We start from the raw sequence: 72,089 nt of genomic DNA on the forward strand, positions 1-72,089 counted from the left end.
AAATTGTTGTACGCCGCCCAGAGTCTGGAAGGAGTTGGGCAGCTTATAAATAAATAAATAAATAAATAAATAAATAAATAAATAAATAAATAAATAAATAAATAAATAAATAAATAAATAAATAAATAAATAAATAAATAAATAAATAAATAAATAAATAAATAAATAAATAAATGAGGGAGTGAGAGAGGGAGGGAGGGAGGGAGGGAGGAGAGAAGAAATTAAGAGAGGACGAAGGGAGGAATGGAGAAAGGAAGGAAAGGAGGAAAGAAGAAAAGAGGGTGAGAGAAGAAAGGAGGAGGAAATAAGGAAGGAGGAAGGAAGGGAAGAAGAAAAAGAAAGGAAAGAAGAAATTACAAGAGGGAAGGGGGGGAGGAAGGAGAATGAAGAAGGAAGGAAAGAGACAGAGAAGAAAGTAGAAATTAAGGGAGGAGGAAGGAAGGAAGAAAGGAAGGAGAGAAGAAATTAAGGGAGGAGGGAGGAATGAATGGAGAAAGGAAGGAAAGGAGGAAAGAAGAAGAGAGGGAGAGAGAAGAAAGAAGAAGAAATAAGGGAGGCGGAAGGAAGGCAGGAGAGAGAAGAAAAGAGTAGAAATTAAGGGAGGAGGGAGGAAGGAAGAAAGGAAGGAGAAAGGACAGATGAAATTAAGGGAGGGAGGAAGATGAAAGGAGAAGGAAGAGGGGAGGGAGGGATGAAAGGAAGGAAGGAAGGAAGGAAGTTGTGATTCACTTAATAACCAGCAAGAAAGCTCTTAAAATGGAGCAAAACCCATTTAACAAGTGTGTCGTTTAACAATGGAAATTGACTGAGTCAATTGTGATCATAAGTCGAGTACTACCTGACCTGTATTTCGTCCCCCATCATTCAGTCATTAGGGTCAATCAAAAGTGGAACAAACCCAACTTTAAATGACGATCTTTTTTTATAGCTTCACTCTCACGTATTGGAGGTTTGCTGACTTCTACGCATTTCTCCGTTGCACCGTCACTGACATCAAAGTTTGGAAATTTAGGGGTTGAACCAGGAGCAAATTACTGGGAACTGGCTCATTTCTTGGGAAGGAGAAAAAAAACCTTTATTCTGAAAAGGGAAAGTTTTCTGCTGTCGTTGATAATTAATACGGGAAATCTAATTTCAAATTCACCTTCTTCACCTAATAGATTAGCGACGAGGCCGGAATGGTGTAGATTCTATGTGGGCTAAAGACACTCAAGAGACAGGAAAGTTAAACTATCCCAAATGGAAAAAAGCAAAAGTCCCTGGAGCCATCTCAGAAACTCAGAATTGTTTTGGCCCAACTATGCCCTCCGTGTTCATGGCCCAAGGCCAAATTGTGTACACAGGGCTTCCGTTCACATTAGGGAAAAATTCCCTAGCTAAAAGATCCATCAATCAACTTGGCATCCCGAAGGAAAAAATAAGATATCGCAGCCACTACTATTTCCTCCTCAGTGGGAAATTTTATTCTATCCTTGTTCCTCTGAAGAGGAAGTGAGGAAACCAATGTTGTCTTTCGTTTTGGGCAAACTCTTGAATGGAGGAAAAAAACACATATTTTTTTGGGTTGTATTCTGATGAAACTGGAGAATATAGACTTTTTTTATAGCCCCCGCGGAAAGCACCAAAAATAAAGATACACGCTGAGTAATGGCTTTGTCGATGTACAGTTATCCGGCCATTCTAGTTGATGATCCTTGGAACAAACTTCCAGCAGACGTGGTTAGTAAATCCACAGTAACTGAATTTAAACATGCCTGGGATAAACATATATCCATTGTAAGATAAAATACAGGAAATAGTAAAAGGGCAGACTAGATGGACCATGGGGTCTTTTTCTGCCGTCAGTCTTCTATGTTTCTATGTTTCTATGATACTTCTGCCGCACGAATCCTAGCGACCGGTTAGGTCCCACAGAGTCGGCCTTCTTCGGGTCCCGTCGACTAAACAATGTCGTCTGGCGGGACCCAGGGGAAGAGCCTTCTCTGTGGTGGCTCCGACCCTCTGGAACCAGCTCCCCCCTGAGATTAGGATTGCCCCCACCCTCCCTGCCTTTCGTAAACTCCTTAAAACCCACCTCTGCCGTCAGGCATGGGGGAACTAAAACACCTCCCCCTTGCCCATGTTGTTTTGCCGTTTGATTGATTGACTGTGTGCCTGTTTTTTTATATATATTGGGATTGTTTTATGAATTTCTTAACTTAAAATTGTAATTGGATTGGTGGGCATTGGATTTGTCACTACGTACTGTTTTTTACTATTGTTGTGAGCCGCCCCAAGTCTGCAGAGAGGGGCGGCATATAAATCCAATAAATCTAATCTAATCTGATACATTGATGGATTTAGAACATAGAATATCAGGGTTGGGAGCCTGGATCTTGGAGGTTTTCTATAGCATTTAGCAATAGCACTTAGACTTATATACCGCTTCATAGTGCTTTTACAACCCTCTAGAAACATAAAAACATAGAAGACTGTTAAAGACCTCATGGTCCATCTAGTCTGCCCTTATACTATTTCCTGTGTTTTATCTTAGGATGGATATATGTTTATCCCAGGCATGTTTAAATTCAGTTATTGTGGATTTACCAACCAGGTCTGTTGGAAGTTTGTCCCAAGCATCGACTACTCTTTCAGTAAAATAATATTTTCTCACGTTGCTTCTGATCTTTCCCCCAACTAACCTCAGATTGTGTCCCCCTTGTTCTTGTTCTTTCCTATTAAAAACACTTCCCTCCTGAAACTTATTTAACATATTTTCTTCGGAGTCTTCGGAGAGGGGCGGCATACAAATCCAAATAATAAATAAATAAATAAATAAATTTAAATGTTTCGACCCCTTTCCCTTCTGTCCTATAGATTATACAGATTGAGTTCATTCAGTCTTTCCTGATAGGTTTTATGCTTAAGACCTTCCACCATTCTTGTAGCCCGTCTTTGGACCTGTTCAATTTTATCCATGTCTTTTTGTAGGTGAGGTCTCCAGAACTGAACACAGTATTATTCCAAATGGGGTCTCACCAGCGCTCTATACAGCAGGATCACAATCTCCCTCTTCCTGCTTGTTATACCTCTAGCCATGCAGCCAAGCATTCGACTTGCTTTCCCTACAGCCTGACCGCAGTGTTCACGCATTTTGAGACTGTCAGAAATCACGACCCCAAAATCCTTCTCTTCTGAATTTTTTTCTAACACAGAGCTGCCAATCCAATACTGTACTCAGATTGAGGATTCCTTTTCCCCAAGTTCATAACATCTAAGCGGTTTACAGAATCTGACCGTGGTAAGAGACCCTATACCGGGGGAGGGAAGGGGGTCCAAGATTGGCAATTTTAAGAACAGTGGACTTCAACTCCCAGAATTCCCCAGCCAGATATGCTGGAAGTTGAAGTCTACAAGTAATAATAATAATCAGAATAGATCTGGACAACAGACCAACAGAGTGGGAGGGGACTGTTAGAGTTTGTTTGTTTGTTTGTTTGTTTGTTTGTTTGTTTGTTTGTTTGTTTGTTTCTTTATTTCTTTATTTCTTTATTTCTTTATTTCTTTATTTCTTTATTTCTTTATTTCTTTATTTCTTTATTTCTTTATTTCTTTATTTCTTTATTTCTTTATTTCTTTATTTCTTTATTTCTTTATTTCTTTATTATTTCTTTATTTCTTATTTATTTGTACGCCGCCCCTCTCTGCAGACTCTGGGCGGCTAACAACAGTAAAAAGACAATATAAATAAATCTAATATTAAAAGTAATTTTTAAAAACCCCAATTTAAGGAACCAATCATACATACAGACATACCATGCATAAATTTTATAAGCCTAGGGGGAAGGGAAAATCTCAGTTCCCCCATGCCTGACGACAGAGGTGGGTTTTAAGAAGCTTACAAAAGGCCAGGAGGGTGGGGAAAACAATCAATATTAATATAAATTGTAAGGATACAAGCAACAAGTTACAGTCATAAAGTCATAAGTGGGAGAAGAAGGGTGATAGGAACGATGAGAAAAGACTAATAGTAATAGTAATGCAGCCTTAGTGAACAGTTTGACAGTGTTGAGGGAATTATTTGTTTAGCAGAATGATAGCGTTCAGGGGGCGGAATGTTCTTGTGTCTAATTGTGTTGGTGTGCAGTGATCTATAGCAACGTTTTGAGTTGTACAAATTAAGTGTAGGATGCAAGAGTTCCGTAGATAGATAGATAGATAGATAGATAGATAGATAGATAGATAGATAGATAGATAGATAGGGATGGATGGATGGAAATGAATAAATAAATAAATAAAAACAATATACATAGATACATAGATAGAGAGATAGATATAGAGAGATAGAGGTAGATAGATAGATAGATAGATAGATAGATAGATAGATAGATAGATAGATAGGGATGGATGGATGGAAATGAATAAATAAATAAATAAAAATAATATGCATAGATACATAGATAGAGAGATAGATATAGAGAAATAGAGGTAGATAGATAGATAGATAGATAGATAGATAGATAGATAGATAGATAGATAGATAGATAGGGATGGATGGATGGAAATGAATAAATAAATAAATAAAAATAATATGCATAGATACATAGATAGAGAGATAGATATAGAGAAATAGAGATAGATAGATAGATAGATAGATAGATAGATAGATAGATAGATAGATAGGTAGGTAGGTAGGTAGGTAGGTAGGTAGGTAGGTAGGTAGGTAGACAGACAGACAGACAGACAGATGAATAAAAATAAATGAATGAATGAATGAAAATAAATAAATGAATGAATGAATAAAAAAGATAGATAGATAGATAGATAGATAGACAGATGAATGAAAATGAATGAATGAATAAATAAAAATAAAAGATAGATAGATAGATAGAGATAGAGATAGACAGAAAGAAAGAAAGAAAGAAAGAAAGAAAGAAATAGTAAATAATAAATAAATAATAAGGTTGGACATACCACCCCTATGCCATTCCACACAAATGGCTCTCCAACCTCTTCTTGAAAACCTGTAATGATGGAGCAGCCACAATTTTTGGAAAAACTCCATTCCACTTAGTAGTCAGTCCAGTTGGCCATTTATGCAAAACAGCATCTCCAAAAATATGATTTTTAGGTTACAGTTCAGTTTCCACAGAAGGAAACTGTACGCTTTTTTTGTCTCTTCTTTGCAAAAGTGGGAAAAAACCATTTGTCATCTTGGCTCTAGGTTTATATTAGAAACATATTCCTTTTATTAGAAATTGTCCAACTTTCTCCTTCAGACCAGTATTTGGTAATGAAACATATATTTCAGTGTTTCTCAGGCACTGTGGCTTTATTGCGGAAGAAGGGCAGCATATACATTTAATAAATAAACTAAGAATAATAAAACTTAGCAAACTTTAAGATGGCTGGCTGAGGAATTCTGGGAGTTGAAAGCAAGATATCTTAAAAGTTTTCCCAGGTTGAGATACACTGCTATAGTGTTTTTGTATAGACTTACAATAGAATAGAATAACAGAGTTGGAAGGCACCTTGGAGGTCCTCTAGTCCAACCCCCTGCTTAGGCAGGAAACCCTATAGACAAATAGTTTTTATTTATTTTATTTATTTACTTATTTATTTTGTCCAATACACAATGAGGTTTTTAGTGGGTATATATCTATATACACATAGTAAAATACATGATGAAGGTTATAGAGGAGATACTCATATTAAAATATATCTAAGAAATAATAGAAAAGAAGATATAGTAATAGAACATATCAATGAAAGAATAGAAGAAGAGATATAGGAATAGAAGGAAGGTATAGGAGATATAGGAGAGCAATAGGACAGGGGACGGAAGGCACTCTAGTGCACTTGTACTCGCCCCTTACTGACCTCTTAGGAATCTGGATAGGTCAACCGTAGATAATCTAAGGGTAAAGTGTTGGGGGTTTGGGGATGACACTATGGAGTTCCACGCTTCGACAACTCAGTTACTGAAGTCATATTTTTTACAGTCAAGTTTGGAGCGGTTAATATTAAGTTTAAATCTGTTGTGTGCTCTTGTGTTGTTGTGGTTGAAGCTGAAGTAGTGGCCGACAGGCAGGAAGTTGCAGAATATGATCTTGCGGGCAATACTTAGATCTTGTTTAAGGCGTCTTAGTTCTAAACTTTCTAGGCCCAGGATTGAAAGTCTAGTCTCGTAGGGTATTCTGTTTTGAGTGGAGGAGTGAAGGGCTCTTCTGGTGAAGTATCTTTGGACATTTTCAAGGGTGTTAATGTCTGAGATGCGATATGGGTTCCAAACAAATGAGCTATCCAACAAAAACTTCCAGTCTTTCCTGATAGGTTTTATGCTGAAGACCTTCCACCATTTTTGTAGCCCGTCTTTGGACTCATTCAATTTTATCAGTCTTTTTGTAGGTGAGGTCTCCAGAACTGAACACAGCCTTTCCTTGCCTTTTGTAAGAGCCTAATGACTCACCTATGCTGCCAAGCTTGGGGTCATTAGATTATGCCCCCTGGCCAATGAATGTACAGTAGGTTTGCTTGAATGGATATGTGTGTATTTAATAGGTTTTTTAGTTCTTAAATTTAACTTTTAATTTAAATTAATTGTATCTCGATGTATATCCTCTTTATATGTTGTAAGCTGCCTCGAGTCTTCAGAGAGGGGCGGCATATAAATATAATAATAATAATAATAATAATAATAATAATAATAATGACAATGACAATGACAATGACAATGACAATGACAATGACAATGACAATGACAATAACAATAACAATAACAATAATAACAATAATAACAATAATAACAATAACAAGAATAACAATAATAACAACAATAACAACAATAACAACAATAACAATGATGATTATGATGATGCACTTGGGGAAAAGGAATCCTCAATCTGAGTATTGTATTGGCAATTCTGTGTTAGCAAAAACTTCAGAAGAGAAGGATTTAAGGGTCGTGATTTCTGACAGTCTCAAAATGGGTGAACAGTGCAGTCAGGTGGTAGGGAAAGCAAGTAGAATGCTTGGCTGCATAGCTAGAGGTATAACAAGCAGGAAGAGGGAGATTGTGATCCCGCTGTATAGAGCGCTGGTGAGACCACATTTGGAATACTGTGTTCAGTTCTGGAGACCTCACCTACAAAAAGATATTGACAAAATTGAACGGGTCCAAAGACGGGCTACAAGAATGGTGGAAGGTCTTAAGCATAAAACGTATCAGGAAAGACTTCATGAACTCAATCTGTATAGTCTGGAGGACAGAAGGGAAGGGGGGGACATGATTGAAAAATTTAAATATGTTAAAGGGTTAAATAAGGTTCAGGAGGGAAGTGTTTTTAATAGGAAAGTGAACACAAGGACAAGGGGACACAATCTTAGGTTAGTTGAGAGAAAGATTAGAAGTAATGTGAGAAAATATTATTTTACTGAAAGAGTGGTAGATGCTTGGAACAAACTTCCAGCAGACATGGTTAGTAAATCCACAGCAACTGAATTTAAACATGCCTGGGATAAACATATATCTATCCTAAGATAAAATATAAGAAATAATATAAGAGCTGACTACATGGACCATGACTAGTGTTGGGTGAACTGAACCTGCAAAGTTCGGATCCGTGCGAACTTTGCAGTGTTCGGCATGCCGAACACGAACCTGAATTTTTTAGAAACTTTGGGCAAAGTTCAGGTTTGCGTTCAGCATTCAGTCGCATGCCGAGAAACGCAGCCACCCGGGAAGAGAGTGGGGAATCTCATGATGGGATTCCGGGGGTCGGGCTTTGACGTTACAGAGACTCCTTCCTCCCCGTTACGGCCAGCCAGGAAATGACATCTCCATGACGTCAAAGCCCCACCCCCGGAATCCAGGAAGTGATCACCTTGGCGTGCTTAGCAACCTGAACGCGCGGCACCCACAATTTTGGGCTTTATCTCTGCGTAACGCCGCTTACCGGCAGGTTGCTAAGCATGCAAAGGTGATCACTTCCTGGATTCTGGGGGCGGCACTAGAGTAATGTAGGGAGGACGGAATCCAGGAATGATCACCTTGGCATGCTTAGCAACCCAACCACACTGCGCCTGCAATGTGGGGCTTTGCCTCCGCGCGTCGCCACTTACAGGCAGGATGCTAAGCACGTCAAGGTGATCACTTCCTGGATTCCGTCCTCTCTCCATTACTCTAGTGCCGCCCCCAGAATCTTGAGCTTTGACGACAGGGAGACTTCTTCCTGGCACGTGGCTTTATTTCAGCTGGCCAGGAAGAAGTATACATGACGTCAAAGCTCCACCCCTGGAATCCCTTTGTGGGATTCCCCAGCTCCTTTTGTTTGCAGCCCGGCTGGGGCGACCTTTTTCGTAAAAATAAAAATAAAAATTCAGTAAAAATTAAAAAATAATGGGATTCCGGGGGCGGAGCTTTGACGTCACAAGTGCTCGGAGTTCAATTTTGGGTTCGACGAACTCGCCCGAACTTCACAAAAAGTTCGCCTAAACCCGCCAAACCCGAATTCCATGGGGTTCGCCCATCATTAACCATGACTTTTTTTCTGCTGTCAATCTTCTATAATAATAATTATTTAATGGATTTGTATGCCGCCCCTCTCCACAGACTCGGGGCGGCTAACAACAATAATAAACACAACATGTACAATCCAAAACAACTACAAACCCCTATTATAAAACCAAACATACACACAAACATACCATGCATAACTTGTAATGGCCTAGGGGGAAGAGCTATCTCAACTCCCCCATGCCTGGCGGTATAAATGAGTCTTGAGTAGTTTACGAAAGACAGGGAGGGTGGGGGCAGTTCTAATCTCTGGGAGGAGTTGGTTCCAGAGGGCCGGGGCCGCCACAGAGAAGGCTCTTCCCCTGGGGCCCGCCAAACGACATTGTTTAGTCGACGGGACCCTGAGAAGGCCAACTCTGTGGGATCTTATCGGTCGCTGGGATTCGTGCGGTAGCAGGCGGTTCTGGATGTACTCTGGTCCAATGCCATGTAGGGCTTTAAAGGTCATGACCAACACTTTGAATTGTGACCGGAAACTGATCGGCAGTCAATGCAAGCCATGGAGTGTTGCAGAAACGTGGGCGAATCTTGGAAGCCCCACGATGGCTCTCGCGGCTGCGTTCTGCATGATCTCAAGTTTCCGAACACTTTTCAGAGGTAGCCCCATGTAGAGAGCGTTGCAGTAATCGAACCTCGAGGTGATGAGGGCATGAGTGACTGTGAGCAATGACTCCCTGTCCAAATATGTTTCTATAATAATAATAATAATAATAATAATAATAATAATAATAATAATAATAATAATAATAATTACAACTTTAATGCAAGCAAGAAACAACAGCCACTGGGAATGCCCAGAGATGCATAACACAACATTTTGCTTGTTGTGCATGCGCAGAAGCCAAATTTCACACCGATGGGCACATGCACACCCACCAGACGTGGCCTTACCCATGTCACCCTCGGAGGGCGCACGGGTAGCACCAAAAACAAGCGTGCCATTGGTTCGCCATCACTGATCTATTCTACACTTGCACACTTGTTTTTTCTTGTCTAAGTGTAAAACCTGAACTGCGTTCAGCGGCCAACAAAGGCACATCAATGTTTGGTGCCTTCTGCAGCCTTTCTCACCCCTTGGCAGAGCATCCTTCCATCACAGTGGCTCCACTCTGTGCGGATGCCGCAAAGTCCCTGTGGGGAACAGGGTCTTCAGAGGGACTTAGAGCAACCCAGACGCATGGGGTCACTCACGAATTCGAATCCTAGAAAGAAAACTTGGACACATATCTCTCCGGGTGAAATGACACAGTATAGAGCTGTGCACGCCCTTTTATTGGGGGGAATATGCAAATTGGGTAAGGTTATACGTATATGTCAAGTGGTATACAACATCCAATAACATGACTCTAAGATATGACACAACGTCCGAGTCTTTCCTATCTACATATGGCACGTAACTAGCTTCTACTGAACAAATGTCTCTTATGGCCAATTTCCTGGGACCTTTGTTGTGAATATGGTTATCTTCCTGTTTACCACAAAGCAAGGTCTTTTATTGCTGCTTTCGTCCGGTGTGCCCCAAGAAATGTAAACATGCATCCTTTTATCACACAGTTCTCATCCTGCTGGCACATTCTTGTTATTATTTATTTTATTTTTTTATTATTATTTTTTTATTTATTTATTTATTTATTTTGTCCAATACACAATGAGGGTTTTAGTGGGTATATATCAATATACACATAGTAAAATACATGATGAAGGTTATAGAGGAGATACTCATAGTAAAATATATCTTTGTCCAATATACAATACATATGGAATGAAATAGACATTAAGTAGTATGTATAGGGATAGTAAGTAAAAAAGAAGAGGAGTGGATGAGAGGGAGAGAATATATAGGATATATGAGAAAAGGAAAGGTAATTGGACAGGGGACGTTAGGCACATCAGTGCACTTATTCGAGGAGAGCTGCCTTGAACTGCTTTATGGCCAGTCACTTCCAAGCAGATCTCACCAGAAATGCAGACTCACTTTGTGACCTACGTGCAGTCCTGTTCCTGGCTAATGGAATAAAAGTCTATAGGACATTTATGTTAGAAGTCCAGATTTGAATCCTATCCTAACATGATATGGCAGCCACAACTCTGGGCTTAAAAGTCCTCTTTTCCGGGTAATCTCTTCCTGCGGCACGATTGATACAAATCGTCCCTCAGGCCCCCATAGTCGTTCATGCCGAAGGATGTGAATCATAATGAGATTTTTGTCCTTTGTTTACTTAGCCTGCCCTTCGATGTGGTGCCTCTTTTTGGATTCCGAATTAAGTTGTGGGGTCAGGGTTTTCCCTTTCCTTTCCAAGGAACGGCAATTGCCGGAGCCGAATGTTCCGCGGTCGTCTTAATGGTGCTGTTTTTGGCATTCTACACAACTCATCTCCGGCCTTGAAAGAGTTTGTCCTTCTTACTCTTGCCAGATGGCTATTGTTTGCACAAGTGGGTCTGCGATCCTGTCTTCCCTTCCTGCGTAGGACAGGACGCCATATAAGCATTATCTCTAAAAAAAGGAAAAAAATCCAGACCTATAGGCAGTCCTCGACTTAATGACCACAGCTGAGCCCAGTTAACCTTTAATATTAACTGCTCCAAAATTGACTGTAAAAAATATGATTTCAGTAACCGAGTTGTCGAAGTGTGGAACTCATTACCGGACTCCATAGTGTCATCCCCAAACCCCCAACACTTTTTATTTTATTTTATTTTATTTTATTTATTTATTTGTCAAATAAGTATAGTATTATAGTACATATTAACATAACATAACATAAGGAGAACTTAGTATTTATTTTATTTATTTATTTATTTAATTTATTGGATTTGTATGCCGCTCTCCGTAGACTCGGGGCAGCTAACAACACTAATAAAAACAGCATATAACAATCCAATATTAAAACAGTTAAAACCCTTATTATAAAACCAAACATGCATACAGACATACCATGCATAAAATTATAAAGGCCTAGGGGGAAAGAGTATCTCAGTTCCCACATGCCTGGCGGTAGAGGTGGGTTTTAAGCAGCTTACGAAAGGCAAGGAGGGTGGGGGCAATTCTAATCTCTGGGGGGGAGTTGGTTCCAGAGGGCCAGGGCCGCCACTGAGAAGGCTCTTCCCCTGGGTCCCGCCAAACGACATTGTTTAGTTGACGGGACCCGGAGAAGACCCACTCTGTGGGACCTAACTGTGGGACCTAAATTCTAGTAATAGAAAGGATAATAAGACAGTAGGACAGGGACGTTAGGCACAAAAGTGCACTTATGCACGCCCCTTACAAACCTCTTAGAAAAGGGGAGAGGTCGATTGTAGATAATGTAAGGTTGAAGATTTTGGGGTTGGGGGAAGCAACAACAGAGTCAGGTAATGAGTTCCAGGCGGTGACCACTCTATTGCTGAAATCGTATTTTCTGCAGTCAAGTTTGGAGCGATTTACATTCAGTTTGTATCTATTACGTGCTCTTGTGTTGATGTTAAAGGTGAAGTAGTCACTGACAGGGAGTACATTATGATGTATGATTTTATGAACAACAGTTAAATCAGTTCGGCGACGACGTAGTTGTAAATTTTCTAGATGTAGTATTTGAAGTCTGGAGGAGTAGGGTAAGGAAGAAGGACTCTTCTTGTGAAGTATTTCTGGGCTCCTTCAATTGTATTAATGTTATATCTTTGTATACCACCAATACATACATAAGATTTAAGATTTATTAGACTTGTATGCCGCCCCTCTCCGAGGACTCGGGGTGGCTCACAACAACAACTATACAATACGCAGAGTACAAATCCAATATTAGATAAAAATGAAATTTAAAACCCATAGATATTAAAAACAATCGTTACTGCACAATCACACCATTCTCATGTATTACAGTCAGGAAAAAAGGTGGTGGAGGGGAAGAGATAGTTATTCCCCCCATGCCTGGCGACATAGATAGGTCTTCAACATCTTGCGGAAGGTGGGAAAAGTAGGGGCAATTTGAATCTCCTTGATTCCAAAGGGCTGGGGCCGCCACAGAGAAGGCTCTTCCCCTGGGTCCCGCCAAACAGCATTGTTTAGTCAACAGGACCCGGAGAAAGCCAACTCTGTGGGACCTGATTCGTGCGGCAGAAGGCGGTCCCGCAGGTATTCTGGTCTGATGCCATGTAGGGCTTTAAAAAAAATGAAATTATTTGCTTGTGTTGTATGGTTTTTAAATGACGGGTTTTTAGATACTTTATTTTAAATATTAAATTTGTTACATTGCACATTATTATTATTATTGTTGTGAGCCACCACAAGTCTGTGAAGAGGGGCGGTAGACAAATCTAATAAATTATTATTATTATTATTATTATTATTATTATTATTATTATTATCCTCTTTATTAATTTTCCCACTTCTTCTTCTAATCTGCTGCCTTTAGTGAACAAACGGATAAAATAATCCATTTTGAAACATTCCGACAGGATTCAGCATATTGCAATTCTGGCTTCAGAACCCTTCAAGAAGGCTAAAGGTCTGGGCGTAAAATGTTTCTGCCAGCAAATCAGGGCTGCTGGCCAAATTAGGGGATTTTCTCCCTTTCACTATTGAAAAAATGTTATCTGCTGGAAGTCTGGACAATAGCAAGGAATTTTGTTTCTAATTCACAGCATTTGTGTGTTAGGCTATTCAATCTCTTCGCTTGAAATAGGGATGGAGTTTTTTGGAATCGAGTGGAGTGTCCGGGAATTTGAAGTTATAAATACTTTGAAAAAATGCTTCTAAAATAGAGATAACCTAAAGGAGAAAACAGTAGATACTGTGGTTATGACACACTTCACCAGAAAATAATTTAAAATTACAAAAATGATTTATAACTTACCCCCTAAAGGGAATTTAAGTACAAATACTATATATTATGCTATTCCTTAATTGGTTTTGTTATTATTGTTTAATGTACTTAAATAAGTAACTATATTCTAAGAATTATTTATGTTTGTTCTTTTTTGTTTGTTTGTTTTGTTTGTCGATATGTGTTGATTTGGCATTGTTTCAATCTATGATGTATACCATTCATTTTGTTTGTGTAAATGTGTATATATGTAATAAAAAAACTTTTTCTAAAAAAAAAAGAAAAAATGCTTCTAATGAAACCCCACATTCCAAAAAGAAAAATTCAAATATATTCAACTAGGAAATTCAACTTTCGTAGCTAATATCTCTGAATTGGTGTGCCCCCTGCTGGTGAGCTTTTGGGCAATACATTTGAGTTTCCAAGACCGTGACAATTTTAGCCAAGGTCTGTAGAGATTGGAATTCTTTCTTTTCTTTATTCTTTATTGGCCAAGTGTGATTGGAGAAACACGGAATTTGTCCTTGGTTCAGGTGCTCTCAGTGCACATAAAAGAAAATATACATTTGTCAAGAATCATGAGGTACAACACTTAATGATTGTCGTAGGGGTCAAATAAGCAATGAGGAAACAATCAATATTAATAAAAATCTTAAGGATACAAGCAACAAGTTACAGTCATACAGTCCTAAGTGGGAGGAGATGGGTGATAGGAATGATGGGAAGAAACTAGTAGTAATATTAGTGCAGACTTAGTAAATACAGTTTGTATTTGACAGTGTAGAGAGAATTATTTGTTTAGCAGAGTGATGGCATTCAGGAAAAAACTGTTCTTGTGTCTAGTTGTCTTGGTGTGCAGTGCTCTGTAGCAACGTTTTGAGGGTAGGGGTTGAAGCAGTTTGAAAACTTATCAGGAAAGATTTCATGAGCTCAATCTGTAGAGTCTGGAGGAGGGGGGACATGACTGAAACATTTAAATATGTTAAAGGGGTAAATAAGGTTCAGGAGAGAAGTGTTTTTAATAGGAAAGTGAACACAAGAATAAAAGGGCACAATCTGAGGTTAGTTGCGGGAAAAGATCAGAAGCAACGTGAGAAAATATTATTTGACTGAAAAAGTAGTAGATGCTTGGAACAAACTTCCAGCAGACGTGGTTGTTAAATCCACAGTAACTGAATTTAAACATGCCTGGGATAAACATATTTGTATTTGTATTTATTAGATTTGTAAGCCGCCCCTCTCCGAAGACTTAGTATGTCCATACTAAGATAAAATACAGGAAATAGTATAAGGGCAGACTAGATGGACCATGAGGTCTTTTTCTATGTTTCTATGTCCAGGATGTGAGATGTGTGTAAATATTTTCATGGCCCTCTTTTTGACTCATGCAGAGTCAGGGCCGCCACAGAGAAGGCTCTTCCCATGGGTCCCGCCAAGCGGCATTGTTTAGTTGACGGGACCCAGAGAAGACCCACTCTGTGCATGTCACCCAGTAAAGAGCCGCTTGTCTTTGGCACTACCGGTGCGCCCTCCGAGGTCGTCACAGGCGCATGCACATCCAGATGGCACACACATCCCCGCCGGTGTGTGATTTTGCTTCTGCGCGTGCACAGCAAGTGAAATCTTATGTGAAGATGTGCGCGTGAGTGAGATTTTGGCAATTTTCAGCATGCGCGGAAGCAAAAGTTCAGCAAAAATCGCCAAAATCTCACACAAGATTTCACTTTCTGCGCATGCACAGGAGCCAAGTCTCGTGCAGGGTGCGCATGTGCACATCTGGGATGCTCAACTGCAATCACAGCTCCCATGTTTCCAACTGAAGCTGCACACCAGCTCGCGTAACCAGCCGCCCGTTACTGATTTCACTCCTGGAATAGAGACCTCTGGAATTCCAACATGGTGTTGCTTTTTAATGTGTGTGTGTGTGTGTTTGTGTGTGTGCATGCATGCATACATACACGTGTATGTGTGTACTTAATTATTGGCACTGCCGGCAATCCACGCGGCATGTTATTGTTCTGGTAGAATCCTCCCAAAAATTCACAGGTACAAATTTCAGACACACACACTTTTGAAAATTCAAAACAATGTTCTTTATAATGAAAATTCACTTAAACCAAGCCCTCTTTTGGTATAGCAAAGAGCACTCGTCTCCAAACAAACTGGTAATTTGTACAAGTCCCTTATCAGTTCTGTGATACTTAGCTTGCAGCTGTGAGGCAATTCACAGTCCTTCTTCTTTCACAAAGTGAAACACACTTTGCTCTGGTTTAGTTTCAAAGCGGGGGAAAATCAGCACACAAAAAGTCAAAGTCAGTAAAGCAGTCACGAAACACAACGATCAGATAATCCTCCACAATGGCCAAACCCACAGGCTGCTATTTATAGCAGCCTCACTAATCACCACAGCCCCACCCAACCACAGGTGGCCTCATTTTCTTTGATAATAATCTCTCAGTTGTTGCTGCCTATGCATTGCTCTCCGCATGCGTGGCTGTATCATTAACTCTTGTTCTGAATCCAAGGAGGAGCTAGATAATTGATCTTCTTCTGAGCTGTCTGCCACACTCTCCTCCTCCCTGTCACTCATGTCTTCTTGGTCAGAGGAGCCTTCATCAGCAGATTCCACCGGGGGCAAAACAGGCCTGCAGCATGTGGATGTCTCCCCCACATCCACAGTCCTTGGGGCAGGAGCAGGGCCAGAGCTAACCACAACAGTTATTAGTTCAGCAGCGTGTTTTTACATCAGGTTAATCGACAGTCAGGTGGCAGAAGGAGCAACAAAATGCAGCCACCAAATTAATGATTATAGTAATTAGGAAGAAAAGCAATAAAGGGAACAAAACAATAGGGGGGGGGGGAACCTGGAAAGTGTCGTTAAACAGTTCCAAAAATAAAAATGTGACCCTGTTGTCTGGAAGTCTGTTCTCTCGCCTTTCGTCAAAATAAGGACATTTTTCTTTCAACGGTTGACAAGCGGAGCATATTGCCGCCAATCAAATGTAGATTTTTTTCCCTTCTTCTTCCAAAATTGGATAATAATTAGTTTAACCTGCACTCATTCATTCACCCTAAGGCTGAATTTGTGTTATTGCCACATTGGAAGCTGAAATGAGCAGCATTTGCAGGGTGACTTTGCAATCTGTTCCTGCAGGGGGGGGGTGGTGAAATGAGGCATACATTCTTGGCTAAATTCCTCCCACAAGTCGTCCTCGATTTATGACAGGTTCATTTAGTGACCATTGAAACAAATTGCGACAGCGCTGGAAAAAAAAAGGACTGATGACTTTTTCACGCTTACCACCATTGAAGTATCTTCATGGCCACATGGTCACCTGACAACTAGCATGTACAGGGATACCTCGTCTTATGAACTTAATTGGTTCCGGGACGAGGTTTGTAAGGTGAAAAGTTTGTAAGACGAAACAATGTTCCCCATAGGAATCAATGGAAAAGTGAATAATGCGTGCAAGGCCAAAATTCACCCCTTTTGCCAGCCAAAGCACCCTTTTTTGCGCTGCTGGGATTCCCCTGAGGCTCCCCTGCATGGGAAACCCCACCTCTGGACTTCTGTGTTTTTGTCATGCTGCAAGGGAATCCCAGCAGGGGAATCCCAGCAGCACAAAAACAGGTGCTTTGCTGGCAATGGAAGTCCGGAGGTGGAGTTTCCAGCAAGGGGAGCCTCAGCGAAATTGCAGCATCGCAAAACACGGAAGTCCTTGAAACCCCACTCTGGACGTCCATTTTTTTGTGATGCTGCAATTTCGCTGAGGCTCCCCTCGCTGGGAAACCCCACGTCCAGACTTCCGTTGCCAACAAAGCGCCTGTTTTTCCATTCTTCAAATGGAGTAGCATTGAAAAAAAGCCTGCAAAGGTTTAGGGCTGAAAAAAACCTTATTTTGAAGGAGTAGCAATGAAGAAAAAGCCTGCAAACATTTAGGGATGGAAAAAAACCCTCTTCAGACAGAGAAGCAATGAAAAGCCTGCAAAGATTTAGGGCTGGGAAAAGTTTTCTTCAAAGGGATTAGCTATGAAAACAAGCCCGCAAAGATTTGGGGATGGAAAAAAACTTCATCAAAGGGATTAGCTATGAAAACAAGCCTGCAAAGATTTAGGGCTGGGGGGGAAATCTTCTTTGGAGGGAGTAGCAATGAAAACAAGCCTGCAAAGATTTAGGGCTGGAAAAAAAAATCTTCTTCAAATGGAGTAGCAATGAAAAAAAAGCCTGCAAAGATTTAGGGATGGAAAAAAACTTCTTCAGACAGAGAAGCAATGAAAAGCCTGCAAAGATTTAGGGCTGGAAAAAGTCTTCTTTGAAGAGAGTAGCAATAAAAACAAACTTGCAAAGGTTTGGGCTGGAAAAAATCTTCTTCAAATGGAGTAGCAAAATGAAAACAAGCCTGCAAAGATATAGGGATGGAAAAAAAATCTTCTTCAGAGAGAGTAGCAATGAAAACAAGCCTGCAAAGATGAAGGGCTGGGGGAAAAAAACTTCTTTGGAGGGAGTAGCAGTGAAAACAAGCCTGCAAGCCAGGAAGATTGTTAGAACCTTGTTAGGGTTGGGAGAATAAAGCTTCGAAAAAGCTACATTCGGAGTATAAGATGCACACAAATTTTCAGCCTCTTTTAGTGGGGAGGGTGCATCTTATACTCCGAAAAATACGGTATTTAGGACGGTCACAGTCCGGTATCATGTGATGCACTTTTGAGAGGTTTTGGCAAACACGGTCAATGGGGAAGCCAGATTAAAAACCAGGTTACTAACTTAACAACTGACGTGATTCACTTAACAACTGTGACAAGAAACGTCATAAAAGTGAGGGTGGACTTAGCAACCAAACTTCTGGGCTCAACTGCGGTCGTACGTCGATGGTATTTTGAGGAGGTCTAACACAAAGTCATTAAAATTACATCCCAGCGACCGATAAGAGCTCACATTCTCCAGGTCCCATCAGGCAAGCAATGTCACCTGCCAGGGCCGTGGGAAAGGGCCTTCTCTGTGGTGGCTCCAGTCCTCTGGAACCAACTTTGTATGGCCCCCCACCCTCATAGCCTTTCAAAAGACCTTAAAAGCATGGCCCTTCCCACAGGCCTGGGGTCATTCAGTGTTATTTTTATTTTATTTTATTTTATTTATTCTTTGTCCAATATACAATACATATGGAATGAAATAGACATTAAGTAGTATATATAGGGATAGTAAGTAAAAAAGAAGAGGAGTGGATGAGAGGGAGAGAATATATAGGATATATGAGAAAAGGAAAGGTAATTGGACAGGGGACGTTAGGCACATCAGTGCACTTATGTACGCCCCTTACTGGCCTCTTAGGAACCTGGAGAGGTCAATCGTGGAGAGTCTAAGGGAGAAATGTTGGGGGTTGGGAGTAGACACTATAGAGTCCGGTAATGAGTTCCACGCGTCGACGACTCGATTGTTAAAGTCATATTTTTTACAGTCAAGTTTGGAGCGGTTAATATTAAGTTTGAATCTGTTGCATGCTCTTGTGTTGTTGCGGTTGAAGGTGAAGTAGTCGTTGACCGGAAGGACATTGCAGCATATGATCTTGTGGGCAATACTTAAATCGTGTTTTAGGCGCCGCAATTCTAAGCTTTCAAGACCTAGGATAGTTAGTCTGTTTTCGTAAGGTATTCTGTTTCGAGTGGAGGAGTGAAGGGCTCTTCTGGTGAAATATCTTTGGACGTTTTCGATAGTGTTGATGTCTGAAATGTGGTGTGGGTTCCAGACAGATGAGCTGTATTCGAGGATGGGTCTGCCATAAGTTTTGTAGGCTCTAGTCAGTAGTGTGAGATTGCCAGAGCAGAAGCTACGTAGGATCAGGTTAACAACTCTGGAAGCCTTTTTGGCGATATAGTTGCAGTGGGCTTTAGCACTTAGGTCATTTGATATTAATATTCCAAGGTCTTTTACTGAATGTGGGTTGGCTGTGAGGGTTTGTTTATTCAGTTCATATATGAGGTTTGGATTCTTTTTACCAGTGGTCCCCAAACTACGGCCCGGGGGCCGGATGCGGCCCGCTAAGGCCATTTATCTGGCCCTCAGGTGAGTCTGTCGGCCTGAAGAAACCCCTGTGGGCTCTGAGCCCCGCCCGGGTTCTCCAGTTGTGTCTGGGGACCACTGCAATTTCCCCTGTAAGGGGTGCTTCCACGCACACCAAAACAACCCCCCATGCAGTCTTTTCCAAGGCCACACTGGGGAGTGGGCATCGGAGTTGGGGCGGGGAGCAACAAAGAAAGTGCGTGACACCTGATGAAGTGGACAAGGCCATTGGAGCTGTGAGTTCCGCCACCTGTCTACTGGATCCGTGTCCCTCCTGGTTGGTTTCAGCCAGCAGAGAGGTGACACGGAGCTGGGTCCAGGAGATTATCAACGCTTCCTTGGGGAGGGGATCCTTTCCATCATCCTATAAAGAGGCGCTCGTGCACCCCCTCCTCAAGAAGCCTTCCCTGGACCCAGCCGTATTTAATAACTACCGGCCAGTCTCCAACCTTCCCTTTATGGGGAAGGTTGTCGAGAAGGTGGTGGCACTCCAGCTCCAGCGATCCTTGGAAGAAGCCAATTATCTAGGTCCCCAGCAGTCGGGTTTCAGGCCCGGTTACAGCACGGAAACTGCTTTGGTCGCGTTGATGGATGATCTCTGGCGGGCCCGGGACAAGGGTTTATCCTCTGTCCTGGTGCTTCTTGACCTCTCAGCGGCTTTCGATACCATCGACCATGGTATCCTTCTGCACCGGCTGGAGGGGTTGGGGGTGGGAGGCACTGTTCTTCAGTGGTTCTCCTCCTATCTCTCCGGTCAGGCCCAGTCGGTGTTAGTGGGGGGCCAGAGGTCGACTCCGAGTTCTCTCCCTTGTGGGGTGCCTCAGGGGTCGGTCCTCTCCCCCCTGCTATTCAATATCTACATGAAACCGCTGGGTGAGATCATCCAAGGGCATGGGGTGAGGTATCATCAGTACGCTGATGATACCCAGCTTTACAGCTCCACCCCATGTCCAGTCAACGAAGCAGCGGAAGTGATGTGCCGGTGTCTGGAGGCTGTTGGGGCCTGGATGGGTGTCAACAGACTCAAACTCAACCCGGATAAGACGGAGTGGCTGTGGGTTTTGCCTCCCAAGGACAATTCCATCTGTCCTTCCATTACCCTGGGGGGGGAATTATTGACCCCCTCGGAGAGGGTCCGCAACTTGGGCGTCCTCCTCGATCCACAGCTCACATTAGAGAAACATCTTTCAGCTGTGGCGAGGGGGGCATTTGCCCAGGTTCGCCTGGTGCACCAGTTGCGACCCTATCTGGACCAGGACTCACTGCTCACAGTCACTCATGCCCTCATCACCTTGAGGTTCGACTACTGTAATGCTCTCTACATGGGGCTACCTTTGAAAAGTGTTCGGAAACTTCAGATCGTGCAGAATGCAGCTGCGAGAGCAGTCATGGGCCTACCTAGGTATGCCCATGTTTCACCAACACTCCGCAATCTGCATTGGTTGCCGATCAACTTCCGGTCACAATTCAAAGTGTTGGTTATGACCTTTAAAGCCCTTCATGGCACTGGACCAGAATATCTCCGAGACCGCCTGCTGCCGCACGAATCCCAGCGACCGATTAGGTCCCACAGAGTGGGCCTTCTCCGGGTCCCGTCAACTAAACAATGTCGGTTGGCGGGCCCCAGGGGAAGAGCCTTCTCTGTGGCGGCCCCGACCCTCTGGAACCAACTCCCCCCGGAGATTAGAACTGCCCCTACTCTCCTTGCCTTTCGTAAGCTCCTTAAGACCCTGTGTCGTCAGGCATGGGGGAACTGAGACATCTCCCCCGGGCATATACAATGTATGAATGGTATGTGTGTATGTATGTGTGTTTAGAAAATGGGGTTTTTAAAATGTTTTTAGTAGAAATTTAGATTTGTTATAAATTGTTTTTCACTTTGTTGTGAGCCGCCCCGAGTCTGCGGAGAGGGGCGGCATACAAATCTAAATAAATAAAATAAAATAAATAAAATAAATAAAGTCTTGCACCAGTGAAGGTTCACACGCGCCTATGAGCGCGAGCTCCCCATTCTACTGCCAGCCTGCCATGCACCTGGGGGGATGGAGAGGCTGAGCACTCCGCCACGAACTTCAGAGAAAGAAGTGGGGAGAAAGAAAGAAAAGGGAAAGAGAAGGGAAAAAGAGGGAGGGAAAGAGAAGTGGGGAGGAAGGAAGGAGAGAGGGAAGGAAGGTGGAGAAAGAGAGGGAGAGAGAAAGGGAGGGAGGAAGAGAGATAGCAAGAGAGATAGTGAGAAAGAGAGAGCAAGAGAGAGAAAGAAAGCAAGAGAGAGCAAGAGAGAGAGAGAAAGCAAGAGAGAGAGAAAGAAAGCAAGAGAGAGAGAGAGAGAAAGAAAGAAAGAAAGAAAGAGAGAGAGAAAGGGAGAGGAAGGAGGGAAGGAAGGAATGAGAAATGGAGGGAAAAGGGAGGAAGGAAAGAAGGAAGGAAGAAGAAATGGAACAAGGAAGGAAGGAAGGAAGAATGAAATGAATGGAGGGGCGGAGGAAGGAAGGACTTTTGGGGGGGGGTGTAAATTTTTTTTTTAAAAAAAATTTCAACATACATTCAAACAATTCAGTGTACCATCTAATTTTCCATGAATAAAATGCAGTACTTTGTTAGTAACGAATATCAATCATCAAAAAAATTGCATTTTTTTTTTCTAAAGTTGTCATCCAGGTACATACTTTTCTTTTAATTAAATTCCCTCCTTAATGTTCCTTCAAAAAGGACACCAATTAGATTTCTATCGTATTAACCATTATGACAAAGTGCTTCCTTCTTTCTTTATACATTTTTCTATAAACCAAGAAAACCTTGTATAGCCAATCAGATGTTAACAAAAGAAAATTAAAAACAAAACATAAACTTTTGTGAATTTCAGACTCCCCCCCACTCTAAATAGTATGTTCCCATTTTATTTTTTACTTTAAAATAAGATATGTGCAGTGTGCATAGGGATTTGTTTAGGCTTTTTTATAGTCCGACCCTCCAACAGTCCGAGGGACCATGAACTGGCCCCCTGTGTAAAAAGTTTGGGGACCCCTGCTTTTTGCCGATGTGGAGGGTAGAGCATTTGTTGGTTGATATTTGAAGTTGCCAGGTGTTAGACCAATCTGAAACAAGGTCAAGGTCTTTTTGGAGAGTGAGTGTGTTGTCAGTGGTGTTGAAAAGTTTCACGTCGTCAGCAAAAAGCACACAGTTGCTTGTAATATTATCGCAGAGGTCATTGATGTATAGGATGAAAAGGGTAGGACCTAGTACGCTGCCTTGGGGAACACCACTTTTGACAGGGACGGGGGTGGAAATGGCGCTTCCAATTTTGACAACTTGTTGCCTGTTTGACAGGAATGCAGTAATCCAGTTGTGTAGGAGTCCTGAGATGCCATAGGATTTGAGTTTTAGGAGAAGTTTGTCATGAACCACTGTGTCGAAGGCTTTGCAGAAGTCAATATAAATTGCATCAATAGATTTTCCTTGATCAAGGTTATATTCTTCTACAGCCAGTAACTATGAATGCACGAAGTATGGATGTTTAATATTGGGGGTTTAAATTGTCTTTTTACAACTGCATGTTATTGTTGTGTCTTTTTATTCTTGTGTGCCGCCCTGAGTCCACTTGAAGGAGGGCAGCCTATAAATTTCATTAAGCAAATAAATTAAATTAATTGAAAATGATTGAAAACGAGCCAATCTCGTTGTACCCATGGTCGCACATTGACAATAAAGGTCGAATTAAAACAAAACTCCGAAGAAAAAAATATTACCGTGTTGTTTAAGTTCCATTGTAAGGGAGGAGACTAGAGAAGAGAAGGAAATGGCTCCCCGTAAGGTCAAGGTGGGCAGTGACTTTCCTTTTAGATTTAAGCGTCCTTGGCGTGTGAGTTTTGGAACAGAGGAAGAATTAGCAGCACAGCTGGAAGGAAGGAAGGAAGAATTAACTCCAAGCAAGATTGGCTCTCGTGTACAGAGATATCCCGGAGTGAAAGAGATGGCTATAATTTCTTTATTGTTCCTATTCAGTTTGGTCTGCTACAGCTGCAGTAAGTGAGATATTTTGTGTGTGTGCATTTTACAGCCATATATAGTATTTATCTATCTATCTATCTATCTCTATATCTATATCTATATCTATATCTATATCTATATCTATATCTATATCTATATCTATATCTATATCTATATCTATATCTATATCTATATCTATATCTATATATCTATATCTATATATATATATATATATATATATATATATATATATATATATATATATATATATATTTGTTTTCGTAGATTTTCACGGGTACAGGTATGACGGTCTTGGTATATTCGGGTTTCTTCCCGTGTAGCCTGAGAAGAAGGACAGAAACACCAGCCTGAAGATGACGAGTGAGACCTCGTCGAAACGTCGCCAGAAATTTCCAAATCCTACACGGGAAGAAACCCGAATATACCAAGACCGTCATACATATATATATATATATATATATATATATATATATATATATATACATACATATATATATATGTAGATTGTTCTGAGTTCGGGTTTTGCCCTGTGTAATGTTTTGCATGTCTATGCGACGTTTCGGCGAAATCACATTCACCATCATCAGGCTGGAGTTCCAATCTTTGTGTTTTTGCAAATGAATATTAGCAACTGACTTTTCTTCTTAGCATGTAGTGTGGGGGTGGAGATTTGCTTTGAATGTAGCAAATAGATTGGGTGACTATGCTTCCGTGATCTGATTGGTTGGTGTAATCATGGTTATAGAAGGAATGGCATGAAGATTATGAAGTGTTTTGTTTAAGTCTGATTTCCAAATATAAAATTCTAAAATCATAATAATTAAAGGATTGACATATTGATTATAATGAAGTGTTTATTTTGTTTAAGGCTGGTTTCCAAATCTCTGGCAGGCGCGAGGTATCATCCCTTTTATTTAAACAAAAGGATCTCTTTTCAATTTCGATAGCTTCTAGAGAGATTCTTTTATATAAGTTCTCTGTTTTGTGGAGTAATTTAGTTTTTTCAAAGTCAATTTCGTGCCCTGTTCTTTTAATGTGCTGGACAAGGGAGGAGGTCTTCTCCTGTTTCTTGACTGCATTCATATGTTCTGCCATGCGCTGGCTCACTCTTCGGTTAGTTTGTCCAATGTATGTGGCTGCACATGTTTTGCAAGGGATTTCATAGATTCCTTGGTATTCTAATTGGATTTTATCTTTGGGGCTCCTTAGGATATTAGATATTTTTTGGTTAGTGCAAAATGAGGTTTTGATGTTATGTTTTTGTAGAATTTTACTAATTTTATCCGTGGTGCCTTTGATGTAAGGAAGGATGGTGGTGCCATTGTCCTGTTCTTGATCTTGTTTTTTGGGGGGTGTCTCTTTATTGATTAGGTTTGTTATTGTTTTCTCTTTGAATCCATTAGAAATTAGTACATCTTTGAGTTTGTTCAATTCAGTTTTTAAGTGCTCATGGTCAGCTAAGCGTTTGGTTCTGGTGATGAGAGTTTTGGCCACTGAGGTGATTTGTGCGGGGTGGTGGTGTGAGTGTGCATTTAGATAACGGTTGGTATGGGTTTTCTTTTGGTAGATAGTATATCCTAGGCTGCCATTGGGTTTTTTATAGACCAGTACATCTAGAAAGGGAAGTTGATCATTGATTTCTGTTTCCATAGTAAACTGTATTTTGGGGTGTAGGCTGTTGAGATGAGTGAGGAAATTGTCTAGTTTTTCTTTACCATGTGGCCAAATTACAAAGGTATCATCAACATATCTCAGCCAAAGTTTGGGTTTGTATTTGGCTTGCTCTAAAGCATTATTTTCGAAATATTCCATATAGAGGTTGGCTATGACAGGTGATAGAGGTGATCCCATGGGGGCTCCCTCTATTTGTTTATATCTTTGTTCATTATAGATGAAGTATGTATTGGTCAGGCAGTGGTTGGTAAGGTCTAGGATATATTTGGGGGGTTTGTGTTTGTCTTGGATAGCTGTCAAGGCTTTGTGCATATATATATATATTTATTTATATATTTCTATTTTTCTATCTATCTATCTTTCTATCTATCTATCTTTCTATCTATCTATCTTTCTTTCTATCTATCTATCTATATTTCTTTCTTTCTATCTATCTCCATCTATCTTTCTTTCTATTTATCTATCTATCTTTCTTTCTTTCTTTCTATCTTTCTATCTATCTATCTTTCTATCTTTCTATCTATCATCTATCTATCTATATCTATCTATCTATCTATCTATCCATCTATCTATTTATTTATTTATTTATTAGATTTGTATGCCGCCCTTCTCCAAATATTTAGATATTTATAAATCTCTCCCAAAAATTCAATTCCTAAATGCATCCATGCATATGTGCCTATGTAGCTAATCTGAATTTAGTTATGGGGAATATTTGAAGAACGGTTGCAGGAACTGGGCATGGCTAGTTTAATGAAAAGAAGGACCAGGGGAGACAGCATAGCAGCCTTCCAATATCTCAGGGGTTGCCACAAAGAAGAGGGAGTCAAACTATTCTCCAAAGCGCCTGAGAGCACAACAAGAAGCAATGGGTGGAAACTAAACAAGGAAAGAAGTAAATTAGAACTAAGAAGAAATTTCCTGACAGGCAGAACAGTTGATCAGTGGAACAGCTTGCCTCCAGAAGTTGTGAATGCCCCAACACCGGAAGTTTTTAAGCAGATGCTGAATAACCATCTGTCTGAAATAGTGTAGGGTTTCCTGCTTAAGCAGGGGGTTGGACTAGAAGACCTCCAAGGTCCCTTCCAATGTTGTTGTTCTGCTGTTGTTGCTGTTGTTGTTGTGGGAAAGAGACTCAAAAAAAAATTTCCAAAACCCAGAATTGCACAGATAGTTAACTTGGGAAATTAATTAAGTGTTGGTAATGACCTTTAAAGCCCTACATGGCATTGGGCCAGAATACATCCGGAACCGCCTTCTACCGCACGAATCCCAGCGGCCGATAAGGTCCCACAGAGTTGGCCTTCTCTGGGTCCCGTCGACCAAACAATGTCGTTTGGCGGGCCCCAGGGGAAGAGCCTTCTCTGTGGCAGCCCCGGCCCTCTGGAACCAACTCCCCTCATAGATTAGAACGGCCCCCACCCTCCTTGTCTTTCGCAAATTACTTAAGACCCACCTTTGTCGCCAGGCATGTGGGAGTTAAGTTATGCTTTCCCCCTAGGCTATTACAAGTTATGCATGGTATGTTTGTGTGTATGTTTGGTTTTTTACAATAAGGGTTTTTTAGTTGTTTTTATTAATTGGATTGTTCATGTTGTTTTACCACTGTTGTTAGCCGCCCTGAGTCTGCGGAGAGGGGCGGCATACAAATCCAATAAATAATAATAATAATAATAATAATAATAATAATAATAATAATAATAATAATAATTAATAATAATAATAATAATAATAATAATAATAATAATAATTGCCATTGGATATGCAATCTGTTTTATCCTTACATACATTTTGAAAACTGGACCAAAGAAGCGATTAAGAGGTATTTGAAACATGGATTAAGTGGCCGTTTTATTCTCTCTGGCCTGTTTGGCTTCAAGTTCAGAAACCGAATCAGAAAGTTTTAGATCGGCTTTGCACAAAATACTTAAACTTGCTTATGTCTATGGAGATTCTCAGTCCTATAGAGAGACGGGGTGGCACAGCAGGTAGAGTGCTGTATTGCAGGCCACTGAAGATGACTGTAGATCTGTAGGTCAGCGGTTCAAATCTCATCACCGGCTCAAGGTTGACTCAGCCTTCCATCCTTCTGAGGTGGGTCAAATGAGGACCCGGATTGTGGGGGCAATGGGCTGGCTCTGTTAAAAAGTGCTATTGCTAACATGTTGCAAGCCGCCCTGAGTCTAAGGAGAAGGGCGGCATAAACATTGAATTAATAAATAAAAATAAATTGGCAGGAAGTTCAGAGGGACACCCCCACTATAAACGCCTGATTGGTCGGATTTTAAAAATATGTTCCAAAGCGCCAGAATAGAAGCTTTAGTTCCAGAATATCTCCGGGACCGCCTTCTGCCGCACGAATCCCAGCAACCGGTTAGGTCCCACAGAGTTGGCCTTCTCGGGGTCCCGTCAACTAAACAATGTCATTTGGCGGGACCCAGGAGAAGAGCCTTCTCTGTGGCGGCCCCGACCCTCTGGAACCAGCTCCCCCCAGATATCAGAGTTGCCCCCACCCTCCTTGCCTTTCACAAGCTCCTTAAAACCCACCTCTGTCGTCAGGCATGGGGGAATTGAAATTTTCCCTTCCCCCTAGGCTTATAGAATTTATACATGGTATGCTTGTATGTATGAGTGGTTCTTTAAATTGATTTTTTTTTAGATTATTTTTAATATTAGGTTTGTTTACATTGTCTTTTTTATTGTTGTTAGCCGCCCCGAGTCTTCGGAGAAGGGCGGCATACAAATCTAATAAATACAATACAATACAATACAATAACACCATGGGAAATTTGTCTTTTCCCATAGTCTTATGTGACCCCTATGAAACGGTTGTTCGACCCCCAAAGGAGTCCCGACCCCCAGGTTGAGAACCACTGGATTAGACTAAAGTAGTTCATGTTCCATGAAGATTATTGAAATTTTCATGGAACATCTTGACTCCAGAAATTGTGAAACACTGGAAATGTTTAAGAAGCTCTAGCTGGAGAATTCTGGGAGTTGAAGTCCACAAGTCTTAAAGTAGACAAGTCTGAAGGCCCCCTAACTGCCGACCTTTCTGATTGACAAGCTCAGCATCTTAGCCGCTGAGCCAACATGTCCCTGTAATAAACCAGGGTTCCCAAACTTGGCAACTTTAAAATTTGTGGACTTCAAATCCCAGAATTCTCCAGCTGGTGAAAAAAGTAAGGCTGTACATATTAGGCAAGAAAAACAAAAGTCACAGGTACAGTATATGTGGTACATTGCTCAACAGTAGTAACTATGAGAGGGATCTTGGAGTCCTAGAGGACAACAATTTAAATAGGAGCCAGCCGTGTGCAGCAGCTGCCAAAAAAGCCAACACAGTTCTAGGCTGCATCAACAGAGGGAGAGAATCAAGATCACACTAAATGTTAATACACACGAAGGTTTGGTAGGGAAGGTTTGCCTATTTGCCGATGACTCTAAAGTGTGCAATAGGATTGATATTCCTGGAGGGGTCTGTAATATGGTAAATGGTTTAGCTTTACTAGATAAATGGTCAAAGCAATGGAAACTGCAGTTTAATGTTTCCAAATGTAAAATAATGCACTTGGGGGAAAGGAATCCTCAATCTGAGTATTGCATTGGCAGTTCTGTGTTAGCAAAAACTTCAGAAGAGAAGGATTTAGAGGTAGTGATTTCTGACAGTCTCAAAATTGGTGAGTTTGATTGGGCAGTAGGAAAAGCAAGTAGGATGCTTGGCTGCATAGCTAGAGGTATAACAAGCAGGAAGAGGGAGATTGTGATCCCCGCTGGCGAGATCACATTTGGAATACTGTGTTCAGTTCTGGAGACCTCACCTACAAAAAGATATTGACAAAATTGAACGGGTCCAAAGACGGGCTACAAGAATGGTGGAAGGTCTTAAGCATAAAACGTATCAGGAAAGACTTAATGAACTCAATCTGTATAGTCTGGAGGACAGAAGGAAAAGGGGGGACATGATCGAAACATTTAAATATATTAAAGGGTTAAATAAGGTTCAGGGGGGAAGTGTTTTTAATAGGAAAGTGAACACAAGAACAAGGGGACACAATCTGAAGTTAATTGGGGGAAAGATCAAAAGCAATGTGAGAAAATATTATTTGACTGAAAGAGTAGTAGATCCTTGGAACAAACTTCCAGCAGACGTGGTTGGTAAATCCACAGTAACTGAATTTAAACATGCCTGGGATAAACATATATCCATTGTAAGATGAAATACAGGAAATAGTATAAGGGCAGACTAGATGGACCATGAGGTCTTTTTCTGCTGTCAGTCTTCTATGTTTCTATGTTTCTAATACCACTTTATAAGGCCACACTTGGAATACTGCATGCAATTTTGGTCGCCACGATGCAAAAAGGATGTTGAGACTCTAGAAAGAGTGCAGAGCAGAGCGACAAAGATGATTAGGGGACTGGAGGCTAAAACATAGGAAAAACGATTGCAGGAACTGGGTATTTCTAGTTGAATGAAAAGAAGGACCAGGGGAGACATAATAGCAGCCTTCCAATATCTCCGGGGTTTCCACAAAGAAGGAGTCAAACTATTTTCCAAAGCACCTGAAGGCAAGACAAGAAGCAATGGGTGGAAGCTAAAGAAGGAGAGAAGTAACTTAGTTCTTAGAACTTAGTCCTAAGGAGAAATTTCCTGACACTTAGAACAATTAATCCGTGGAACAGCTTGACTCCAGAAGTTGTGAATGCTCCAACATGGAAGTTTTTAAGCAGATGTTGGATAACCATATGTCTGAAGTAGTGTAGGGTTTCCTGCTTAAGCAGGGGGTTGGACTAGAAGACCTCCAAGGTCTCTTCCAACTCTGTTGCAGTTATTGTTTTTTATTTATTTATTTATTTGTCAAACAATTATAGGGTGATAATTTGTACATATAAAACATTAGATAAGTAATGATAAAAAGTAACAAAAGAAGACAATAGGACAGGGACGGTAGGCACAGTGGTGCGCTTATGCACGCCCCTTACAGACCTCTTAGAAAGGAGGAGAGATCAATTGTAGATAGTCTAAGGTTAAAGGTTTTGGGGTTAGGAGTAGAAACCACAGAGTCAGGTAGTGCATTCCAGGCGCTGATTACTCTATTGCCGAAGTCGTATTTTTTGCAGTGTAGTTTGAAGCGGTTGACATTTAGTTTAAATCTATTTCGTGCTCGTGTGTTGTTGCGGTTGAAGGTGAAGTAGTCGTTAACAGGTAGGACATTTTGGTATATGATTTTATGAACTATAGTTAAGTCAGAACGGAGACGACAGATTGTTGTTGTTGGTTGTAGCAGTAGTAGTAGTAGTTTTAAAGTTGACAGGTCTGAAGGCCCCTGTAATAGATTCAAAAATGCAAGCAGGTAGAGGAAGGAGAGGCTTGTATCTTTTATAATGACCTGGATGGAAGATGATGGAAATTGTAGTCCGGCATAGCCAGGGAAGACAATCTGAGGAAGTTGTCCGTTTGTCACCAACAGGCTTTCCAACGTCTAAGCCCGTCATCCGGCCTCAGAAGCCCCTGGTGGAACGGGGAGGCACGATCCAGCTGATCTGTTCCATGGATTGTCCTGATGCCGAAGTGCAATGGGAAGGCCTGGATACCGACTTGGGGGACATCATTTCCAACCACACCCACAGCATCCTAACGCTGAGCAACGCGACCATTGACGCGGCGGGGACCAAGATGTGCTCGGGACGGTGCCAGGAGACGTCCTTTCCAGCCAGGGTGGAGCTGAATGTATATTGTAAGTTCAGAAAGCGTTTGCTGCTCGGTTGGTTCGCTTGAACCCATTTCCAGGGGGAGGAAGAGACAGGGGAAGGGAAAGGAGTGGTTTAAGAGAGAAACAGAATTAGGAAAATGGAGGGGAGAGGAGAGGAGAGGAGAGGAAAGGAAAGTGGAGCGGAGAGGAAAGGAGAGTGGAGAGGAAAGGAAAGGAGAGGAAAGGAGAGTGGAGAGGAAAGGAGAGTGGAGAGGAGAGGAAAGGAAAGGAGAGTGGAGAGGAGAGGAAAGGAAAGGAGAGGAGAGGAAAGGAAAGGAGAGGAGAGGAGAGGAAAGGAAAGGAGAGGAGAGGAGAGGAAAGGAGAGGAAAGGAAAGGAAAAGAAAGGAAAGGAAAGGAGAGTGGAGAGGAGAGGAAAGGAGAAGAAAGGAAAGGAAAGGAGAGTGGAGATGAGAGGGAAGGAAGGAAAGGAGAGTGGAGAGGAAAGGAAAGGAGATGAAAGGAAAGTGGAGCGGAGAGGAAACAAAAGGAAAGTGGAGCGGAGAGGAAAGGAAAGCAAAAGAAAGGAAAGGAAAGGAGAGTGGAGAGGAGAGGAAAGGAAAGGAAAGTGGAGCGGAGAGGAAAGGAAAGGAAAGTGGAGCCGAGAGGAAAGGAAAGCAAAAGAAAGGAAAGGAAAGGAGAGTAGAGAGGAAAGGAGAGGAAAGGAGAGTGGAGAGGAGAGGAAAGGAAAGGAATGGAGAGGAAAGTAGAGGGAGAGGAGAGGAAAGGAGAGGAGAGGAAAGGAGAGTGGAGAGGAGAGGAGAGGAAAGGAAAGGAAGAAAAGAGGAAAGGAAGGGGAAAGGAGGAAGGAAAGGGAAGGAGAGGAAAGGAAAGTAAAAATAGGGAACAGAAAGGAAGGAAAGGAAAGGAGGAAGGAAAGAGAAGGAGAGGAAAGGAAAGTAAAAATAGGGAACAGAAAGGAAGGAAAGGAAAGGAAGAAAAGAAAAAGAGAAGGAAGAGAAGGAAAAGAAAGGAAAAGAAAGGAAAGTGGAAAGCAAAGGAAAGGAAAAGAAAGGAAAGGAAGAAAAGAGGAAAGGAAGGGGAAAAGAAGAGGGAAAGAAGAAGGAGAGGAAAGGAAAGGAAAGGAAGAAAAGAGAAACAGACGGAAGAGAAGGAAAGGAAAGGAAAGGAGAGTGGAGAGGAGAGGAAAGGAAAGGAGAGGAAAGGAAAGTGGAGCGGAGAGGAAAGGAAAGCAAAAGGAAGGAAAGTAAAGGAGAGTGGAGAGGAGAGGAAAGGAAAGGAGAGGAAAGGAGAGGAAAGGAAAGCAAAAGAAAGGAAAGGAAAGGAGAGTGGAGAGGAGAGGAAAGGAAAGGAAAGGAAAGGAGAGTAGAGAGGAGAGGAAAGGAGAAGAAAGGAAAGGAAAGGAGAGTGGAGAGGAAAGGAAAGGAGAGTGGAGAGGAGAGGAAAGGAAAGGAGAGTGGAGAGGAGAGGAAAGGAAAGGAGAGTAGAGAGGAGAGGAAAGGAGAAGAAAGGAAAGGAAAGGAGAGTGGAGAGGAGAGGAAAGGAAAGGAGAGTGGAGAGGAGAGGAAAGGAGAAGAAAGGAAAGGAAAGGAGAGTGGAGAGGAGAGGAAAGGAAAGGAGAGGAGAGGAAAGGAAAGGAGAGGAAAGGAAAGCAAAAGAAAGGAAAGGAAAGGAAAGGAGAGTGGAGGGGAGAGGAAAGGAAAGGAGAGTAGAGAGGAGAGGAAAGGAGAAGAAAGGAAAGGAAAGGAGAATGGAGAGGAGAGGAAAGGAAAGTAGAGAGGAAAGGAAAGGAGAAGAAAGGAAAGGAAAGGAGAGTGGAGAGGAGAGGAAAGGAAAGGAGAGTGGAGAGGAGAGGAAAGGAAAGGAGAGTAGAGAGGAGAGGAAAGGAGAAGAAAGGAAAGGAAAGGAGAGGAGAGAGGAGAGGAAAGGAAAGGAGAGGAAAGGAAAGCAAAAGAAAGGAAAGGAAAGGAGAGTAGAGAGGAGAGGAAAGGAGAAGAAAGGAAAGGAAAGGAGACTGGAGAGGAGAGGAAAGGAAAGGAGAGTGGAGAGGAGAGGAAAGGAGAGTAGAGAGGAGAGGAAAGGAGAAGAAAGGAAAGGAGAGTGGAGAGGAGAGGAAAGGAAAGGAGAGTGGAGAGGAGAGGAGAGGAAAGGAAAGGAGAGGAGAGGAAAGGAAAGCAAAAGAAAGGAAAGGAGAGTGGAGAGGAAAGGAAAGGATAGGAAAGGAGAGTGGTGAGGAAAGGAGAGTGGAGAGGAGAGGAAAGGAAAGGAGAGTGGAGAGGAGAGGAAAGGAGAGGAGAGGAGAGGAAAGGAGAGGAAAGGAAAGCAAAAGAAAGGAAAGGAAAGGAGAGTGGAGAGGAGAGGAGAAGAAAGGAAAGGAGAGTGGAGAGGAGAGGAAAGGAAAGGAGAGTGGAGAGAAGAGGAAAGGAAAGTGGAGCGGAGAGGAAACGAAAGGAAAGTGGAGCGGAGAGGAAAGGAAAGCAAAAGAAAGGAAAGGAAAGGAGAGGAGAGAGGAAAGGAGAGGAAAGGAGAGTGGAGAGGAGAGGAAAGGAAAGGAGAGGAAAGGAGAGGGAGATGAGAGGAAAGGAAAGGAGAGGAAAGGAGAGTGGAGAGGAGAGGAAAGGAGAAGAAAGGAAAGGAAAGGAGAGTGGAGAGGAGAGGAAAGGAAAGGAGAGTGGAGAGAAGAGGAAAGGAAAGTGGAGCGGAGAGGAAACGAAAGGAAAGTGGAGCGGAGAGGAAAGGAAAGCAAAAGAAAGGAAAGGAAAGGAGAGGAGAGAGGAAAGGAGAGGAAAGGAGAGTGGAGAGGAGAGGGAAGGAAAGGAGAGGAAAGGAGAGGGAGATGAGAGGAAAGGAAAGGAGAGGAAAGGAGAGTGGAGAGGAGAGGAAAGGAAAAGAAGAAAAGAGGAAAGGAAGGGGAAAGGAGGAAGGAAAGAGAAGGAGAGGAAAGGAAAGTAAAAATAGGGAACAGAAAGGAAGGAAAGGAAAGGAAGAAAAGAAAAAGAGAAGGAAGAGAAGGAAAAGAAAGGAAAGTGGAAAGCAAAGGAAAGGAAAAGAAAGGAAAGGAAGAAAAGAGGAAAAGAAGGGGAAAAGAAGAGGGAAAGAAGAAGGAGACGAAAGGAAAGGAAGAAAAGAGAAACAGACGGAAGAGAAGGAAAGGAAACGAAAGGAGAGTGGAGAGGAGAGGAAAGGAAAGGAGAGGAAAGGAAAGTGGAGCGGAGAGGAAAGGAAAGCAAAAGGAAGGAAAGGAAAGGAGAGTGGAGAGGAGAGGAAAGGAAAGGAAAGGAAAGGAAAGTGGAGCGGAGAGGAAAGGAAAGCAAAAGGAAGGAAAGGAAAGGAGAGTGGAGAGGAGAGGAAAGGAAAGTGGAGCGGAGAGGAAAGGAAAGCAAAAGGAAGGAAAGGAAAGGAGAGTGGAGAGGAGAGGAAAGGAAAGGAAAGGAAAGGAGAGTGGAGAGGAGAGGAAAGGAAAGCAAAAGGAAGGAAAGGAAAGGAGAGTGGAGAGGAGAGGAAACGAGAGTAGAGAGGAGAGGAAAGGAGAAGAAAGGAAAGGAAAGGAGAGTGGAGAGGAGAGGAAAGGAAAGGAAAGGAAAGGAGAGTGGAGAGGAGAGGAAAGGAAAGCAAAAGAAGGGAAAGGAAAGGAGAGTGGAGAGGAGAGGAAAGGAGAGTAGAGAGGAGAGGAAAGGAGAAGAAAGGAAAGGAAAGGAGAGTGGAGAGGAAAGGAAAGGAGAGTGGAGAGGAGAGGAAAGGAGAAGAAAGGAAAGGAAAGGAGAGTGGAGAGGAGAGGAAAGGAAAGGAGAGTGGAGAGGAGAGGAAAGGAAAGGAGAGTAGAGAGGAGAGGAAAGGAGAAGAAAGGAAAGGAAAGGAGAGTGGAGAGGAGAGGAAAGGAGAGTGGAGCGGACAGGAAAGGAAAGCAAAAGAAAGGAAAGGAGAGTGGAGAGGAGAGGAAAGGAAAGGAGAGTGGAGAGGAGAGGAAAGGAAAGGAGAGTACAGAGGAGAGGAAAGGAGAAGAAAGGAAAGGAAAGGAGAGTGGAGAGGAGAGGAAAGGAAAGGAGAGGAGAGAGGAGAGGAAAGGAAAGCAAAAGAAAGGAAAGGAGAGGAGAGAGGAGAGGAAAGGAAAGGAGAGTAGAGAGGAGAGGAAAGGAAAGCAAAAGAAAGGAAAGGAGAGTGGAGAGGAGAGGAAAGGAAAGGAGAGTGGAGAGGAGAGGAAAGGAAAGGAGAGTACAGAGGAGAGGAAAGGAGAAGAAAGGTAAGGAAAGGAGAGTAGAGAGGAGAGGAAAGGAAAGCAAAAGAAAGGAAAGGAGAGTGGAGAGGAGAGGAAAGGAAAGGAGAGTGGAGAGGAAAGGAAAGGAGAGTAGAGAGGAGAGGAAAGGAGAAGAAAGGAAAGGAGAGTGGAGAGGAAAGGAAAGGAGAGTGGAGAGGAGAGGAAAGGAAAGGAGAGGAAAGGAGAGTGGAGAGGAGAGGAAAGGAAGAAAAGAGAAAAGGAAGGGGAAAGGAGGAGGGAAAGAGAAGGAGAGGAAAGGAAAGTAAAAGTAGGGAACGGAAAGGAAGGAAAGGAAAGGAAGAAAAGAGAAAGAGAGGGAAGAGAAGGAAAAGAATGGAAAGTGGAAAGCAAAGCAAAGGAAAGGAAAAGAAAAGAAAGGAAGAAAAGAGGAAAGGAAGGGGAAAGGAAGAGGGAAAGAAGAAGGAGAGGAAAGGAAAGGAAAGGAAGGAAAGAGAAAGAGATGGAAGAGAAGGAAAGGAAAGGCAAAGAGAGGCAGGGAAGAGAGGGAGGGTGTGAAAAAGACAGAAAGGAGGAAAGAAAAGAGAAAGAAGGAACAAAGAAAGGAAATCACTTTTGCATACTTCTGTTTGTAGCCACAGCAACTCAACCTTGTCTGAAGGGCATCTCTAACATTTTGGGGACAGACAATGATCGAGCGAATCTCCTTTGGAGGATGTTGCTATTGTTCTTCATAATGGGAGCTATAATTATACAGTATTTCTAATCCAATAATGCCAGTCCTCTGGACAGATTCCATTCTTTCCTGAAACAATAAGGAGGGGGAAAAACTCCAAACGGCCCGAAAATATCATTCTAGTTAACACAACGCAGTGCAATTCATCAATGGCCCAGAAAAGGGATAAATGCCCACTCCACCCCCACCACACACACACACACACAGACACACACATACACACTCTCCAAGGTGAAAGCTGGCACTTAAGAACGAAAGCAAAGCTACAAAAATACACAGCAGGTCTTCGCCTGCAAAAAAAAACCTTATTCCAATGTTTCCCAACCTTGGCCACTTGAAGATATTTGGACTTCAACTCCCAGAATTCCCCAGCCAGCAAATGCTGGCTGGGGAATTCTGGGAGTTGAAGTCCAAATATCTTCAAGTGGCCAAGGCTGGGAAGCACTGCCTTATTCCACCAGATTTGAAATACTGGGATTAGACAATTTGCAACTACGTCGCCTCCGGTCTGATCTAACTAGCTCATAAAATCATATACCAAAATGTCCTTCCTGTTAATGACTACTTCACCTTCAACTGCAACAACACACGAGCACGTAGTAGATTCAAACTCAATGTCAACCGTTGTAAACTCAACTGCAGAAAATACGACTTCAGCAATAGAGTGATCGACGCCTGGAATGCACTACCTGACTCTATGGTTTCTTCCCCAAACCCCTATTGTTTGATGATTAGATTAGATTAGATTAGATTAGATTAGATTAGATTAGATTAGATTAGATTAGATTAGATTAGATTAGATTAGATTAGATTAGATTAGATTAGATTAGATTAGATTAGATTAGATTAGATTAGATTAGATTAGATTAGATTAGATTAGATTAGATTAGATTAGATTAGATTAGATTAGATTAGATTAGATTAGATTAGATTAGATTAGATTAGATTAGATTAGATTAGATTAGATTAGATTAGATTAGATTAGATTAGATTAGATTAGATTAGATTAGATTAGATTAGATTAGATTAGATTAGATTAGATTAGATTAGATTAGATTAGATTAGATTGCTGCCCCTCTCCAAAGAAGCATATAATATAAAACAATGAAATACAAAGACAAATCTAATTAATTAAAACTTCATAACCTAAAATCCCAATATATTAAAAATCAATCATACAGATTCAAATCCCAGCCATAAATCACAATTATTGGTCAGGGGGTCTAGATCTAACGGCCCCAAGCCTGGTGACATAAGTGAGTCTTAAGACTCTTGCAAAAGGCGAGGGGGGCAGTGCGAATCTCCATGGGGAGCTGGATTCCAGAGGGCCGGGGGCCACCACAGAGAAGGCTCTTCCCCTAGGCCCCGCCAAGCAACATTGTCTGATTGACGGGACCTGGAGAAGGCTGATTCTGTGGGACCTGACCGGTCTCTGGGATTTGTGCGGCAGAAGGGGGTCCCGCAAGTAACCTTTAACCTCAGATTGTCTATAGTTGACCTCTCCCCATTTCTAAGAGCGCTGTAAGGGGGGTGCTTAAGTGCACCATGGTGCCTATCGTCTTTGTCCTACTGCCCTATTGTTCTCTTTTATCATTACTTTTTATTTATATTATGTTTATACAAACTACAGTGGTACCTCTACCTAAGAATGCCTCTGCTTACGAACATTTCTAGATAACAACCAGGTGTTCAAGATTTTTTTTGCCTCTTCTCAAGAACCATTTTCCACTTACAAACCTGAGCCTCCAAAACTGTAACCAGAAAAGGCAGGGAGAAGCCTCTGTAGGGCCTCTCTAGGAGTCTCCTGGGAGGAAACAGGGCCAGAAAAAGTGGGGAGAAGCCCTCCGTGGGGCCTCTCTAGGAATCTCTTGGGAGGAAACAAGGCCTCCACCCTCCCTGTGGTTTCCCCAATCACACACATTATACATTGATTCCTATTGGGAAAATTGTTTCTTCTTACAAAAATTTCTACTTAAGAACCTGGTCACGGAACAAATTAAGTTCATAAGTAGAGGTAATATCTACTGTACTAATATCCTATATATATTTGGCAATTAAATAAATAATAAAATAATGAAATGAAATTAAATAAAATAAAATAAAATAAAATAAAATAAAATAAAATAAAATAAAATAAAATAATAAAATAAAATAATAAAATAAAATAAAATAAAATAAAATAAAATAAAATAAAATAATAAAATAAAATAATAAAATAAAATAAAATAAAATAAAATAAAATAAAATAAAATAATAAAATAAAATAAAATAAAATAAAATAAAATAAAATAAATAAAATAAAAAATAAAATAAAATAAAATAAAATAAAATAATATAAAATAAAATAAAATAAAATAAAATAAAAATAAATAAATAAAATAATAATAAAATAAAATACATCTCTTTCTCAGCTTTTCCAGACACTTTGCAGTTGGACTCCCAGCCCGAGAGACTGACTGTTAGGCAGCCGGCTCGCTTGCTGTGTTCCATGAGTCACATCTACCCTCACGGCGCCCTGACACTGAGCTGGTTCCGGGGAGATGAGCAACTGGAGGCTTCCAAGGAGACGGAAGAGGAAGAGATGAGAGACTCAGAAGAGGAACAGCTGTTTGTCTACCGCTCGGAACTGGAGCTCCCGAGGGTGGCGGAAGGAATCGCTTACAAATGCAAAGCAACGTTGGAGGTCGAAGGAGAAATCTTCATCCGAGAGAAGGTTGCTATCGCTGTCGCCAGCCCCAAATGTAAGTTTCACAGGCAGTCCACTCTTTTCCTGGACTTTGAAATAGGGCCTGTGCCCTATCAGGATTACGGGAATATAGTATAGTTTAGCATAGCATAGCATAGCATAGCTTAGCATAGCATAGCATAGAATAGAATAGAATAGAATAGAATAGAATAGAATAGAAACATAGAAGACTGACGGCAGAAAAAGACCTCATGGTCCATCTAGTCTGCCCTTATACTATTTTCTGTATTTTATCTTAGGATGGATATATGTTTATCCCAGGCATGTTTAAATTCAGTTATTGTGGATTTATCTACCACGTCTGCTGGAAGTTTGTTCCAAGGATCTACTACTCTTTCAGTAAAATAATATTTTCTCATGTTGCTTTTGATCTTTCCCCCAACTAACTTCAGATTGTGTCCCCTTGTTCTTGTGTTCACTTTCCTATTAAAAACACTTCCCTCCTAGACCTTATTTAACCCTTTAATATATTTAAATGTTTCGATCATGTCCCCCCTTTTCCTTCTGTCCTCCAGACTATACAGATTGAGTTCATGAAGTCTTTCCTGATACGTTTTATGCTTAAGACCTTCCACCATTCTTGTAGCCCGTCTTAATAAATAATAAAAAGAAGGACTGCGGGGACATAATAGCAGTGTTCCAATATCTCAGGGTTTGCACAAAGAAGAACCTATTCTCCAAAGCACCTGAGGGTAGAACAAGAAGCAATTGATGGAAACTAAACAATGAGAGAAGTAATTTAGAACTAAGGAGACATTCCCTGACAGAACAATTGATCAGTGGAACGACTTGCCTCCAGAAGTTATGAATGCCCCAACACTGGAAGCTTTTAAGCAGATGTTGGATGACCATCTGTCAGAGTTGATCCCGCCCAACTCTGTTATTATTATTATAACTAAATAAATAAACAAATAAATACCATTTATACTTCAGTTCAACAGTGAATTAGCAGATACCGAACCCACTAAGTCTGTTGCTGTTATTGTTTTGATGATGATGGTGGTGATGAATAGAATAGAATGGAATGGAATGGAATGGAATGGAATAGAATAGAATAGAATAGAATAGAATAGAATAGAATAAATAGAATAATAGAGTTGGAAGGGACCTTGGAGGTCTTCTAGTCCAACCCCCTGTTTAGGCAGGAAACCCTACACTACTTCAGACAGATGGTTATCCAACATCTTTTTTTAAACTTCCAATGTTGGAGCATTCACCACTTCTGGAGGCAAGTTATTCCACTGGCTAATTGTTCTCACTGTCAGGAAATTTCTCCATGGTTCTAAGTTACTTCTCTCCTTGTTTAGTTTCCACCCATTGCTTCTTGTCCAACCCTCGGGTGCTTGTCTTGAAACAATTTCTCTAAACGATTCTAAATACTTGGTTTACAGCTACGCAGGAGCCTCTCCGTGCTACTGAGAGCATCGCCCTTAACCCCACATCTGTAAGGGAAAGTCAAACATCTGCTCTGGAGCTACTCACCACAGCTGATTGGAAGTCCTCAGCTGGGACAACTTCTAGCCTTCTCCATCTTGTTTCAACCGAGCATCGCATCCCTAGGACCTCTGTGGTTACCCCAACAGCCGACCCCACCCTGGAATCTCTAACAGAAGATCACAATTCCATCACTGTGGTCAGCAGCTCCACTGGATCTTCTTCTCCAACAGGTAACCTCTCCAAAATTTGAGGCATGGTCCTGTCAGACTTGAGTTCAGGAGCTTACTGGTTAGATACTTCAGCAGAAGAGCCCTTCACTCCTCCACTCCAAACAGAACACCCTACGAAACTAGACTCACAATCCTGGGCCTAGAAAGTTTAGAACTAAGACGCCTTAAACAAGATCTAAGTATTGCCCACAAGATCATATGCTGCAACGTCCTGCCTGTCGGCGACTACTTCAGCTTCAACCACAACAACACAAGAGCACACCACAGATTTAAACTTAATATTAACCGCTCCAAACTTGACTGTAAAAAATATGACTTCAGTAACCGAGTTGTCGAAGCGTGGAACTCATTACCGGACTCCATAGGGTCATCCCCAAACCCCCAACACTTTACCCTGCTTAGACTATCCACGGTTGACCTATCCAGGTTCCTAAGAGGTCAGTAAGGGGCGAGTTCAAGTGCACTAGAGTGCCTTCCGTCCCCTGTCCTATTGCTCTCCTATATCTTCTATACCTTTCTTCTATTCCTATATCTCTTCTATTCTTTCATTGATATGTTCTATTCCTATACCTTCTTTTCTATTCTTTCTTAGATATATTTTACTATGAGTATCTCCTCTATAACCTTCATCATGTATTTTACTATGTGTATATAGATATATATATACCCATTAAAACTCTCATTGTGTATTGGACAAAATAAATAAATAAAATAAATAAATAGATGTAGGAAAATTAGCAGGAACTGGAGACTTTGAAGAACGAAGGCAATGCAGCAGGAATTCTTTTGAAGACATTTTACTCTTCTTTGTATCAAAGCTATATTCTCTATTTTCTATGTACAGAACACAATATTATCTTATTATACAACACCACCAACTACAGACCACTAGCCACTACGAATCACTACAGACCAACCACAACGAACCACCCAAAACTAACCACTGGCCACACCTATGCAAAGGTGCATTACTGTTTATACAAATGTAAACCAATCAGGTTGTAGCTTAATCATCGCGACTCAGCAGTTTTTCCACTTTGCATAATTACAGCCTTTCAACTGTAAATGGAATATTACTTCGGGACAGTATTAATCCTGACAGGTCCATCCCCCTGCGCAATTCCATCTTCAGATCTCACTAGCTTTAGATCTTTCAGCCAAACTCAAACTTTGCTTGCCCCTTTCTTTCCTTTTTTTTTTTCTGCTTTAATTTTTTTTAAATTTTGGGGAAACTAAAGCTTCCCCACGTTTTTTTGAATGTTCGATCAGAGAATTTTGCTTCTTTCACATAGTATTAATTCTTTTATTTGACATGTTGCTTTGCTTGAATTTTTATTATTTCTTCGCTGTTCTTTCTTTAACCAGTCGTAAAATTTTCCCCATATTTTATAATAATCTGAATCTTCCTTTCCCTCTAATTTTTTGGACAGCCTGTCCATCTCCGCACAGTCCAATATTTTTTTAATTACTATATTTTCTTCTGGTGCTTTATCTATTTGCCATTGTTGGGCATATGCTATCCTAGCAGCTGTTAATATGTGTATCTTACCTCTTTTTTAATTTTTTTTATTAAGAATACCCAATAAATATAATTCTGGTTTTTTTCCAAATTCTTCTTTTATTATTTCTTTTAGCCATTTATTTCTTATTATTTCTTTCTTTGGTTTCTCTTCAGATCATATAAATCTTTCGCCTTTTAACTTCCTATTTTCATTTAATCTATCATGACTTCGTCCCTCCAACATTTCAACTAATTAACCACTATAAATATTTTCGGGTCTTTTCCCATGTAAAGTTGATAGAATCCTGGCGACATTTCAACGAGGTCCCACTCGTCATCTTCAGGCTGGTGCTTTTGGCTTTATATAGTTACATATTTTTGCTGTTAAGTGAAAAGGAAGGGAGCCTAGTATAGATATATATTTGGCCTTGTTATGGCCTCATCAGCTAGACATACCCTTACTGGGATTTGAACCTGTAGCGTTCTGCATGCAAGGCAGGATATTAACCTCTCAGCTACAGGGGGGAAGAGCCATATGGTTGTTTTACCAGGGAAGAACCATATGGTTGTTTTTATGTCGAAATAACCCTGCTATTCAAGCAACTTTGTTTTCCTTTTGCCATTCCAAGGGAGATAAAACTGTTTTTTATAGTCAACAAACTATAATTTGCATGGCTGCATATTTTTGCTGATAAGTGAAAAGGAAGGGAGCCTAGTATAGATCTATTTTGGCCTAGTTATGGCCTCATCAGCTAGACATACCCTTATGGGATTTGAATCTATTGCATGCTGAGATAACTTCCCCAGGCCTATACTGTTTATGTATGGTATGTTGTGTGCATGTTTTTAAAATTATGGGTTTTTAGCTTTCTAATTATTGAATTTGTATTATATATTGTTTTCTGTTGCTGTGAGCCGCCCCGAGTCTGCGGAGAGGGGCAGCATACAAATTTAATAAATAAATAAAATAAATAAATAAATGCTGCAGGCAAGGCAAGATATTAACCTCTGAGCAAAAGGAAAGCAAAGTTGTTTCCTCCCATATATGGGAATACCAGGGTGATTTTGACATAAAAACAACTACACACACACATACACACATTTTCTTATCTATTAAAAAACATTCAAAGACTTTTAAATTCCTATTTTTTTTAAACTATCATAAATGCATCACTCCAACAATTAAACCAATTAACAAACAAAAATAAATTTTATATATTTAAAATAATATAAATCTTAAAGTGCCTTAAATTTGTGTTACATAATTATCTGATGCTACCACCATTTCTCTTTTCGTCATCAATTTCTTAACAGACCCAGAATTAACTGAAAAGCCTCTTGCCACAACAGAAGGAATCACAGAAAAACCAACCACGACCGACGGTTTCTCGACAGAAGGGACCACCCGAAAACCAAAGGACCCCTGCCGACCCACGATCGTGCCGGTGCCCGCCCAAGGGGTCATGGGAGGCGCCCTCCGCATCACGTGCCAGACGGCAAAGTGCAGTCCAGACATTGAAATCCAGTGGGTGGAAACACCGATGGCCCAGTCGCGGGTACCGTCTGGAGGAAGCCGAGGGCCGGTCGACCCTGATGGTCGAGAGCGTCAGCTTGGAGCACCAGGGGGTCTATCGATGCGTTGCGATTGCCAGCCCACCCCAAATAGCAACCTTGCGGGTTGTGGTGTCTGCTGGTGAGTGAGATGGAAGTTGTGCGTATGAAATTGTACGAAATAACTTGTGGCTGGCACCCTTACGATTTATATTAGCATTGATTGTTTCCTGATTGTTTATTTTATACTTACTTACTAATAATAGTAATAATAATAATAATTATTATTATTATTATTATTTATTATTAGATTTGTATGCCGCTACTCTCCGCAGACTCGGGGCGGCTCACAACAATAATAATGACAATATACAATGTAACAAATCTAATATTAAAAGAAAGTATTTAAAAATACTTACTTATATACTTATATACTTACTTACTTACTTACTTACTTACTTACTTACTTACTTACTTACTTGCTTATTTGTTAAATGGGTGCAAGATAATAGGTACAGGATAAACATAAACAAAAGCAAGTAGGTATAGGTAAATTTGGACAATAGAATAGTAAGACAGGAACAGTAGGCACAATGGTACACTTTGCACGCCCTTTACAGACCTTTTAGGAATGGGGTGAGGTAGACTGTTAAGAGTTGTACCTCATGACTCTTATGTACACTGAGAGCAAATACACTGATGACAAATACTGGCCAATCTCACTTGGCCAGAATTCAATTCTATAATTCTATAATTAATTCTATAATTCTATAATTAATTCTATAATTCTATAATTAATTCTATAATTCTATAATTAATTCTATAATTCTATAATTAATTCTATAATTCTATAATCCATATTCTATTCTATTCTATATATTATATATTATATTCTATATTCCATATTCTGTATTATATTATATTATATTCTCTATATTCTATACTCTATATTCTATATTCTATATTCTGTTCTGTTCTATAGAATATTTTTTAATGCTGTTAAAAAAGCAACCTGTTAAGCAAGGTGTTAAAAAAATCTTTACAAACAATACCATTTACATTTTTTTAAAAAGAATGAACTTATATGAATAAAGAAGGGATCAAATTACCATAATTTGTGGAGAACTGTAATGAAGAGGCAAAGGTCTTTAATATTTGTAACCCTGATATTTCTACATCTGGCTCACCTTAGCCCCTTGCTCACCTACAGACAGGGAAAGGAAGGGTGGGAAATACTAGCGATAACAATAACAATAGCACTTAGACTTATTTATTTATTTATCTATTTATTTTGTCAAACAATTATAGGGTGGTAATTTGTACAAATAAAACATTATATAAGTAATGATAAAAAGTAACAAAAGAAGACAATAGGACAGGGACAATAGGCACAGTGGTGCGCTTATGCAAGCCCCTTATATACTTATATACCGCTTCACAGTGCTTTGCAGCCCTCTCTAAGCTGTTTACCTATTGCCTCCAACAATCTGGGTCCTCATTTTACCCACTTCGGAAGGATGGAAGGCTGAGTCAACCTTGAGCCCGTCAGGATCGAACTCCAGACTGTGGGAAGAGTTTGCCTTCCATACTCTAACCCCTGTGCCACCAGGGCTCTGTGAAGTGGGTTAATAGAAGATGGATGCACCTTTTCTGCTTAGGGCACTAAATACATGGTTTGTGTCCCTTTCCTTTCACAGACGTGGTCAACACAGATGCCCTTTTCACCATCGGCGCCACCGGATCCCTCTTCGGACTGATCTTCACAGGCTACATCGCCTATCGATGGCAGCAACGGCAGAGATGGTGAACAAGCGAAAGGCCCAAAAAATTTCTATCGATCTCTTTGGCTTCTAGGCTTCTGGCCAGACCGTAAACACTATTCTCCGGTCTTCAAGGGCTATCAGGCAACTAGAGGGACTCCCCTTCCGGATACGTGGTCAGGATTTTCTGCACTGGTCAAGATCCTAGAGGTGGAAATGAAGAGCCCGTTTCCAAGGTCATTCGCCCTCGTCAATGGGGCAGCGAGCATCCGTTGCAGAACCGGTGGTCGAATCCTTCTTCAGTTTGGATGTCAACTCAGTGGAACTGTAGGTTTGAGTGCAATTGTTTACATCAGGCGCAGACTATCAGATCCATTCGTGAAAAGTCTAAGCCAGCAACTCTATTGACGTCCACCTATATTACAAGAATCCCCCCAGATAAGTTTCCACACGACTAGGGGGGGAATTTGGAATACTGTGTTCAGTTCTGGAGACCTCACCTACATAAAGATATTGACAAAATTGAACGGGTCCAAAGACGGGCTACAAGAATGGTGGAAAGTCTGAAGCATCAAACCTATCAGGAAAGACTTAATGAACTCAATCTGTACAGTCTGGAAGACAGAAGGAAAAGGGGAAACATGATCGAAACATTTAAATATGTGTTAAATATGTTAAATAAGGTTCCGGAGGGAAGTGTTTTTAATAGGAAAGTGAACACAAGAACACGGGGACACAATCTGAAGTTAGTTGGGGGAAAGATCAAAAGCAATATGAGAAAATATTATTTTACTGAAAGAGTAGTAGATCCTTGGAACAAACTTCCAGCAGATGTGATTGGTAAATCCACAGTAACTGAATTTAAACATGCCTGGGATAAACATATATCCATCCTAAGATAAAATACAGAAAATAGTATAAGGGCAGACTAGATGGATCATTAAGTCTTTTTCTGCCGTCAGTCTTCTATGTTTCTGTTTCTAATCAAACTTATGCATTTTGTGACTGCAAGGACTCAAGGCTGGGTCCTTCCTTGATCCTTCCTTCCTCTCCACTTGGCTGGGAGTTTCCCAACAGTTTAGGATGGACGCCAGCCAGATTGGCTGCCACAGTTTTGAACATTGAAGGGAGAATAAATAAAATGATTGTGTTTTCCCCCCTCTTTCTTTTCTCTGCACATCCCGAACCTATAAGCACTGGTTCTCTAATATGTACTTTCCAGTAAAGGGCTACAAAAAATTTTACTACCACACTGTGGGTGTGTCTTATTTTGTGGGTGTGGCTTGCCGGCCAGGTGACCAGGTGGGAATGGCTTGACGATCATGTGACAGGGAGGTGGTTTAAAGGTCATGTGACTGGCTTAAAGGTGGCCAACTTGACATCACTCAGGTCAAGGGTTTGGGTTAGGGTGCCTGGCCTCTCCTCGCCTCCAAGAGATACAATTTCCCTCTCTATTTACTATTGCCGAACATCCAAAATATACTATTTAATTCTATGTATATATGCCATAGGTGTGCATACATATTACACACAGGCACACAAAAATATACATTACTATATAAACTGGATGTGTATGCACACACACATGCACGAACAGCTCTTCTAAAATTATACACCTTCAACCTTACTTACTGTGATAGGAAAAACATATCCAGAGCCCAGAAGGGGAAAAAAGAAAAAAAAATCATTTTTTTCCTAACGTTTCTGCACCCGTAGGAACCCATCACTGGTACTTTATGAAAACTTCAGGGGTTGGTTTTTTCCCCCACATCTATAAATGGAGGCAAAGGTAGCACCTTCAGGAGAGGAAAAGGTTGAGGTTAAAAAGGAAGTGATTCCTAGTACCCTTAATGTTTTGCCAAAGAGAAAAAGTACTAGAGGAAGGAAGTCTAGGTTGCCAGTGTTGTATAAAAAATGACTAAATGTTGAAAAATGTTTGTAAAATGTAGTAGGAGTTATATATTGACAACCCAAAGGGGAGAATGTTAGTACTGTACTGTGAATATAACTAGTTGGGTTTTCCAATATGTAACTTAAGCCAGCAATGTATGGTTAAAGGAGTTAGCACACGACTGCTTTAAGAGCTGGTGTTGCAATCAGCTATAAGAGGGAGTCAGCATCATATCTTTTTCTCGGAGTCTAAAGCTTTGAGACTCTCTTCCTGATATCTCTCTGATTCTGTGCTGGTTTGTCTATATGACTATTCTATTGTAAAGGCTGTGTATAGTAAGAACCCTGTGTTCTAATGTTGGTCTGTATATTTATTGAATAAGACTTGCATTTTATATGTATAGAATATTGATTGCTGTATTTGTGAACAACTAGGACTGTTACTGACTACAATATTTGCCTAGTGTAAATACAGTGTTCCCTCGCTTTTCGCGGGGGATGCGTTCCGAGACTGCCCGCGAAAGTCGAATTTCCGCGAAGTAGAGATGCGGAAGTAAATACATTATTTTTGGCTATGAACAGTATCACAAACCTTCCCTTAACACTCTAAACCCTTATATTGCAATTTTCCATTCCCTTAGCAACCATTTAGATTATTACTCACCATGTTTATTTATTAAAGTTTATTAAAAAAAATATTTATTAAAGGCAGACGAAAGTTTGGCGATGACATATGACGTCATCGGGTGGGAAAAACTGTGGTATAGGGAAAAAACCCGCAAAGTATTTTTTAATTAATATTTTTGAAAAATCGTGGTATAGACTTTCCGCGAAGTTTGAACCCGCGAAAATCGAGGGAGTACTGTAATATTTATGCAGTCAATGTATTTGAAAAGTGTTTGGAGACTGCAAATAGTCCAGAATGCAGCTGTGAGAGGTGTCATGGGGATGCCTCGGTATGCCCATATAACACCTTTGCTCTGTGAGCTGCACTGATTTCCAATTCAAGGTGTTGGTTATTACCTATAAAGCCCTATATGGCTCAGGGCCAGACTATTTATGGGACTGCCTCTTGCCACTTACATCCCAAAGACAAATAAGAACACACAGAGTTGGCCTCCTCCGGGTCCCATCGACAAAGCAATGCAGGTTGGCAGAACCACGGAGGGCCTTCTTGGTGGCTGCCCCAGCTCTATGGAACCAACTACCCCCCGATGTCTGTACTGCTCCCACCCTACTGGCCTTCCGTAAGGCCACAAAGACCTGGCTTTGCCGGCAGGCCTGGAGGGCCATAAACTAACAACTGGCAGGGCCACACTGTGCGAATGGTATGTATGCATGGGATTATGACTGTTTTATAATTAATGGGTTTCTTTTTCACACGGGGTTTTATAGTTTTAGATTATATTCTGACTTCTTTTTATTGTTCTGTACCTATTTGTATTTCTATTTATATTAGTGTTGTAAGCCGCCCTGAGTCCTTCGGGATTGGACGGCATAGAAGTCAAACAAACAAACAAATAAACAAACAAACAAACAAATAAATAAATGTGGTCTGGTTATTTGAAGTACTGCTTATATCTCTGGGATATTAGCTGGAGATCCTCCACCTCCAAGTTTTTCTCTGTGCAGAATTCTCTCTACCGTACATTGATTTTTCGGCCCTGTTTCCTCCCAGGAGATTCCTAGAGAGGCCCCATGGAGGCTTCTCCCCGCCGTTTCCGGCTGGGGAATTCTGGGAGTTGAAGTCCAAATATCTTCAAAGTGGCCAAGGTTGGGAAACACTGGTTTAAAAAAACAAAATATATAAAAAAGAAACATATTTATTTATTTATTTTGTCCAATACACAATACAGTGATCCCTCGGTTAGCGCGGGGGTTACGTTCCAAGACCTCCCGCGCTAACCGATTTCCGCGTTATACTGGATGCGGAAGTAAAAACACCATCTGCGCATGCGCGCCCTTTGTTCCATGGCCGCACATGCGCAGAAGGTGGAGCGACGCAAGTTCGGAGGCTGGCAATGCAATGGTGATTTTTCCGAGCTCCTCGCCACTACCCACAGGGCAGCGCTGGCGGCAATGGCAATGGCAACCCTCCCTCCTTCCCTCCTTCCCTTCTCTCCCTCCCTCCTTCCCTCCTTCCTTCCTCTCACCGGCTTTCTTGGGGCAGCGCTGGCGGCAATGGCAATGGCATGTCCAAAATGTCAATTTTCTCTTTAATTGTGAGTATCCTCCTGGTCTTTTTAGCGTCGCCGCCTCCACTCCGTGTGCAACGTTTAGGAGGCATCTTCCAACAAGTCTGAACAAGTTCCAACAGTTGCAAAGCTTTTTTTTGCGTTTGCAACGATTGGTCGAGATTTTGGCCAATCAGCAATCAGTATGACGTCATCGGGCGGGAAAAACCGTGGTGTAGGAAAAAAAACGCGGACTTATTTTTTAATTAATATTTTTTGAAAAACCGCGTTGCAGCGTTTCGCGCTAGTCGAGAACGCGCAAATCGAGGGATCACTGTAATACACAATGAAGGTTATAGAGGATATAGTAGAGAAGAAATACGAGATATAGGAGAGACTATAGAACAGGGGACGGAAGGCACTCTAGTGCGCTTATGTACACCCCTTACTGACCTCTTAAGAATCTGGAGAGGTCAACCGTGGATAGTCTAAGGGTAAAATGTTGGGGGTTAGGGGTTGATACTACGGAGTCTGGTAATGAGTTCCACGCTTCAACAACCCAATTACTAAAGTCATATTTTTTACAGTCAAGTTTGGAGCGGTTAATGCTAAGCTTGAATCTGTCGTGTGCTCTTGTGTTGTTGTGGCTGAAGCTGAAATAGTCTTTGACAGGCAGGACATTGCAACATATGATCTTGTGGGCAATACTTAGATCATGTTTAAGGCATCGTAGTTCTAAGCTTTCAAAACCCAGGATTGTAAGTCTAGTTTCGTAGGGTATTCTGTTTGAAGTGGAAGAATGAAGGGCTTATAATATAATATTATTATATTATAAAAAAGAAACATATCTATGTTTCTATGCTTCTATTTAATAATTCACATTTTAGTAGCTGCAAGGATAGCTTTCACACAAAAATGGAAAGAAAAGGAAATTCCAAAAGACGAAGAGGTCTTTAGGAAGATTATGGAATATGCAGAATTAGATATGATGACGAGACGGTTGAATAACCAAGTAGAAACAGAATTTTATAAAACATGGCAGAAGGTTTACAACTGGTGGAATACAAAAGAAGATTTTTAAAGATATCAAAATAAAGTGTTAAATAGTTAAATTTACTAGACAGAATATATTATATAGATATATTTTATAGATAAGTTCATGTGTTGTTTGTATGTATGTGTTGTTTGCTTTTTAAATATGATAGGGTTTTTATGTGCTTTTTTAATATTAGATTTGTTTTCGCTAGAATATTGTTTTTATTATTGTTGTGAGCTGCCCTGAGTCTTCGGAGACGGGCGGCATACAAATTAAATAAATGAATGAATGAATGAATGAATGAATGAATGAATGAATGAATGAATAAATAAATAAATAAATAAATAAATAAATAAAATTTTCCCGAATTGGTTTAAACCACAATCATATAATTGGTGGAAAGTATCAAAAAGTTAAATTTTTTATGATAGTATATATTATATAGAGATATTTTATTGATGTTTACTTTTCTGCATTGATCTAAATTATAATTAGTTTTCTTTCTGTATTAAGAAGACTTCTATGCTGAGCGTAGCACTTGTAGCTCCTTTTTGTGTTAAATGTAGTGTCTTGTCAATTTAAAGTTTGTTCGTTTTGTTATGTCTTTTATTTTGAATATTAATAAAAATATTGTTTTTAAATAAAAAACAAAATGGTGGCTGGGTGGAGCCTCACATTGCCACCTTTACTGGTTCTCTGAACCAATGGGAGTTTCCGATATTGGTATGCCCAAACCAGGCTGGACCAGTAACATTTCACCCCTGCCCTGAAGGTAACAGATTGGCCCTTAGAACAGGGGTGGGCTCATACTTATCTCACTGCTGGTTTGCTTCCTCCCACAGTGTGGGTGTGCCTCATGGGTGCCTCAGATTGGGGGGAGGGGAGCCAAAAACAAGATGGCGACCAGTGTTCCCTCTAATTTTTGGGGGGGGTGGGCGGAAAGGTATAGTGTCTGAGCGGCAGTCCCTTTGGGACTGGGCGGCACAGAAATAATAAGTAAGTAAGTAAGTAAGTAAATAAACAAACAAACAAATAAATAAATAAATAAACAAATAAACAAACAAACAAGCAAATAAAAAACCCACCCTGTTTTTCCTCAGAGAATATCAAAATAAAATACTGTACTGTGTGTCTATAACAGTGAGCTCATAATAGGGCAACTCTATCAATATCAAAATGCCACTTAAATAGTTGAGCTAGTTTCAAACTAGATTTTGATTTTCTTTCTCTCTTCCTTACTCCCATTCTTTTTCTTTCTCTTTTCCTTCCTCTCTTTTTTCTATCTGTTTCTCTCTCTTCCTCTCTCTCTCCTTCCCTCTCACTCTTTCCCTCTCGGCTTCTGGGCAGGTTTGGAAAACTCTGAGTTGATGATGATTTTTAAGTGAGCGATTGCTCACTGCTCAGCTTAGAGGGAACTATGATGGCGACCACATGCACAGTGCTGAAAATTTGGCTTCTATACATGCTCAAAAGAAGAAGAAAAAAGAAAAACTTTCAAAAATTTAAAAAAAATTTAAAAAAATTTAAAAGAATTCAAAAAAGATTCAAAAAAATAAAAATAAATAAAAAAGTTCAAAACAATAATAAAGAATTTTTAAAAATCAAAGAATAAAAAAAAAATACAGGATGACAGTGCCCACCGATCAGCACTGACCTAACTTGTTCCATGACAACATCATGACATCACCAGTGGGTCATTACCAGTTTTGGAGAACTGCTCCGAACCAGGAGGAATCCACCTTTGCATCAGAACATTCTAGATTTTCAGTCGGACTTGGGAAGACTTTTGGAGACCAGTGAATATAACCCTGGTGTATCTTGGGTAACCAAACGCGGATGGCCATCAGAGAGCAAAGAGTTACAAGTTTCCGCATCGCTTGGTGTTTCCATTAAATTGCGTGTAGACAATCAAGAATTTGCAGGACAGATTCCAAAAAAACCCGCCAAGAGACACACCAGGGCTTTTAACAAAAGTGGGTTTTTTAAAGTTTAATAGAAATTGCCCATAAATATTTACAAGTACGGAAGAGCATGACCCCAGTCACTTCGGTAAGTCCTAACTGAAGTTTTCATATTCCTGAACTTGAGTCACAAGGAATCTAGGAAAAAGGGCACTTTTATCTATTATCACGGTGATCTTAATAGTCCTTTCCCCGACTCGTCCATCCTGGTTCGGGAATAATTAGCAAGGGGAAATCAATGTTAGTATTTGCTCTCAATGGAGAGGAAGAGAGTAAGCAAGCACACAATGAGGAACAGACACGGAAAGGAATGCCTTGGCACTAGCAAGCTCCCTGGCCCGGCCCTTCTAAGAAATTAAAGCATATGAAGAGCGGTTGTGTGTGTGTAAAAATGAAGATAACAGACCAATTTTAGCAGAGGGACAGGAAAAGATCGAGGAGGGGTCCTTGGTGCTCTCTGAGCTTCGTGGTTTCCTCGCCGACATCTCATTACCCTACTAGGTAACATCATCTGAAGTAGACCCAGAGACAGGGTTTTGAGCAATCGGTACTTTTATTCAGCTCAGAGAACAAGTGACAGCTCAGCAAGGTAAAGTGACAATTCAGCGAGTACCGACTGACCCTGCCTGGAGAAACCGCTCCTTTTATATATTTGCGGTTCCCGCCAAAGCTAGAGCCGGCCGCGTCTGAGCCAATCAGGAGCGACTTCCTGCTTGGGCTCAGACAGCGCTGAAAGAGGAACAAACTATTTACAGAGTTACAAGGTAGCCATTACAGGATACAACACCCCTCCCCTCATAGTTGGACACATCCATCAAGAAAGCCATGTGACAAAGTCGTCCAATCGGTGGGGCCTCTGAGGAGCTCGCGCTGACCTGCGCAGTTCAATTTCTCCTTCGCCACTGACTGTGGAGGATGGCTCGCCGCTGTTCTCCCGGTGTGGCGGACTTGGCCTGGCGGGCCCAACGAAGGCTTTGGAGGACGAGGATGGTTCGGCGTCGCTGGATGGTTCCCCCTGGCCCGATAAGTCTCTTTGCGTGTCTCTTATTTCGGGCAATGTACAAAGGTCTGTTGAAGGGGGAGAGTCCATGTCAGCGGTTTGTGGCAATTGATTTTCTGTTCGCTTCCGAATGTGGTCTATGTGTCGTTTCCACAAACGACCATCCTCTAGTTTAACAACATAGGTCTTAGGTGCATTTTGCTTAACAATAATTCCCTTCATCCAGTTTACATTTCCATCAAAACTTTTTACATATACATTTTGTCCCAAATACATTTCTCTTTCAGGTTTTGTACACATTTGGTTATTATTAACACAGAACCTTGGGTTTAACCTGTCTAGTGGTGACCTCAACTTCCTTCCCATCAATAACTCTGCAGGGCTTACATGTGTGTGCGAGTTAGGGGTAATGTGTTGGGTGAGTAAGATTGGTCCAAGTTCTGTTGCACATCCCCAGGGCCTGACCTGCGCAATGCCTCCTTTGCCACCCGTACGTAACGTTCTGCCAATCCGTTAGCCCAGGGCGAATAAGGCGAGATGAGGGCATGCCTGACCCCTAGGCCATCTAAGAACAATTCGAATTGCCTGGCTGTTAGCTGTGGCCCATTGTCAGACACTAAGAGATCTGGGCAACCATGGGATGCAAACAGTCTGCTCAATACTTTGATAGTGGCACTTGTGGTTATGTTGTTCATTGCTATTATTTCCAACCATTTGGAGAAGGCATCAACCACTATTAAAAAATACTGAGACCCCACTGGGCCAGCAAAATCAATGTGGATTCTAGACCAAGGACCAGCAGGCTGTTCCCACTCAGCCGGAGTTGTTTTGGGGGGACTGGGCCGTGACTCTTGGCACGGATCACACTTTGAAACCCAACTTTCAATATCAGCATCCAGCCCTGGCCACCATAAATGCCCCCTTGCCAGGCTCTTCATCCTGACAATCCCAGGATGACCCACATGTAACATTTTGAGTACCTTTCCCCTTAGGCTTTTGGGGATGATCACTCTATCCCCCCACAGCAAACAACCTTTTACATATGATAACTCAAGTCTTTTGTTTTTAAAATCACACAATTCAGGTTTCACAACATCATTTTGCCATCCCTTTAGAACACAGTTCACCACTTGTTTAAGGATTTGATCTTGCTGCGTGTGTGCAGCTACCTCTTTTGCTGTGGTTAGTGGGTTTTCCTCGAGTTCTATCATTAACACATCTGTGGAAGGAACAGGGTCTTCCACTAAGTCTGTTATGGGGCATCTGCTGAGACCGTCTGCATGATTGATTTCCTTCCCCCCCTTGTGGGTGAGCTCATACTGATACCCTGAGAGGAAAAGGGCCCATCTGATTAGTCTTGGAGACATAAAAGGTGGAGTGGGCTTGTTGGGGGCTAGCAGGCCTAGTAGGGGTTTGTGGTCAGTGACTAGCTCAAAGCTTCTTCCAAAAATGTAATTGTGAAACTTCTTTACCCCTGCCACTAATGCTAGAGCCTCCTTGTCTAACTGGCTATAATTCCTTTCTGTGCTGGTCATGGTTCTTGAAAAAAATGCTATTGGGGCCTCTGTCTTATTAGGTAGAACGTGAGCTAGGACTCCTCCTATGCCGTACAGCGAAGCGTCGCACGTGAGCCTAATGGGTAGTGAAGCACTATATTGGACTACTACACTTTTAGAAGTTAATAAATTTTTTATTTGAGAAAAAGCTTCACGTTCAGTTTTCCCCCATGTCCAGCGGGCTTCCTTCTGGAGTAAACGATGGAGAGGCTCTGCTACTGTTGCCTTCTGTTTTAAAAAAACGGAATAAAAATTAAGGAGGCCCAAAAATGCCTGCAACTCATTCTTATCTCGTGGCTCTGGGGCTTCTCTAATTGCTCTCAGCTTCTCTGTTGTGGGGTGGATACCTTCCTTATCTATTTTATATCCTAGGAATTCTATACTGTTGGTTCCCCAGACACATTTATCAGGCTTGATTCTTAAACCTTTGTCCTGTAACCTCTTAAGTACTTCCCTTATTCTTTTGTTTACTTGTTCCTGGTTTTCCCCTGCAATTAAGATGTCATCAAAGTATGGAATGGCCCCATTTACCCCTGACAATAGGCGTTCCATAATGCTCTGGAATATTCCTGGGGCTATGCTTACCCCAAACTGTAACCTCGTGCATTTGAAAGCCCCCCTGTGCGTTACAATTGTTTGAGCGTTTGCTGTTTGTTCATCGACCGGAAGTTGCTGGTAAGCTTGCGCCAGGTCGATCTTTGCGAACCTTTTCCCCTCCCCCAGGGAGTGTAGCAGTTGTTGCACAACCGGGATGGGGTAGGGGTGGTGTTGGAGTGCCTTGTTCAGGGTCGATTTGTAATCAGCGCAAACTCTTAAAGAGCCATCTGGCTTCAGAGGGGTAACTATGGGAGTTTCCCATGGCCCCTGTTCCACAGGGACCAAAATACCTTGGCTAATGAGTTTGTCCAGCTGTATGTCTAGTTTGGGGAGGAGCGGCAGGGGGACCCTGCGAGGTTTTAGTCTGATCGGTGGGACCTTGGGGTCAATAGAGAAAGATATAGGGGGCCCCTTATACAATCCCAGTGTGGGGCTGAACACTTCAGGGAACTCTTTCACAAAGTTAGGCATATCATAACAGTTTACATTACACACACCCGAAATCTCGATCCCCAGTGGTTCCATCCATGCTAAACCCAGAAGAGAGTGCTTGGCCCCTGTTACAATAAGCATGGGAAGGGTACATTTAACATTCTTGAATGCGATAGGTACATTTGCTGTTCCCAAGACCGAGATTACTCCCCCCTGAAAGTCTCTAATCACCAAAGAGGTTTGATTTAGGTCAGCCTTAGATACATTAGGCATATACAGTTTAAATTTTTCCCAGGGCATGATGGTATATCTAGAGCCCGTATCCAGCTCCATTGAGCAAGGTTGGTTATTGAGTAACAGTGATATAACAATTTTAGCCCCTTTTTTGGTTGCCGTGTTATTCACGGAAAATTGAGAGTTACCTCTATAGTAGTCGCGGTTAGCGGTTGAGTAGTTCCTTTGACCCGCGTTGCGGAATGGTCTCCTTTCTCGCGCTTGGGGGGTCTGGTTTTGAGGTCGCTGGTATTGCGGTGTGGCAAATGTTTCCTCTGGCGCTGTTGCTCTGCATGCGATGGCGATGTGGCCTCTCCGGTTGCAACGGCGGCATGTAGCGTCTCGGAAGGGGCATCGATGGCGCTGGTGATTTCCCCGGCAGCCCGCGCAGGGGGCTGGGTGAGTAGCTCTCAGGTGTCTCGGCTGGTCTTGCACCAGGAGGCAGTTGTCTCCGCTGGGAATTTGTTGGCTGTTGTCTGTTTCCACGGCGCTGGGAGACGCGGAGTCGATTTTTTGCAATGAGTTCTCGCCTTCCGTGCTCTTTCAATTCTCTCGCTGCTGCGTCGGCTGCTTCTGCGGTTTGCGCCAGTTTAATTACGGTTTGTAGGCTCGGCTCTTCTTCGATGAGGAGTTTATTTCTCACCGTGCTGTTTTTCATGCCGAAAACCAAGGCGTCGGTGAGGCGAGCTTCCGGGTCTTTAAACTTGCATTGAGCAAGTACCGTTCGAAGCCGCGTTGTAAACTGGCTGATCGACTCGGTTTCCCTCTGAGCCATCATGTGGAATTGATGCCGAAAAACCATGGCTGGTTTGGTCGGCTTGAAATGGCTCGCCAGTTTTTGTTGTAGGACGTCCCACGCTGTGGCTCTTGCTTGTTCCGGTTCGGTGAGAGTTTGGGCAAGTCTACGGATTTCTGCGCCGCAGTAGTTAAGGAAAATAGCCCGTCTGCGATCGGCTTCGGCGTCCTGCATTCCCGCCGCCTCGAGGAAGATCTCGAAGGTGGCCATGTACTCGTCCCATGTCGATTTCTCGGGATCGAAGAGTTCCGGAGCCTGGCCGATCTGGATTTTGTCCATGTTGCACGCGAAGTTTCTTCCGTCCGTTCGTCGCCAGTGAAGTAGACCCAGAGACAGGGTTTTGAGCAATCGGTACTTTTATTCAGCTCAGAGAACAAGTGACAGCTCAGCAAGGTAAAGTGACAATTCAGCGAGTACCGACTGACCCTGCCTGGAGAAACCGCTCCTTTTATATATTTGCGGTTCCCGCCAAAGCTAGAGCCGGCCGCGTCTGAGCCAATCAGGAGCGACTTCCTGCTTGGGCTCAGACAGCGCTGAAAGAGGAACAAACTATTTACAGAGTTACAAGGTAGCCATTACAGGATACAACATCATCCATAACACGGAGCTACTTCATTTTTGTCTGCTGGCTCTACAAATCTCATATGCAACATAAGAACCTAAGAAGAGCCATGCTGAATCGGGCCAAAGTCCAGCATTCTGTGTCACATAGTGCCCCCCCCAATTGTCCATGGGGATCTTGAGCAGAGAGTGAAGGCAAAACTCTCTCTTTCCTTTGACCCCCAACAAATGGGACCCAAGGGAATCCTGCCTGCCTGAACCAACATAGAGGTGGCACTTAGACATCCGTTTCAATGACCACCGATACACTTGGCATCCATGAATCTGTCTAATCCTGCCTTGAAGCTATCAAGGCTGACAGCTGTCAGGACGTCTTCTGGAAGTGAATTCCATAAACCAATGACCCTCTGGGTGAAGAAATATTTCCCCTTATTTGTCCTCACTGTCTTACCTATGAGCTTTAGGGAGGGCCCCCTCGTCCTAGTATTGTGTGATAGAGAAAAGGATTTTTCTCTATCCATCTTTTCTATCCCATGCAGGATTTTATACACTTCGATCAAGTCACCCCTTAAACGCCGTCGTTCAAGGCTGAAGAGACCAAGCTGTTGCAACCTGGTTTCATAAGGAAGGGGCTTCATTTCCTTGATCGTTCTTGTTGTCCTTTTTTACACCTTTTCCAGTTCCGTTATATCCTTCTTGAGGTGCGGTGACCAGAACTGTACACAGTACTCCAAGTGTGGTCTCACCATCGATTTGTACAGAGGCAATACAGCACCTGCTGACCTATTTTCGATTCCCTTCCTAATCATGCCAAGCATGGAATTTGCTTTTTTGACTGCTGCTGTGCAAGATTTTCTCCACGAAAAGAAGGGCATTTGCACATCTCGCAAAGTCTTTGGGCACCCTGAGAAAGGGAGGGGAGGGTCAGTTTCTGGATCCCACCCTCTCACCCACCGTCTGGCCCTAAGAATGCAACCTGCGGACATGCTTTCAGGAGATTGGACTTGTGATTGAAGGACTTGGGGCAGTGCTTGCAACGGAAGGCGGGGTACTCTTGATGGGTGCGCTGGTGCTGCAGGAAGGTGGAACGGTGCATGAAGGTTTTGGGACAGTGGCCGCAACGGTGGGGACGATCGCCCATGTGAATCCACTCGTGTTCTCTGACCGAGGCTTCCCACTTGAAGCACCGGCTGCAGTGGGAGCAGGCGAAGGGCTTTTCCTGTGTGTGGATCCGCAGGTGTTTCGCCAGGCAGGAGGTGCTCTTGAAGCACTTGGGGCACAAATTTATTTATTTATTCAATTTTTATGCCACCCTTCTCCTTAGACTCAGGGCGACTTACAACATGTTACCAATAGTACTTTTTAACAGGGCCAGCCTATTGCCCCCACAATCCGGGTCCTCATTATACCCACCTCGGAAGGATGGAAGGCTGAGTCAACCTTGAGCCGGTGATGAGATTTGAACCGCTGACCTTCAGATCTACAGTCAGTTTCAGTGGCCTGCAGTACAGCACTCTACCTGCTGTGCTAACCCGGCACAAATGGCAGGGGAAGGGAGCTTCGTCCGAATGGCAGGGGAAGGGAGTTTCCCGCAGATCCGGCAGCAGAAGGGCCGCGCGGCTGAATGTACCCGGAAATTGGACTGGCATTTCATGTCCTTCCTTCAGATGTCACAATGGTGGAGCTCCAGGTCAACCACTTGGGGACGCTTCCTCTTTGGCTTCCAAACAACTTTCTTCCTCCTCTTCCGCAGCCTGGTTTTGGGAGGGCTCATCCGGGGGTCCATGAATTGCCTGGAGAAACAGAACAAAGGCCCACAGCACACCGTTAAAAGCCTTTTTCGGAGATTTCTTACAGCCAAAACCTTTTGTGGACTGGATTCACATTATTTATTATTTGGACTTATCAAGGACATGTTCATTGAAAATGAGGAAGTGAATAAGGGTAGTTCTCAACATACAAGCATTCATTTAGTGACCATCCGAAGTTACACTCAGCAACTGGCATGTATTCACGATGGTTGTGGAATGCCAGGATCATGCGGTCGCCATTTATTTATTTATTTATTTATTTATTTATTCTTTCATTCATTCATTCATTCATTCATTAGATTTCTATGCTGACTGAGGAATTCTGGGAGTTAAAGTCCACAATTTATAAATAAGTAAGAGATATCTTAAGGATACACAATAATTGATTCTGCTGTACAGTGGTACCTCTACTTAAGAACTTAATTCGTTCCATGACCAGGTTCCGAAGTAGAAGCATTCTCAAGCTTGGGTTCTTAAGTAGAAAATGGTTCTGAAGTAGAGGCAAAAAAATCTTGAGTACCCAGTTCTTATCTAGAAAAGTTCTTAAGTAGAGGCATTCTTAAGTTTTATTTATTTATTAGATTTGTATGCCGCCCCTCTCCGAAATAGTGGTATCAGAACTGCAGAAAAAAAATTGCTGCCAACCTGCCTTCCATTGAGGACCTGTATACTGCACGAGTCAAAAAGAGGGCGGGGAAAAATATTTACTGACCCCTCACATCCTGGACACAAACTGTTTCAACTCCTACCCTCAAAACGTCACTACAGAGCACTGCACACCAAGACAACTAGACACAAGAACAGTTTTTTTCCGAACGCCATCACTCTACTAAACAAATAATTCCCTCAACACTGTCAGACTTTCTACTAAATCTGCACTTCTATTCTACTAGTTTTTCTCATCATTCCTATCACCCATTTCCTCCCATGTTGACTGTATGACTGTAACCTGTTGCTTGTATCCTAAGATTTTTATTAATATTGCTTCTTCATTGCATATTTGACCCCTATGACAATCATTAAATGTTGTACCACATGATTCTTGACAAATGTATATTTTATTTTCTGTACGCTGAGAGCATATGCACCAAGACAAATTCCTTGTGTGTCCAATCACACTTGGCCAATAAAAAATTCTATTCTATTCTATCACTGTATTTCTATTAGCTACTGATTAAATCGGGTTCACAACACCCGAGCTGCAGCCTGTTCACAACCCGCCTGTGGAAGCGGTGGGCAAGTATACACTCAGTTCTACTTACAAGCACAGCGGGCAACACCATTTGTGCAAACGGCGGGCTCACATTCACACCACTCTGCAAATGGAGATGTGCACGCACAACTTTCATTACATCAAACAGGAAACCACACATGTCTGAAGAATCCATTTTTATAGCCACAAGAAAGTCCCTAAAAGTTTGCATTTCATGTGTGACATTTCATAATGTCTTTTACTGAAAATACGCGCCCTAGATTGGACCACTCAAAAACGACGTTTATGTCATTTAGGGCAATTTCATGATGAAAGCAGACACTCGGCGTTGGAAAGAAAGGGGGGTTTCCTTCCCAGGCTTGAAAATATTTTCCCTCTGGACTTAAACTGTTTCCAACCTAGTAAGACTCATTTTATAGAATTTTCAGCTGAAGCTTTAATATAATCATCGCAGCACGAATTCTCTCAGGAACTTAAAAATCTGCACACAGAGATCATTCATTTCATTTACACACATTGCAATGTTTCTAGAATTGTTTCGGGTTGTAGCAGAGAAGGACTCTGGAACAGATAACGAGCAATCTTTGTTACTTGTGGGTTTAGTATCTGATAATTCACTGATGCACTGAATAGTTAGTTAGTTAGTTAGTTAGTTAGTTAGTTAGTTAGTTAGTTAGTTAGTTAGTTAGTTAGTTAGTTAGTATGCCACCCAACTCCCAAAGGCAGTGATGGCGAACCTTTTTTTCCTTGGGTACCGAAAGAGCATGCATGGGACCTCACTTACAAAAAGATATAGACAAAATTGAACGGGTCCAAAGACGGGCTACAAGAATGGTGGAAGGTCTTAAGCATAAAACTGTATTTGTTTGCTGGGAGTCACTCCGAGTGCTCGGAGAGGGGCGGCATACAAATCTAATAAATAATAATAATAAATAATAATAAATCAATAATAATAATAATAATAATAATAATAATAATATCAATTATGGTCGGATCTTGATGATATATCATCTGATCAACGGCCCCAGGTCTGCTGGAAAAGTCAGGTTTTACAGCTTTCTGGAAGGCCAATAGGGTAAGGGTACTACGGATCTCAGGAGATAGCTGGTTCCAGAGAGCCAGAGCCACCACAGAGAAGGCTCTCCCCTGCGGCCCTGCCAGCCGACACTGTTTAGCTGATGGGAGCTGGAGAAGGCCAACCCTGTGGGCCCTTCTCGGTCTCTGGGAGCTGTGTGCTAGAAGGCAATCCCAAAGATTGTCTGGCCGTAAGACAGACTATCTATCTATCTATCTATCTATCTATCTATCTATCTATCTATCTATCTATCTATCTACCATCTATCTATCTATCTATCTATCTATCTATCTATCATCTACCTATCTATCTATCTATCTATCTATCATCTTATTTATTTTATTATTTGTTAATCAGATTTGTATGCCGCCCCTCTCCGCAGACTCGGGGCGGCTCACAGCAATAATAATACAATGTAAACAAATCTAATATTTAAGTTACCGTAATTTTAAAAAACCCCAATTTACAAAAGAATCATACATACTAACATACCATACATAAATTTTATAAGCCTAGGGGGAGGGAAAAATGTCAATTCCCCCATGCCTGATGACAGAGGTGGGTTTTAAGGAGCTTACGAAAGGCTAGGAGGGTGGGGGCAACTCTGATATCTGGGGGGAGTTGGTTCCAAAGGGTCGGGGCCGCCACAGAGAAGGCTCTTTCCCTGGGTCCCGCCAAACGACATTGTTTAGTTGACGGGACCCGGAGAAGGCCAACTCTGTGGGACCTAACTGGTCGCTGGGATTCGTGCAGAAGGCGGTCCCGGAGATATTCTGGCCCGGTGCCATGAAGGGCATCTATCTATCTATCTATCTATCTATCTATCTATCTATCTATCTATCTATCTATCTATAATCTATCTATCCATCCATCCATCCATCCATCTATCTATAATCTATCTATCTATCATCTATCTATCTATCTATCTATAATCTATCTATGTATCTATAATCTATCTATCTATAATCTATCTATCTATCTATCTATAATCTATCTATCTATCTATCTATAATCTATCTATCTATCTATCTATAATCTATCTATCTATCTATCTATCTATCTATCTATCTATCTATCTAGCTAGCTAGCTATCTATTAGATTTGTATGCCGCCCCTCTCCGTAGACTCGGATAACACAATATATAACAAATCTAACAATTAAAAGTCACTAAAAACCCCTTATTAAAAAGAAAACACACACACAAACATACCATGCATAGACTATCTGGTTTAGGGCCAGATAATCTGATTAGTAAACTCTAAATCAGTGATGGCGAACCTTTTTTGGCTCAATTGCTAAAAGGGTGTGTACATACATACAACCCTGGTGCTGCCCCCCCCCCAATGCACATAGCCCTCCGTTTTGCCCCCTCCCTTCATGTAATCACAAAAGCCTCACTAAAATCTCCGTACTTCTGATAGGCCAGTTGGGTTGTTTTCTGCTCTCCCCAGGGTTCTGGAGGAGAGGGGGACAATGCCCCAGCTACCAGTCGGGTCCCACAGAGTCAGCCTTCTCCAGGCCAACTAGACAATTGCTAGACAGTAGCAATGAAAACAAGCCTGTAAGCAGGGAAGAGCCAGGAAGATCTTTGGGGCTGGGGGGAAAACGTTTCGAAAAAGTTATAAGACCCACCCAAATTTTCAGTCTCTTTTAGGGGAGGGGGAGGCGCATATTATAATCCGAAAAATATGGTATACAGTGTTCCCTCGATTTTCGCGGGTTCGAACTTCGCGGAAAGTCTATACCACGGTTTTTCAAAAATATTAATTAAAAAATACTTTGCAGGTTTTTTCCCTATACCACGGTTTTTCCTGCCCGATGACGTCATATGTCATCGCCAAACTTTCGTCTGCCTTTAATAAATATTTTTTTAAATAAACTTTAATAAATAAACAAGGTGTGTAATAATCTGAATTGCTAAGGGAATGGAAAATTGCAATTTAGGGGTTTAAAGTGTTAAAGGAAGGCTTGTGATACTGTTCATAGCCAAAAATTGTGTATTTACTTCCGCATCTCTACTTCGCGGAAATTCGACTTTCGCGGGCGGTCTCAAAACGCATCCCCCGTGAAAAGCGAGGGAACACTGTATTACAGTTCTCCCCCCCTTCCAAGCAGACGTAACCGTTCCAATTCTTATTTGAAATTTTAACCTTTATCGTTAGCAATTTTTCATAGAAACATAGAAGTCTGACGGCAGAAAAAGACCTAATGGTCCATCCAGTCTGCCCTTATACTATTTTCTGTATTTTATCTTCAAAGGCGATATTAGTGTTTTTAACATGGTAGCCTAGGACTCTTTTCTAACTGAAGTAAAAGCATGTTTATCTTCTTAGCCAAGGACGTTTCTTTTGGTTGATATGTTTTTATCAGTCATTGAACATATTCAAGGACTGCCTTCAGAAAGCCCTTGAATGCACTTGTAAGGCTAAAAGCTACAAATAGGGGAAATGGGGAATTCCCATAAAGTTGGACCTTGTGGAATGTTATCCAGAGTCAGCATTTCCTGTTGTTCTAATCTCACATATACTCAACATTTCATTGTGTGATCACCGTGCTGTCTGACGCATTAAAGAGGTAGACCTCGACCTACAACCATTTAATTTAGTGACTGTTTCAAAGTTACAATGGGATGGGGGGGGGATGACTTAACAACCGTGTTTCACATGACCATCGCAACATCCCCAGGGTCGTGTGATCAAAATTTGGGCGCTTGACATGTATTTATAAAGGTTGCTGTGTCCCGGGCAATCCTCCTTTTGGGACTACCTGACAAGCAAAAGCAAGGGGGAAACCAGATTCACTTAACACCCATCTGACTAATTCAACAACTGCAGTGATTTCGTTAACGACAGTGGTCAAAAAAGGTTGTAAAATGGGATAAAATTCATTTAACAACGGTTAACAAACCTAATCCTGATACTCTCTCCTCTCTGTATCTCTCTCCCCCTCTCTCCATCTCTCTCTCACTCCTCTCACTCCACCCTCTCTCTTCCCTCTGTCTCTCTCTCTCTATTTCTATATCTCTTTCCTATCTGTATCTCTTCATTAAAGTTTTAAGTCTTAAACTATAAGCACATTGAATAAAACTTTATATCATACTTAATAATGATATTATTTATTGATAAAATTAAATTCCTTACAATTTACCTTACATATCAGTAAAATTAAATCATGACAATGACTGTCAAAATACTAATGTGAACAATGGCCTTGCATCTCCTTGGAAAGTTTGGGTAAGTTTCGTTTGTGTTCTGCCGGGCTCTCTGATAGGAGCCTCCTGAAAATTCAAGAGTACAAATTTCAGACACACACACGTTTGAAAAGTCAAAGCAATGTTCTTTATTACAAAATTCAAAATAAACTAAGCACTCTTTTTGTATTGCAAAGAGCACTCTTCCCAAAACAACCGGGTAGTCTGTACAATGTCCCTTAAGCAGTCATTAAGTACTTAGCTTGCAGCTGTGAAGAAACGTCACAGCCCTTCTTCTTCCACGAAGTGAAACACACACACTTTGCTCTGCTTTGGTTTCAAATTCATGAAAAATCAACAAAGTCCAAACAGCAAGGCAGTTCTGAAGCACAACGATCAGATAATCTTCCACAATGGCCAAACCCACCCACGCGCTGCTATTTATATCAGCAGCACTAATTACTGGAGCCCCACCCAAACACAGGTGGTCTCTTATCTCCTGTAATATGCCCTCCATTGGTCTCTTCTACGCATAACTCTGCGCCTGCGTGGGTCCAAAACCTCCGCATCCGAATCAACTAAAGATAATGAAGATTGGCTTCCTGGGCTGTGTGCCAAGCCCCCCTATTCCAAGTCACTCCCACCTTCTTCTTCGTCCGAGGAAACTGCACTACCTGCCTCTGTCGGCAATAAAACAGGCCTATGACATGTTGAAGTTTCCCCTGCATCCACCTCCACATCCCCTGGGGCAGGAGCTGGGCCAGAGCCAACCACAACAGTTTGTGTGTTGTTTTTAATTTTAGGCATGATTGCAGGTTCTCATCAATAAGATGACTTCTCAATTTACTCTTGATAAGGTTCATGCTTGAAAGTAATTGTTCATGTAAATGTGTAGATCCGAATAAGGAAAGAACAGCAAACACTAGTTTTTTCAGTTGATTATGAGTCAGGAATACTCTTCCAGGTGTTAAAAATCAACATATCTTCCTTCTCCAGGTCTTTAGAGATGTGAACTAAGTTCACATTTGTTTTTCTCTAATATTCCTATATCAGCATAAAGACGTTCAAATTTTGAGCTCCACAATTCTTTGTTTTTTAAATCCAGCAATTGCATTTCAAAGTCGTCAATATTAAAGGGAGATAAATTTAATTCTGTTACAGTAGCACTAAGAGGTTTTTTAACAAAGGCTAACCTCTCTTTGCTGTTTCTGATTTCCTGAAACCTGTTGAGAAAAGCTTTCCTCATATTTAAAAGTGTTGTTTTGAAATAGCAAATGTCAATATCAGAATTATTTTCTTGGCGATGTTTCAGCAGGTTTGGAAAGTGATCCAAAGTTTCTCTTTCAAAATCCTGAACAAAAAGAGATAATTTGTTTACACTTGAAATAACTTTTAACATTAAAAAAAATGTGTTTCCTTTCCCCTGTAGTTTACGATCAAGCTGATTTAGATAGGAGGTAATGTCTACCATGAAATAAAATTTTTGGATCTACTGATCATTTTAGTTCTGGATAGTGAACCCCCTTCTCAAGGAGAAATGCATTTCTGTTAATAAGGAAATGAAACTTTTCAATAGGTTTCCTCTTGATAACCAACATACCTTGTTATGGAGCAGAAGATCTGTGTACTCACTCTCCATTTCAACCAAAAATTCCTTAAATTGGCAATGATTAAGAGCTTTAGCTATAATGGAGTTGATAATCTTAATCACCAGTTGCATAACTTTGCAAATTTCTTCTGGGAATGTCTGCGCACAAAGTGCTTCTTGATGAACAATGCAATGTGTTAAGTATCTCATGATTTTTTCTTTCAAAATAGCAACAAACCCGTTTCTTACCCCAATCATACTTTTCACGCCTGCACTTGCGCAGAAGTAAAAGAACACATCCTAGATCTGAATGAAAGAAATATTCTCATTGAATATTTCATTTGCATAACTATTGCATTTGCACAACAGCATGCAAAATTGACTGCCAATCAGTGTTACTTTCTAAGTGGAGAGTTTGATTTCACAGAAGTTTGATTTACTTGGAGTTATATTGTGTTGCTTAAGTGTTCCCTTTATTTTTTGAGCAGTGTATGTCACACACACACATATGTACACACATACATATATCTGTATTCATATATAATGCATACACACACATTTTTCCCCGCACATCTGGACTCCCCTGCCCTGTCCATTTCTCCCGGCTGGGAGGAGACGGTTGCAACGAAATCCACAAACTAGAAAAAAATGGAGTAGATTACTACACATGTAGATGGATAAACAGTTGGCTGACCAACCGCACCCAACGAGTTGTCCTCAACGGCACCAAATCCACATGGAAAAAAGTAGACAGTGGAGTACCATAGGGCTCTGTCCTGGGTCCTGTACTCTTTAACATCTTCATCAACGACCTGGACGAGGGAATAAAAGGGGAACTAATAAAATTTGCAGATGACACCAAGCTGGCGGGGGTAGCCAACACCCTTGAGGACAGGCTCAGAGTACAAGAAGATCTAGACAGACTATCACAGTGGGCCCATACCAACAAAATGAGGTTCAACACCGACAAATGCAGAGTCCTCCACCTCGGCAAAAAGAACCCTAGACATACATACAGCCTGGGAGATACCCCACTCAGCAGTAGTGACTGCGAAAGAGATCTTGGAGTCTTGGTGAACAATCAACTAAACATGAGTCAGCAATGTGCAGCAGCAGCCAAAAAAGCCAACTCAATCCTAAGCTGCATCAACAGAGGAATACGCTCCAAGACCAGGGAAGTACTAATACCACTCTACTATGCCCTGGTCAGACCCCACCTGGAGTACTGCATCCAATTTTGGTCACCTCACTACAAAAAAGACATCGAAACTCTGGAGAAGGTGCAAAAAAGAGCAACCAAAATGATTAGGGGACTCGAAACCAAGACTTACGAAGAGAGATTGAGAGAACTGGGCATGGACAGCCTAGAAAAAAGAAGGTCTAGAGGGGACATGATAGCAGTTTACAGATACTTGAGGGGTTGCCACGGTGAGGAGGGGGTCTCTTTATTCCCCAGGGCACCAGAGGGCCGGACGAGGAACAATGGTTGGAAGCTGACCAAGGAGAGATTCAACCTGGAAATAAGGAAGAACTTCCTGACAGTCAGAGGGATCAACCAATGGAACTGCCTGCCAGGGGAGGTGGTGAACTCCCCAACTCTGGACACCTTCAAGAGGAGATTGGACTTCCATTTGGCTGGGGTGCTGTAGGGTTTCCTGCTCAGGCAGGGGGTTGGAGTCGATGACCTAACGGTCCCTTTCAACTCTATTAATAAAATAAAATAAAAATAAAAAATAAAAAAATCTTCAACCCCAGCGACCTCATTTACTGTCCGGTATCCAGGAGCCGCTTTCCCCCGCTTCTTAACTCTCGCGAGATGTCCTTCGCCAAGGCAAGCCGACACGGGAAGAAGGTCCACGTGGAGACTGTGAAGTTATATTGCCTTCCCCACCAACCCGACGAAACTTCCGGCTTTAGAGACGTTAAAGGCTAGAGCAAGTTTTCCTAGAGACGGAAATGCATCTATCTTTCCGGCATAGGCGGAAACGGGATGCTGTCTACTTGGGTTTATGGGTATGGAGGACCCCTCTAGCCTCTTTTGCTCTGTGGCTACTCTTTTATCTCTATGGCTGAAATGCACGGTACGTTTTCAGAATGAAGTACACTAGCGTCTCACTATTAAGTGGGGAATGACACTAAAGGTGGGCACGCGCCCTTCTTTCCTCCCGTTGGAAACTGACCCCCCTTTTGCTGCTTTTAAAGCCCTTTACGAGACAAATTCTTGTCTCGGCGCAGAGTCATGACCTCACACCGGTCTCTGATTGGCCACTAGGAAAAACTATAGAGGGCGTTTCCGGAGGAAGAGAAGGAGCGTCGAAAGAGTGGGCCCTTATCTAAGATGGCGGCCGAACGGACCTCAATCGAGATGGCAGCCCGTAAGAAAAAAAATGCCCTGAACCAAGATGGCGGCCAATGAAAAGAGACGCTCATCCCCAGCGCCTGCGGTAGTGGCGGCGGTAGCTGGGACCGATCAGGGCCGGTCCGCCTTGTCAGCCAATGGCACCACCGAGGGCGAGGCGGATTTCCTCCTGCAGGCCGGCGTGACCGACATGGTGCGAGAGGCTCTCCTAAAAGTTCTCGAAGCCCGGCCGGAGAAGCCCGTCGATTTCCTGGCCGGCTACTTCGAGAAGCTGACACAGAGTAGCCCAGAGGCGGCGACCGAGGCCTTGTCGGACGGCGGGGATCCCCAGCGGCAGCTGCGTCTCGACCGGGCTTTGTGGTACCTGGGCCTGGCCCACCATTCCCACAGGTGGGGGCGAAGAATCCCGCTTGCGAGGGACGGAACTACGATCCCCACAATGCAACGGGTCGAGCCGCGGGCGGTTCTAAGGGACTCCGCTCGCGGGGCTTGTTGGGAAATGTAGTTTTTCTTCTTACAGCGGAGGTGGGGGAACACAGCCATGGCAATAATGTGCAGTATTTCTTTTTCTGGGCCACCTCAGGAACTTTGATTGCATTTTAATTGTCGGTTTGGGCTGACGTGGGGCCTTCGGAGGCCCTTCTGGAGCCTGGTAGACTCCAAACTTCGGATGCTGTAACCAATTTTGGCCCATTAAAATAAACTAAGACTAAAACTAGTCACTCTGCTGTTTGATGAAGAGAGCTGCTTCTGACAAAAAGCTGGTGCCTTTACAATAAAATTTGTTACTTAGAAAAGATGCTACCAGACCCCTCCTGATTTTTTATTTTTTAATATATTTTTTGCTACCACCTTTCTTCCCACGAGGCATAATGATTCACCCGTTTCACAATTATAGTGCATGTGTTATCAAACAAAATTCGTGATGATTTAGAACTTTAAAATAATTTCTAGTGTAATGCACGATTAATCATAAGAATTGCAGGATAATTGGCTAAAATTATTCCATGGTAATAAGTGGGGAGGCAGGAAGCCTAGTCTGTGACTAAGGGCATTTTACTTCAAAATTCCGTATGCTAAATATTTTTTGAGTATAAAGAGGGGAAACATTACATCTATGACTGAAGACTTAGGTGGTTTTCAAGTTGAGACTCAAATTCTTTAATTAAAAAGCGTGACAAAAAGTGGAGAACTTGTTCATTAACAAAGAAAATTTACCGAATAAATTATCTTGCTTTGGCAACTTATAGGAAAAAACTGAAGATTAGAGTTGGAAGAAGTTCAGTAGGTTCAGAAATATTCTCCTTTATCTCACCCTTTTTATAAACAGCAGTATCCCTCAATGAAATACTGTATCTCATGAACCATGACCACAGAAGATCTATGAATAATATTAATTTTCATTGACAGCTGCCTCTCCAATTGAAATGATTACAGTGCTTTCTTTAATCCTCTGCTTTTTATTTGATTTACTTTTCGCCATAGCCAACTCACAAAGATGCCTACTCCAAGTATAGTTTTTTTCTTGGCACAAAGCAAAATTAATGTCTTTTCCCAGGGCAATCTCCTATTTTTTATGTGTAGAAGAAACAGAATAATTCTACCATAGGTTAGCCTCCAGAAATTGTGAATGTGCCAACACTGGAAATTCTAAAGAAGATGTTGGATAACCATTTGTCTGAAGTAGTGTAGGGCAGTGTTTCCCAACCTTGGCAACTTGAAGATATTTGGACTTCAACTCCCAGAATTCTGGGAGTTGAAGTCCAGATATCTTCAAATTGCCAAGGTTGGGAAACACTGGTGTAGGGTTTCTTGCCTAAGCAGGGGGTTGGACTAGAAGACCTCCAAGGTCCCTTCCAACTCTGTTACTATTATTATTAATGTCGACTTACAACCGTTCATTTAATTCCCAGTTTCTGAGGTCATGCGATCCCCTTTTGTGACCTGGCAAGCAAAGTCAATAGAGAAGCCAGATTTACTTAACAACCATGTTGACTAACTAAACAAATGCAACGATTTACTTAACAAGAAAACTTGTAAAATGGGATAGACTCACTTAACAAATGATTCACTTAGCAATAGATGTTGGGCTCGATTCTGGTTGTAGCTTGAGGACTACCTGTAGTCATGCTGGCCGCATGAGCATGGAAAAATGACACCAGACTAGAAAGTGGGAAAGTGAGCTCTAGTCCTACTTTAGCTATGCAAGCTGGCTTGGTGACTTTGGCCAATCACTATGAGACAGGGAGTTCTAGTCCCACCTTAATTGTGAAAGCCGGCTGGGTGACTTTGGGCCAATCATCAGGAGACACAGGATTCTAATCCTGCCTTAGTTATGAAAGCTGGCTGGGTGACTTTGGGCCAATCACCAGGAGACAGGAAGTTCTAGTCCCGCCTTAGTCACGAAGGCTAGCGGAGTGCCTTCATTCTCTCGGGGAAACCCACCTCACAGGATTGTTGTGGGGAAAGTAGGAGGAGGGAAGTATGTTGTAAATATTCCCCACATAGGATAGGATAGAATATGGAATAGGACAGGACGGGATGAATTAGAATAGAATAGAAAATAGGATAGGGTAGAATAGGATTATGAATTAGATGAATATAGAATAGAATAATGAATTGGATGAATATAGAATTGAATAGTATTATGAATTGGATGGATATAGAATAAAATAGAATAATGAATTGGATGAATATAGAATAGAATTGCATAAAAATGAATTGAACAGAATTGAATAGAATTATGACTTGGATGAATATAGAATAGGATTGGATTGGATAGAATTAAATAATGAATTGGATGAATATAGAATTGAATTGGATAGAATTGAATAGCATTATAAATTGGATAAATATAGAATAGAATGGAATTATGACTTGGATGAAACATAGAAACATAGAAGTCTGACGGCAGAAAAAGACCTCATGGTCCATCTAGTCTGCCCTTATACTATTTTCTGTATTTTATCTTAGGATGGATATATGTTTATCCCAGGCATGTTTAAATTCAGTTACTGTGGATTTATCTACCACATCTGCTGGAAGTTTGTTCCAAGGATCTACTACTCTTTCAGTAAAATAATATTTTCTCATGTTGCTTTTGATCTTTCCCCCAACTAACTTCAGATTGTGTCCCCTTGTTCTTGTGTTCACTTTCCTATTAAAAACACTTCCCTCCTGGACCTTATTTAACCCTTTAATATATTTAAATGTTTCGATCATGTCCCCCCTTTTCCTATAATGAATATAGAATAGAATAAAACACAATGGAATGGAATGGAATTATGACTTGGATGAATGTAGAATAGAATAATGAATTGAATTAATATAGAATTGAATTAGAATTGAACAGAATAGAATAGAATAATGAATTGGATGAATATAGAATAGAATTGAATTATGAATTGGATGAATATAGAATTGAATAGAATTATGACTTGGATGAATATAGAATAGAATAGAACAAAATCAAATCAAATTAAATATCCAAGTTTGGGGCCATCCCCCAGTTCCAAGTGCCTTCCTGTCAGCAACCCGTGTCCAAAACCTCACACACATACACACACACACACCATCTAAAAATGAATAGAG

The 72,089-nt window shown here is 41.6% G+C and overlaps 2 protein-coding genes across 2 annotated transcripts in view; both read left to right on the forward strand.

The window, feature by feature from the left end:
• The first annotated feature begins 23,288 nt into the window (after nucleotides 1–23,288).
• MADCAM1 (mucosal vascular addressin cell adhesion molecule 1) lies at nucleotides 23,289–48,424 on the forward strand. The gene is made up of 6 exons (XM_070744969.1): nucleotides 23,289–23,436; nucleotides 30,571–30,837; nucleotides 38,172–38,501; nucleotides 39,898–40,173; nucleotides 42,989–43,367; nucleotides 44,923–48,424. Coding segments are annotated over exons 1-6 (1,305 nt in total). The 5' UTR covers nucleotides 23,289–23,384; the 3' UTR covers nucleotides 44,924–48,424.
• Nucleotides 48,425–68,466: 20,042 nt separating this feature from the next.
• The window catches only part of TPGS1 (tubulin polyglutamylase complex subunit 1), a 5,507-nt gene continuing 1,884 nt past the window's right edge, over nucleotides 68,467–72,089 (forward strand). The window contains exon 1 of the mRNA XM_070744981.1: nucleotides 68,467–68,888. Within this exon, the coding sequence (XP_070601082.1) occupies nucleotides 68,542–68,888 (347 nt within the window). The 5' untranslated portion in view covers nucleotides 68,467–68,541. The remainder of the gene's footprint in view (nucleotides 68,889–72,089) is intronic.

The sequence above is a fragment of the Erythrolamprus reginae genome, chromosome 1 (assembly GCF_031021105.1).
Source record: "Erythrolamprus reginae isolate rEryReg1 chromosome 1, rEryReg1.hap1, whole genome shotgun sequence".
Lineage (NCBI taxonomy): Eukaryota > Metazoa > Chordata > Lepidosauria > Squamata > Dipsadidae > Erythrolamprus > Erythrolamprus reginae.

Coding starts and splice junctions, on each gene's coding strand:
- MADCAM1 (XM_070744969.1), top strand. CDS start 23,385: ATGGCTATAATTTCTTTATTGTTCCTATTCAGTTTGGTCTGCTACAGC. Junction 38,502..39,897: donor CGCTGTCGCCAGCCCCAAAT/GTAAGTTTCACA, acceptor CTTGGTTTACAG/CTACGCAGGAGCCTCTCCGT. Junction 40,174..42,988: donor TGGATCTTCTTCTCCAACAG/GTAACCTCTCCA, acceptor ATTTCTTAACAG/ACCCAGAATTAACTGAAAAG.